The sequence below is a fragment of the Diuraphis noxia genome, unplaced genomic scaffold (genome assembly GCF_037042655.1).
Source record: "Diuraphis noxia isolate RWA-SAM2 unplaced genomic scaffold, SU_Dnox_SAM2 contig0002, whole genome shotgun sequence".
NCBI lineage: Eukaryota > Metazoa > Arthropoda > Insecta > Hemiptera > Aphididae > Diuraphis > Diuraphis noxia.
Window position 1 is genome coordinate 50,394,141 of NW_028301712.1, and position 72,089 is coordinate 50,466,229.

The 72,089-nt window shown below is 29.2% G+C and overlaps 5 protein-coding genes across 6 annotated transcripts; 3 read left to right on the forward strand and 2 right to left on the reverse strand.

Annotated features, from left to right (window-relative positions):
* Positions 1–19,927: 19,927 nt before the first annotated feature.
* Positions 19,928–24,008, reverse strand: LOC107166676 (transmembrane protein 17B-like). Its single transcript, XM_015515440.2, has 5 exons — positions 23,864–24,008; positions 21,005–21,131; positions 20,576–20,679; positions 20,380–20,493; positions 19,928–20,244 (listed from the first exon to the last, which is right to left on the reverse strand). The coding sequence occupies exons 2-5, from the start codon at positions 21,093–21,095 to the stop codon at positions 20,008–20,010; spliced, it is 546 nt and encodes a 181-aa protein (XP_015370926.2). The 5' UTR covers positions 21,096–21,131; positions 23,864–24,008; the 3' UTR covers positions 19,928–20,007.
* A 1,373-nt stretch (positions 24,009–25,381) lies between these two features.
* On the forward strand, positions 25,382–30,479 carry boca (LDLR chaperone boca). Its single transcript, XM_015515449.2, has 5 exons — positions 25,382–25,953; positions 26,113–26,187; positions 27,463–27,620; positions 29,440–29,584; positions 30,387–30,479. The coding sequence occupies exons 1-5, from the start codon at positions 25,804–25,806 to the stop codon at positions 30,417–30,419; spliced, it is 561 nt and encodes a 186-aa protein (XP_015370935.1). The 5' UTR covers positions 25,382–25,803; the 3' UTR covers positions 30,420–30,479.
* Positions 30,472–32,484, forward strand: LOC107166682 (solute carrier family 67 member A2-like). The gene has a single exon (XM_015515448.2). The coding sequence runs from the start codon at positions 30,472–30,474 to the stop codon at positions 31,630–31,632; it is 1,161 nt and encodes a 386-aa protein (XP_015370934.2). The 3' UTR covers positions 31,633–32,484.
* Positions 32,485–38,428: 5,944 nt separating this feature from the next.
* Positions 38,429–47,300, reverse strand: CSN3 (COP9 signalosome subunit 3). The gene is made up of 7 exons (XM_015515437.2): positions 47,026–47,300; positions 46,603–46,863; positions 46,314–46,534; positions 39,316–39,665; positions 39,092–39,251; positions 38,922–39,035; positions 38,429–38,858 (listed from the first exon to the last, which is right to left on the reverse strand). Exons 1-7 carry the CDS (start codon positions 47,093–47,095, stop codon positions 38,715–38,717), a joined length of 1,320 nt encoding a protein of 439 aa, XP_015370923.1. The 5' UTR covers positions 47,096–47,300; the 3' UTR covers positions 38,429–38,714.
* A 202-nt stretch (positions 47,301–47,502) lies between these two features.
* Positions 47,503–52,299, forward strand: LOC107166684 (splicing factor 3A subunit 1-like). Of its 2 annotated transcripts, none has more exons than XM_015515451.2 (14): positions 47,503–47,694; positions 47,935–48,021; positions 48,384–48,548; positions 48,616–48,784; positions 48,844–49,157; positions 49,218–49,513; positions 49,582–49,726; positions 49,796–49,978; positions 50,038–50,162; positions 50,729–51,035; positions 51,340–51,443; positions 51,521–51,628; positions 51,694–51,867; positions 51,942–52,299. In XM_015515451.2, exons 2-14 carry the CDS (start codon positions 47,958–47,960, stop codon positions 52,041–52,043), a joined length of 2,256 nt encoding a protein of 751 aa, XP_015370937.1. In that variant the 5' UTR covers positions 47,503–47,694; positions 47,935–47,957; the 3' UTR covers positions 52,044–52,299. The 2 variants fall into 2 exon arrangements, with proteins under 2 accessions (XP_015370937.1, XP_015370936.1); XM_015515450.2 differs by having other exon boundaries at positions 47,503–47,689.
* Positions 52,300–72,089: the final 19,790 nt, after the last annotated feature.

A 72,089-nucleotide genomic window follows, 5' to 3' on the forward strand; every position in this document is an offset into this window, starting at 1 on the left:
CATCAAACAATTGTAGGTATTAATAGTTAATAATTAAAGGAAAAATTCGAATTAAAATGCACATTATAAACTATAAATAGTATAGAACTGTGTGGCGCATGTATACTGTATAAAAGACCTAACCATAGTATTTTTTATATCAATTTACCCAGGGTTGATGAAACTATATCTGACGGAAACTCGAACCGGATAAAGCATGAAACGACTTTTGTTTTGTACAGAAAAAGCGAGCCCGAATGAAAAAAAAATAACCGAAACGAAAAAACACACTTTTAGTCAACACAATTTTTTAATGTCGTTATTATTCGGGTTAATGTCATGCCGAGTTTCCGTCATCTCAGAAAGTGTATATATAAAATATTCAAGAAGAGGCAGCAGAATATATAAATAGATATGTATATAATAACTATATAATATATATAAATACAAATAATATTATGATGTTTCTTTTTCTAATATAAAAGAGAATATTCAGAGAGGGATAAAAAAAATAAATATATTCCAGGACCTGCGAAAAGATAAATGCCTTGTGGAAGTCGTTAAAGAATAATGTTCTCCGGTTCGGTGTTGCCATGCTGCGGTATACTGGGATAGACGGAAAGCCATCGCGGCAATATGACCCCCTCGACGATTTTTCATATCCTTCGCCTTTTATATTCAAATAATATATATTCGGCCATAAATATGGCTGTTTAACAGTAAAAAATGATAATTTTCCACCCTTCAACCCACCATCACTGAATACGAAACCGCAAGGTTTTGTCGTCTCGAAATTCTGATTTTTATTGTTCCGACGTCTCTGCAATAGCTTTTTTTAACATACAATTTCTTATTTTTATTTACATTTTTTTTTTTGTATTTTATACTTTTTCTTGGATACATTACAAAAATACGCATATAAATGATCATCCTATCCCCACATCCCCGCAATGTGTCCTAGTTATAGTAGTTATAACGTACGCAAAAAGTCCACTCAAAAGCTGCATTCGATTTCAATATTATTTATTTTATATATTTTTACGGGCTGAGCTCTTTTTACATAGATATGTATAGCTTATATTTACATATATTATGAAAATAGCGTAGTATACAATGGCAAAAATATTCAAAAAACTATATAATTTAACTATCATTAAAAAGTAAAATATTTATCAACATTGTCGTTTAACACTAATCACCCTAATGACTCGTGTCTTGTTGGCTGAGCAACATATAACAAATATATAATATAAATAATTAATATATAATATAATATAATTATAATTACAATGTACAATTTACCTGCAGTAGGTATAATTGATATGAGCTTATAACGAAAATTTCTTCGTATCGTAATCATTTATTTTGTGTATTTTAAAAACTACTATACTTCTCGACTGCTGTAGCGTACCTCTTGTGTACTTAAGTATGTATAAATTAGTGTTAATTTTAGCCGCTAACCATAAACCTAGGTATATTAATACTATATATTGTAAGTATAAGGTATATGCATATTTATAAAATTATGTAATTATCTAGTGTCATACTTTATAAACTAATTCTTAATCGTACTTTTAAACTATTACTTTATTACGGTTATTAAAATAGTTAAAACAACAGCAATAGAGCTTAAAATGTGTTCTATAGACTATAAGACATAAGTCATAATATATATTATAATTTATAATTGTGTATGAACAAATTATAAACAGTTAGGTAATGCATGATAATATTAGGTTTTTATAAAAACAAAGATTAGTATTTACTATTTTACTAATATGATTTATAATACTGTTTACTATTACTATTACTAGAAATTAGAATACCTCAATATTTGTGATATTCATATAAATTATTACTATTGTTTCAAATCTTTCAAACGTTTATAATTATAAGTGCCTGTAGTGTTGTGATGCTGTAGTTAAATTTTCTTAACTATAAACAAATATTCCAAATATAATCAATAAATGTTCTTAGAGTTTATTATGTAATGTTATAATCATCACAAATTACCAGTAGGAAGTAACGCATTATACATTTATACCTAATAATATCGTTTCAGCTAAATATAAATTATTATTTAAATGTCGTATTATATTATATAATGGATAATTTAATTATGATAAAATTACCAATCGACTGATAAATAATACGTCAAGATGACGCGATGTTGGCGACTAGGACCATTTTCGTTTTATTATTTTCATCTTATTTTAGGGAAATGCCATAGGCCTCGTCAGCTCCATTTTAAGTCTGTGCGACGTAATCCCCATCCCTCGTCCTTTCCCGGTCTCTCCCCTTAGGCGTGACAAAAGAGGAATTAAGCATCCGGGAAAGTGTTTAGTAGAAATTTGTTAGTGCGGTTTTGTGTACGTGCAGTGAATACAGCATCAATTACACATTTTTATAGCCGCTCGACGTCCCCTTGATTGTTTTCGTATTCAAGACGAATCCGTGTGCTGGGAAATTCTGTCGAATAAGTTCACAAAGGCTCAGTACAATTGGACAGGTCGTTCTTGGGATTTACTTCTCCAACGTTCACTATAGTTCTATCTCAATAAAATAAATTACATCAAATCTATTTAATATCGTCATGTAACATAGCGTTAAAACGTCTAGAAATTAACATTTAAAGATTTCACGTATTTTAAATTGATTCAAAACGTACAAAAGTCAGTAAAATTATTATATACAACGCGAGTCTTTAGAATTTTAAGTTATCATCCTTTGATAATAGATATCTACTAATAATAGGTACCTATACTCATGTACATTATAATAACGTACACTGTCGTAAACAATAACAATATGTTTAAACTTTAAATGTCAATATGTATACAAGTACCTAATACCTACTTAACCATTTTGTTAAACATATTCCAGCTCTCGTATATAAAATAAATTGTTGACACACTTTATAATGCATTTAATATTATGTTGCATAACATGTTTTAATATTAATTCGACATTTTTACAAATTATTTTTCTTCCGATACTCATTAATTTTAGTCATTTTTCGTTAGGCACTTACTTGTATCGTTTTATGTCTCTCGAACACGTTTTATATACCTGTAGGTATTCTTATCAAATATTGCACGTAAACCGTAAACCGTAAACCTGTAATATACATTTATAAAGCATAGTTAATAAAGTAGCTATCTAATTAACTACACATTAATAGTATTAATATTTAATAGTACCTATATTTTATATCAATGAATGTAATGTATTTAAATATTAAATTTATATTGTGGAATTGATTATACACCACACGAACACATAGGTAAGGTCTAAAATTATACCCTCGATACCAGCTTTTACGTGTTATATAAAACAATAAATCTTAATTAACTTCTAGGTTCACGCATGAATGCATGATACGTGCATTTTTTAATAAAAATTTTTTTCACTATATTATAATATTATATATTATAAAACCACACTTTATGTTGCTGTGTACGTTTAATCTTCGTGTGTATATATATATATATGGGTGTGTGTGTGTATGTATCGCGCATTAACCATAAATGATGCATCCGATTAAAATCATTTAAGCTTATCTAGGTGTTATTTTTTTCAAATCGAAATTACTTTTTCAGATTTAGATGTGGTAGATAGACGATCGCATTTAAATTCAAAAATTGCACTGTGGCTTTCATACGTCACCCACGATTTATGCGTATTTTTTATTTTTTTTACAACAAGGGTGTGATAGAGGGTGTCCAGCTTTGAGCAATTATTGAAGATTAGTTTTTTTATTCCGGGTTCGGAACTGATAACCGCAAACAAAAAAATAAAAATAAAACTGTAAACCGATTTAGAAATGGACAGTCCCTCTGCGGTGCGTGCACCATAAATAATCATTTTGTACGTACTTCTATTATATTATGTCTGAGGGATTTTTATTTCCAATTGCACACAGTATATATGATTCGGTGTGATGGATATGAATTTAATAATTTTTAAAATCTACAAATCGGACGTATTCAAGTATAGTTTTATTTTTGAATTTTAAATTCCATACTCATGGTGCTTAAATATGTATACCTTTTTTTATTGCATATTAATTAATGTATATATATTATATATACTGTAAAGATAATTTAAAAAAGAAATGATTAATAATTTCAGTGATTTATATTTCCAGCCTCTTTTATATGTAGTTACTTAGATAATGTTTATGTATACCTAGTATTTATATATACCTATATAGGTATATATATAATTAGCACCCAGTTGTTTGTTTCCATTCTACAGCAAAGCCTTCTTACCCTAACAGTATTTTGATTTTTATATACGAAATCTTTAAATGCAGATAATGTATCAGCTCTCGAGCACATATTCAGTAGTCAGATACTCATATTTCTATTACTCTTGTATGTAAAAACGTTACTGAAAAATGGATTGTTAGGTGATTAGGTAGATTTATGTGATTCGCGGCTGCATCCGAGTTGGGTCCCAGATTTAAAAATTGCTATAGGTACTAGTTGCGTCCGGAATTTTCACAAGTACAACATTAGTTGGGTCCTTATTCTAATTTAATTTTTTATGAGTACTACATGATATAATTTTGTTTACCATTTTATTTTGCCATTAAAACATAAATTATTCGAATTTTATAATAATAATAAATGTCAATTACATGCAGGTACTAAACAAAGAAAAAATATTATAAATATTATAAATCAAATATAAAAAATACATAGGTAGGTATTGTATAATATAAATAAAAATAAAATATTGTTTAAAAAATTCACACGCGTGTTGATAAAAATGTATTAGACATTAATTTTACAAAATCAATTAGATTGATTATTCCTACATTTTAGATTCTGTGCGGAGCGAGGAATGTATATTTCATTCATTTGTCTCTTATATACATTTTTCTTTTAGTATAGTACATTTTCATTTTTTCATTATTTCTGAGCTTCTCATTTCAATATATTATGTATTGATAATCTTAGATATTTGGGCATTGCCATATTTCATATAGGAAAATACCAAAAAATGAAAAACTAATAATATAGCTAATCAATATCGATGACAATATTTTTCATTTTGATTGTTTATCTACTTAAAATACTCAATTACTTACTTAAAATAATCGTGGATCCAACTAGTGTAGTACCTGCGATTTAACCCTAGTACTGGGGACCCAACTCGGATGCGCTGTGATTCGCATATTGGCGATATCGCATACTATACATAGGTATGAAAATATTATTAAGGGGAATAATCGACCCTATTGCCGCTGTGCTGCAATCGGACCCTGTACATCATAAATAGTGCGACGTACTAATCGTCGTGACCGATTCCGATTTGTATATGCGATGTTATATTATTGTAGCGCTACGTTTTATAGCCGTACTGCGGTGTGTCTCAAAACGTGACGTCACGGACGATAAAATATAATAATAATAACGTTTGTAATGTATTCATTCACCGCGAACACGACTGCTCCGGTGCTTATTGTTATTTGTTCGGGTGTTTAAAAAAAAAAAAAAAAACCAATGAACTCTTATATAATAATAATATATTTATTCATATAAATAATGTGCACACACAAACACAAACCCTTCTGTTTGACGATAACAATGGTCTCCGGCCGCTGCGGCAGTAATAACGCGGCGAAATGAATAATATTCGAACGAACGGTAATAAACGCGTTTGGTTTACTGTCGGAAGTTCCAAGGGAGCAACGTTGATTACGATTCTATTAGCAGTCGGATTTCGCTCGTCACCCGCGGCGAGGAGGAGACGGAACGACTGCGGGGAGATGATTCGTTTTTTTTCTCCACCACCGCGGTACTTGCGATTGTGTCCATCGATTGATGCGTGAGTCGTAGCCTTGTGTGTGCATTTCGTGTCATTTCCACTTATATACTCATAGAACCTGTCCTGCCTTTAAATCATAAACTATATAAGTTATATTATATTCATATAATAGTAACATTATGTGCGCCATGAGCCACCCTTCCCCCCCCCTAGAATAGAGGGATACCGACTAAGTATAACTCAGTGACCTATCACTATAATAACCCTCAGTTATATATATATATATATATATACTTATAGTCTATAGACTCTATACCAACATCAGCCCTCTATATCACGGATCCGATCTGTTAGTATGTACAAGGTATATGCGTCGATATTGAAAATACCATAGGTAATAATGCTATATTCCATGTATGTGCACTATATGCACTAATGCATAAGTAATAGCACTAATAGATATATCATGTTGAAAATATAAAATATATATGGTCGAGTCTAGATTGTTTAGAATTTGTATTGCTTTTTGTTTTTAAGTTGTTTTTGAGGAATATACTCGAAAAATACATAAGTTGATTTCATTTTTGATCCGTTTGAAATTCGGTTTGTTGATACTCAGATGTATATAAATACTTTTAGTACTATTCGGCGTTGCCTGGGGATAAATAAAATCGAGATTTTCAATCCACTTGCGGCGTATAATTGTATTGAGTTATATTTTCTCTTATGTGAACATTGTGAATTTACAATCGCAAACAAAATATGTGGTTATGAATTTAATATTATAAATAGCAGGAAAACCACTGTGAAATATAACTAGTTCATCTATTATCTAAACCTTCAAATTGATTCGTCAAGATCGATCAGTTATTTTTTGATTTTAGGCGCCTCGGCCACGTCGTACATTATTACATGGTTTGAAAAACGTAACTACATACCCTCTCCGAGTCTCGAGAAATCCATTGATATGACGGTTCATTTAATTTAGGATTTTAAGATTTTATAAAAGACAAAAAAAGAAGGAAATGTTGATTTTTACATTCATAGATATAGATGTAATAATAAACCGTATATTATTCACCGTCGTCATCCCCGCATAATATTTATTTTGTTCGGCATATCAAACATATACGATATAAGGACCACAAAACAATATTATATACAAACCGAAATCCAAAGCACCCTATCAGAAAACCCTTAATTGCAAGGGTGAAGGGGTGACACTGCAGTGTCCCATATGTTACATCTATGTCCTATTTATATATAATTATATATTATGTGTCTAAATAAATCGGAAAATTTGTAACCCAAAATGAAACTGTGGTTCATATTATGACTTATATGAACGTATGACGAATAGCTTTTGTCTGATGATTTATACAAAATATGAGACACGAAAATTCATCATTTTATATTTATATCAGCCTTATAATACACAATACAATTTTGAATATAATAATAAGCTTATTGTGCACATTATAATCATAATATAACAGACCGAATTTCAATGGATGAATTATAATATTTAAAAGTATAACATTGCAGCTCACTTCTATCATCTATAATAAGTACAATATCTAATGTTTAGGTACTCGCTTGGCTTAAGTTATTTTAACAGTAATAATAATTTTTTACTTGTTAAAAGTAATATTATTTTTTAAGCAACTCTTTTTAATAGTTGATTGTATGGAATCATGGTGAAATATAGTCTTATGTTTTGTGTTTTGGTATATATTGATTGAATTATACAGATCAATAAAATTGTGAATAGTGAATTTTACGAAATCTTGATTCGATATCACAATCCAGTAGCGGATCTGAAGATCATTTGAGGAGGGGGCGAATTGGTATCATAGATTGATAGGTAATAACAAAGACGTAACCGAATACACATTTCCGATTTTCATATTTAAAAAAATACCTTTTTTGTATCATTTATTCATAAGTTTAATGTTATAGCCATGACTTATGATTTTCATATTCTTTTTATCATACGGCGCTATAGTTTAAGTGAAAAAAATTCCCTAGGGAGAGGTAATCGCCACGTCGCCCCCCCTCAAATCTGCCACTATCACAATCTGGGATCAAATCATCAAATCATTAAATTTGACTCAATATAAATAAATTGAATAATAATACTGTGATTAGTATTCTCTGCATATTAACTATTAAGTCTTAAAATATATCAACCCACTCCAGAAACATAACCGGATCACCGTACCACACGCTGTATACATAATACACTACATATCTATTGAGAATTGAGTATAATAATAATATATTATTATATACTTGCGATTTGAATTAATTGCAGTCAGATTTTAGATGCTAGATCGTCGAATAATTTGATAGACTCTCTCTTTTATATATATATATATATATATATATATATATATAAGTTGTATTTTACTATACTCAAAATATAACATATTTAAAGACTTAAATGACAATCTTAAATGATTATTTGTTGGAAGAAACGTTTATGTTATTAGTATTATTATAGACGGTGAAAAACTAAACTATTGTTATTTTTTTTTAGTTTTGAATAAAATCTTTTATGAATAATATCAAAATGAAAATGTTATCAACAATAATATTAAATTGCATTACATCATATAATATGCATATTGAAGGTGACCAAAAAAAAAAAAAAGAAAAAAATAGGAGGGAAAATGGGATAATAGAGATTTGTTGACCTGTGCCATGAACTTGTTGTAAATACGCGCAAGGCCTGTCGCGTGGTGGTGTTTATAAACGCGTGACAAATGCACAAATCAGTCCCTCAATTGCCATCAACCACAATAATAACCCCGAGCAAAGTTTTTCCATCACCGGTGCACCTCTCTTGTGGTGGACTTAATGTGCATTTCAAAACGTTTCGGTCGTCTTTTCAAATGTCTCGTTTAATTCGACTCTAATACATAATATACTATCTAACCTTTAATACTTTTCAACAAAGGTATAAAAATTTAATACTTCATAACTCATCAGAGATAATGGTTAATAACCTTCAAACCAGGCCGAGTATATGGACTACAGGTGTTATACGTTATTATTATAATTAAAGAAGCCCTGTGAACATATCAAATCAGCAAATTTTTTATGTTCGTACATGAAAATTTAAATTTGATTAATATTTAAGATGTGTAATAACTTATCTCAATTAAATTTTTTTTTTTTAATATACGATTCATCGGATCAATCACGACTTCAGATGAAATTATTACAACAATAATTCACCTATTACTATAAACAATTTTACTACCTATACCGGCTATACCTACCTTTTAATACAAACAACAAATTATTTGTTCATTTCAATGTTATACTCTTATAAGTTTGTTTTAGAAATGCATGTCTAGAAAATATAAACAAATAAATTAGGTTAGATTTATTTATGTAATATTGTTCTAACACATGACATAAATATACTTCTTTGTAAATCGAAAACTACCACCACATTCTATTCTCCAGCCCTCTTCTAACATGATATATATACAATAAAAATAATAATATTATATAGTATAATATATCATCTGTATATAACATTATAATAATATGGTTTATTGTACATTTTATTGTCACGCCTTGCCGCCCGATTATCAAATTACTTCTTTTTTCGCGGTTTAGAAATTTATTTTTCATACATCCTCTATCTCCAACACACACACACACACACGCGCATATTGTATATCATACTATCATAGCATAACATACAACGAAATACACTGGGAATAATATATAGATATTACAAATTACAATATATTACAATTTATAATATAATAAGTAGTGATTTTATGAAAAATAATAAAAAATAACCAATATTTTTCTCTCGCATCGTCGAATAGACACATTGTGCATATATCATCACTCATCATCAGTGTAATAAATTATGACTTATATGAGTTTTGAGTTTTGAGTTTTCAGATGGAATAAATCGTAAGCGACACGTAGTAGTCGAATTCAATTAAAACTGGTGGCGTAGGATATTATTATAAAAATTACGCGCGGGAAGAAAAATCGCCGAATCATCACGTGATTGAAATATATCGTTCGGCCTTTCATCGGCGATCGGTTCGCTAGAGCGACGATGACGGGCACACGAAATGGCACACTGATTTCGCAAATCATACTACGTGCAAATATAATATACATAACATCTTTCTCTCCCCAGACTCGATCTACGCGTCGAATCGAGTTATTTTTCGGATTTTTTTCAGTTTGTATTTTACTATTTTGTAATGTATTTTCATTTTTATATCGCATAATATTAAATATTTAGGTTAAACTGCATTTTAATCGTCGTCGAGTAAAAATAACACTATAGTGAGGCGGCGCATATACATACAATATTTTGGATAAATCGATATTAAAATTAAAAACTATATACTGTCGTCCAATGTAGCCTATGTTGCCGTGGATTCCTACTAATAATTATTTTTTAAAAAAACTATACTGCATCCTTCAGCAGTATACGAGTCGAAAGCCTAAACCACCCTCTTCATAACGGGAATCAATTATAAAGCGATAAGAGCCCGCGCAAAACCAAACCAGAGCCTGCAGGGTGCTTTTCGGGTGTTATTAGCCCTTCGCCTCGAGTTCTTGGGATTAGTCTTAGCTTTATATTCGCCGACCGTATCAAAATATGCAACAATACGTACAGCATTCTTTGCATAATATGTAGGTGGAAATCCGTTCAAATTTCGAGAGGGCTAATATTTTAATTCGTAAAACGTATACCTATAGCTATTAGGTAACCCAAACTATAAAAAATTTCCATATCGAGACAACAAGACAACATTTTTTTTTTGCAGGATTAGAATAGCAGGACTTATTGAAATGCTTATGTAACTTACTATTAATTATACAAACACACATCTGAAAAAATCGTTGCGCATTGCGGAACAAGACAATAATTTATAATACTATTAAGAGTATTAAGACGTCTGAAAAAAAACTACATGTGCTTTTCATAATTGATCGATGTGGTTTTGAATACATTTCGACCAAATTCCTAAAATACATAAAAAATAATTTCTGTCGGTACCTAATAAAATATATATAGTGGAACTGTGCACTTTTTGCACTAACCCATCGGGTATACGCGCGCGTCATCGTACAGAATACGCCACCGCGACCATAACGCAATATAAGTTATAACAAGATCGAATCACGCGTTCACGGATGGAAAAAAATCCAATGACTTTATTATATACCTTCGATTTGTAAGTAATACTATATATATTATTAATACGCCGCACAGTTGGAATATAATAATAATAATAATAATAATAATAATAATAATAATAATAATAATATATAGTCAAGGTTAACGCCGGATTCGATTTCAGAGTGAGAACGAAAAGGATGAGAAAAGATTTCCTATGACACGATCCAGCAGGGCACGCGGGAGGGACTTATTGCACGACAGTTATACACAGACACACAACACAGACTTCGCGGTGGCAATTCCCGTGGGGGGTACGTATATAGCATTAGCTCACACGCCTAGGTTTTCGCTTTTTGTCGGTGGGGCCAAATCATCAATAATTGTGGCTCCGGGGTAGACAAAGTGCGACTGGCAGGACGAATGCGACGACGACGACGACGACAACGAATACGACGACGACGACGACGACAACGAATACGACGACGACGACGACGATCGCGCACATTCGGCGATTCCCCAGGTGGCAAAATACCAATTACACAGTGACCGATCAATCAATCGCTCTGTATCCGTGTCTATACGTATACGTTTTCAATCGGCCGGGGAAACTGATCGAATTTGGTCGGGCGTAACGAACCAAAACGAGTCCGCCGCCGGAGAACTTTGTACACATCACATATATAATATGTGCGTGTGTGTGTGTGTGTGTGTGTGTGTGTGTGTGTGTGTGTGTGTGTGTGTGTGTGTGTGTGTGTGTGTACAGTGACACCTGGTTAATAATAAGGAAGAGACTTTGACGATTGAAGAACATTTTGAAAAGCCATTAATACTTTTCTGTACACTTCGGTTTGCGTTCGACAACTTATACTTTTTCAGCGCATGATATTGTGTTCAATTTCTTCGAGACATAGTAGAATCCATATAGATATTATAAACTATCTATGGTAGAATCCAACCGAAATTTGGTGTATAGTATACAGCTTCTGCTGAGGGGAAATTAACTAGGTACCTACCTATATTTTACCGAGCGGAATTATATTATATAGATCAGTGGTCCTTAAACTGTGGTAGGTACGTAGAAGGCGGTGTATTGGAAGTACGGAAAATCTATAAATATTTAACAATGTTTGTAACGAGTCTAAAACTGTGTTGTGTGATTATATATTAAATGTACCTTAATTATTATTTTCATACGTTACAATGTAATAAATGTATTGACTGAATAGTTTTATTTTTAGTCATAAGTGGTACACTACATTCGACTTATTCGTATATTATGAGTACATTATGAGTGGTACGCGAAAATAAAAATTCTTGAACCTCTGAAAAAGATCATAATATAATATAAAGACATACATATTATACAGTCTATAGGCAAACACGAATCCTATTACTCCTTTATACTACTGCTGTGGACCTGCTGCACATGCATCGAACTCGTTAGTTTATATTAGATCTATCGATCTGTGAATTCTAAATAAATAATAGTGTGCAGGTTAGGTCGCGCGTGTATCCATTATAATCACGGATATTGCGCATTGTACCTTCGAGGAGCTATGCACGTTCCTTAAAGTTTACAATTTCACCGAGACACGTGTAGATTACCGAAGTTGGTCTAATATTTTTAAACAAATTCGTTGTCGCGTCACGATTTTCTCACAACCGCGTATTTTAAGATTCTCAGTATTGCACACTAACCTAACCTTTTTAAATGTTCTTATTTATAAATTACACAAGTTGTTAACTCATTGATTTGGGTAGTTTTGATATTATGTAACTTTCAACGGTAACCCGCCTATACATAAGCAATTGCAATATGCTAAAGTGATCCCTGCGCGAGTATATTTTTAAAAATGCAAAATTAAAATAATTGGCTTCGATTTTCACATCTTCGGATATAGGATTACCTGTACATCACACATCCGATGCCTATGCGCATTGTCTTTTATTACCTACTAAAGATATGTGGGTATTATAGTTCCTCTTATGTACCTATAATATTTTATAAGCGGAGCGTATGACTCAATGTTCGTTGGTGAAAAACCTAACCCTCGCCGGTCACATATACATATATAATACATATACGCGTATAGATCGTATAATTTAGGCCGGCATATGCGCGATGAAAAACGGTCCATATGTTGTGCGGAAAAAGGTTGATTAACGCGGCCCCCGTCGGGTGAGCACAAATATAATATTATAACGACGACATCGACATCGACGACGACGACGACGACGACAACGAGTGGTAAGGGTGCAGCACCACTCGTGATTCGTACAAAAGGATAGTGGTTGTGTGTGTGTATGAGCATTATAATATAATATATATTTTTGTGTATGTGTGTGTGTGTGTGAGTACGAGCACCGCATCTGCCGCGCGAGACTATTGGCCACAACACATGTTAGCTGCCCGCGACGCGTAGCTCGTTAAACGTTCTGGTCGATAGTCGAGGCTGGCGTGCTAAATATAAAAAATTAAAATATGTACAGGAGAGAGGTGGTGGTGTCGTCCGGGCGGATCGCGATTGATTCCGCGGCCCGGGCCCGGATCCGATCGATATTATTACTTTTATACAAAAATATGATATAGTATAATGTGCACGCGCTCTTCGGCCGAATAAACGTTTTAATCCGCCGTGGCTGAGGAGAACCAGATGTTCGTGGCGCACGGACCGTCCAACGCGAATTGACTCCCGATGGTTTGCAAACCGCCCAAGTCCCAACACCACAACTACTGTATACTTATTACCCTTCCCCTACCCCCTACCACCCTCCCCACAACCATCAAAACATTCAAAACTACTATTCCAGCGACTACGATTAAGAAATTTACTTTCCTCATATTATTTCTAAAAAGGTTTTAGACAAATGCTTTACAGCTGATATTATAACCGTTATTTTTGGTGCAGGTGTGCAGTAGGTATCATACTTAAGGACAAGCTATATCTGCAGTGGATTGTGTACCATATTAAGGGTATTCACATTTTTAATCAAAGTTATATCACTTCACTCGTATAGTTGTTAAAGTTGTATATATTTTTAGAAAAATAAGACATCCGCGAGAAAGAGAATCAGACTAATACTATAACTAGGTGTAGGTATACTATTATAGATAATAACTTATATCACAATTTTTATCATTATAATCGTTGTATATACGTAAAAATAATCTAGCACATACCTACATAATGTTTTATAGCATTATTATAGAAGATATTTTTTGCTTGTATAATAGTAAGTTGTGATAGATACATTAACACAATTATGTGTAAAATTAATTACCTAAATTCATTTCAATTTTAAACACTTATATTGTTTGTAATAGTTTACTGATAATTAGGTTATAAATTTTGTATTATAGATGCCCATCTATCCATTATATTTTAATTACAATTTATATAACTTGTATTATACAGTTGTAAGTGATATTATTGCGTATTGTCTATGTTCACCAATTTAGATATTTATGTTTGTCTATATTACAATAAAATTTATTTATTGATCTTCTATTCACACATTCACATCAACATACCTGTGTAAATATTTAACTATTGAGTACATGATTCAGTATTTAAAAATAATATGGTTTTTGTATAGTTAAAATTAGTAACTACTACAGTGGCATGCAGTCCTACGGGGGGATGGGTGGATCGCCCTTCCCCCCTTGGTTAAATATAAAATATAAAATTTATTATTACATGAAATAAATTTTTTTATGACTTCTATTTTTGAGTACTTATTGTAATATTTAATATGAAAAATATTTCGCCCCCCCCCCCCCCTGGAATTGGTCAAGGACCGCCACTGAACTACTAAACAGTATAAATTTATATTTTTTAGTCATATTTAAAGAAAAATGGTATCTATAGTGTCCTTGTTAGTATTTGAAATTTTTACATACGCATTTTATTGCAAAGTTGTCGATAATGAAATTAGTTTTAGATTCTGAGCGGAGCGATGAATGTATTGATTTTACCATGATGTGTGTTTTTTTTTTTTGTGTCTGTCATCACGTTTTGGAGCAGTGAAAAAGCTTCGATTTTTGACACCAGTACCTCGTTTGATCAGAAAGTAAATCTAGTTGGTACTTTGAGGGGTCAAAAGTGAAAAATTCTTAATAATTCTCTAAATAATCGAGAAAAACAAACTAAAAATTAAGGGAAAAACGGGAAATTTTACGCACACTCATTTTTCGACAAAATCGATTTTGATTTTTGATGTAATTTTAAAACAAATGACAATAGATACATGAACCATTACAACACCTAATGTTTATATAAGTATATTCTATCTACCATGCAATTTTCAAAAATTTTCGACTTAAGTTGAACTATTCATAGGCATTTGAAATTTTCGATCATTATTAGTTTTTTTTAAATTAATATTGATAAAAATTTATCAATAAAGCTTGAAAATTTAATACAAGGCTCTTAACATATTGTTACAATAGCAGTTGAAAAATAAAAGAAATTCATAGTCACAATTCTTTTTTATAAGCATTCAAAGTCTGAATTTTGACAAAATACGTAAAAATCACAAAAATTCACAAATTATTTTAAGCTAGAAATTCATAAAACGTTTTCTTTTTAAATTTAAGATTTAAAAATTTAATACAAGATTCCTTACAAGTTTTTCAATCTTTATCACAAATAAAAAGTTCACCGGAAATTCAAATTACATTTTTATGAGCATTTGAAATTTAAATTATTACAACATTGGATTTTCACTGTTAGCGATTTCCTTATTTTGGTGTAACTCTAAAACAAATGACCGCAGATACTTGAAATTTTCACTGAATGTTTATATAGGCATTTTATATATTTTATAAAATTTTCAAAATATTAAGATTTGTTTTGAGCTGTTTACTGACATTTTAATTTTTCAACTTTTTTAGTTTTTTTTTCTTTAAATATCGATAAAAAATTATTTGTTCGGTAGAAAAGCTTGAAAATTTAGTACAAGGCTTCTAACACATTTTAACAATAACAGTTAAAAAATATTTAAAATACGTATGCGCGATTTTTTTTTATAAGCATTTAAAGTTCAAATTTTGACTAAATACGTAAAAATTACGGCAATGTTCAAATTATCTTAGATAGAAATTCATAAAAGTTTTTCTTTTTAATTCTAAGACTTTAAAATTTAATACAAGGCTCCTAACATATTTTTACAATAGTAGTTGAAAAATAAAAGAAATACAAAGTCACAATTTTTTTTTTATAAGCGTTCAAAGTTTGATTTGTAGACAACATACGTAAAAATCATGAAAATTCATAAATTATTTTATGCTAGAAATTCATTAAAAATTTTCCTTTTATATCTTAGAATTTAAAATTTTATAAAAGGCTCCTAATATATTTTTACAATAGCATGTGAAAAATAAAAGAAATATATTAGCACAATTTTTTTTTACAAGCATTCAAAGTTTGAATTTTGACAACATGACGTGTAAAAATCACGGAAATCACGAAAATTCGTAAATTATTTTAAACTAGAAATTCTACGATTTAAAAAGAAAATTTTTTAATAATTTATAATATATTCTAGACAGATAAACCGTCTTCGCTCAGAATCGAAATGATATAATATCATTGGATTCAAATTTAATTCCATCCATTACAGTAACCCACTTGTAACCTACTGTACAGCAGAGCGACATCCATGACTTACCCGCCTTTTTTTAAATTTTTATGTAAGTAGATATTATTACTGCTGACATACTGCAAATACTAAATAGCAGATATACCGATTAACCACCATATTATTCGTCTAAAATAATATATAAACAATATTTTTCTTTATTTTTCTAAAAATATTTTTGTTCTTCCGTTATTATGCATTTATTGAAACTCATCAATACCTATAATAACTATATTTTCCTAAAACATATACGAACGTTCTGTCAACATAGGTCATGTCAAAGGAGTACATATTACGTCGAATGACGATTGCATTTGAAAACGAATTACAACTACAAATGTTCTAATCAAAGTTTTTGTCATTCCGAACGAACTAAAAACCATTTAGTCCGGGGACACTTTTTTTAAACATACTCTAACAAAATACGAATGACTATTAAATTGACCTGCCAGGCAGGATTGCCTGAGGGGTGGACGACCCTTCGTTACAACAACCAACCAACCACCCCTTATAAAAGGCCACCTGTTCTCTGCAAGTGCGATTCATTATGTCCCTTCGTATACCCTCTTGTGTGACACTCGTTTATCGAAGTGTTACGAACCTATGGAAGAAGTGGCAGAATAAAAAAATAAAAATAAACTCAGTTACATTGAAATGTGATTATTTGACCGTGTCTATATCCTATTGACAATTCAAAATATACAGCTTATTATTATATGACTGTATATTTTTCGAGTTATTTGTAGATGGCATACTGGTTAAAAAAAAAATATTTTATGACCTACTTTGTTTTTACAAACAGAATACAAAAGAATATTAAATGGTTTATATTCAATGGTTACCAAAAATGAATAAACAATGAATACACAAAATGTGTTTGGAAATAATTTTTTATTAAATCAATCAATTTACAATGTGATTTTATTTAACATTTAAATTGTTTTATTATATACTTAAATATAATACTATAATAGGAGGTACATTTGCTATTAATATGTATTAGGTAAGTACTTACAGTTGTGAAGCTCAAATTTTAAAAACCATGTTTAACTATTGTGCAGGAGTTTATCAACCACAGACCGCAGTAGTTCATTAAGTAGGCAGTAGGTACAAAACAAAGAATTTTTTCATAATAATAATAAAAAAAAAAATAGCCGATAGGGTATTAACATTTAACGTTATTTATTTTCATTATTCACGTTATCTATAGTGTATCTTGTGTCCTCGTTATAGATTAAGTCAATATAATGGATGTGTTAATTTTTATAGTATATAATAATAATAAACTATATTAAGGACGTATAGCCCGTATAGGTACGAAAAACGATTCTGAGAGGAGATCGTTTGTCAGCCAATATTTCAAAAGATATTTTATATTTTACAAATTTTTATTTTAGTTACATAGTAGGTAAGTAAATGTAAATTGCAACAATATTCTGCAAATACCATGGTTAATAATAATATTTGTAATGATGAATATTTCAACTTTCAAGTCCCTTCAAATAATATTTTTGAATTACAACAGAATAACTAAAATTGTCATTGTGTGTTTGATATTTTTCAGTCCCATAAGTACATCTGACCAAAAGCGTTGTAATGTTGCATAATATTTTAAATCCTTTATATATATTTATATAAAAAAATAAAAATATTTTCAATAATCAAAATTTGAAAATGTTAGGTGTCATGTCTATATAAATTACTAATACATAAAATAAATTTTACTATCCCAAAGGCCTTGATGGACATAAGGGTATCATTAATATAAATAATATATAAATATATATATATATATATTTGGTAAAAATTAAGTCTCTCTAGATTCAACATTCCATCAGAAACCACCTTCGAAATGGAAGATTGAAGAATTTTTATTGATCCAAAAGATAATAACAGGTACAAAAGGTTTTAAAAAAAAAACGCAAATCATTTTAAGTTATATTTTGAATCTAAAAAAAAAATAGTACGTATACTTATATAAACATTAAAACATTACATCAAAGTGTTTAATAATTGTTGTTATTGGACTAAAATCAATTAAACATAATACATTGACAATGAGATATGAATATAATTTACACAATATATTTTAAGCACAACAATTAATATTGTAATATACATACCTACAACGGTTATAGTATTTTTTATTTTTTATGAAACAATTGTCCACTATTGATTTAGACTAGAGGGTATATTATTGTATAATATACTATATTGTATAATATAAGTAATATTTAGTAATATTGGTCATGTATGAATTATTTTTCTCTTTGACAAAATATCTTTTGGCTCTGACTATACAATAATATTTAAGAAAATAATACAAGAATACTATTCGTATTTACTATTTAGGCAGATAAATCATAACTACGCGTCACAGTAATTTATATAAATAATATGTTATATTACAGTATCGGAAACGAACCGTTGTCTGTCAGAACATTGTATGATATAATTAGATCAATGCGATTATAACATGAGATAGATCTCGAGAGACCAGATAACACACTCAGTCCTGGATTTCCTGAGCGACACAACTTGTTCGTCCGGCGTAATAAAGTTATTATCGCATTGTTTCCTCCGCGAACAGGGAACCATTAATCAGCGAAAACGGCACCGTCTTGCTGTGCAATCTGCATTTCAGCCTCATTAACTTTCATTATATTATACACGCGGAGATATGGCGCGCACAACTGTAAGACAAACGGCGCACTGGCGTATCCCGGAGTCCCTAGACAATGGTTTAACCCTTAAAACGTCCCTTGGAACACATACCGCACATGTATAATATTATATTAAATACTTCAGTGTTTCAGAGTAATATTCTATTATCTCTTCCATCTGGTGTTTGAATATGCCCGACCAGTCCTTCTCTCGACTCATTTACCTCTTTCGGTCGTTAACTCGCCCTTAACAAAGTTCTTTTGTTGCATTGCGATGCCACCCGATTTGCGAACATCGTTCACTTGCACAAAAAACACGAACTCGAAACATTTTTAAACATTTTTTATTCTTTTGCGATAATGCGATAATGCGACTCATCAATTATAATTAGGTATGTAGATATTTAGTATTATATTATATGAATATATAAAAATACTTGATTTAGTTGCATTCATTACATTTGATAAAAATTGAAAACCCATAATTAAATATTATAATATAATACTTTTGAATGATTTAAAATATATATTTATGTGGGTAACATTACAGTGGTTTAATCGAGGGAGGACGCAGGGAGACTCAGGCTACTCTTCGTTTTTTATCATATTATATAGAGTAACCCCCTTTATTATATTCATTAAGAAATAGGGTTACTATTAGATTAATTTGCTTTGGAACGCTAATAATTATTCAACTTCATTTAAAATCTACCGTTATTTATTTTCCAATTCAACCTCTGATAACATGCAAATATGAATAATAGTTCAGATATTTTTTTTTCATTCTGTTTTAGTGTGCTGGGTGCAGTAGAATTGCGATATGTGGAAACGGAGTTTGTGATGTTTCGCCATGTCGCGTAGGACCACGAACCCAAAAACAAGTTGCGACAGGAGTAAAAGGCACATTATGCCTTGAACGGCCATTTCAACGGGCATGGTATTCAGGAATAAGAATACCAACTGTAGAGGTAATTGGAGGATCAACGAAAACATCCAAAATGCGGCCAAATCTGGAATCTATTATATAATGTCACAAAATAAACATGTTTGAAATTTGACGTATTATCAGAGGAATATTTCAGGAGGAATTATGGATGTTATTACCTTGTGGGAGGGAGAGCTTCTACTCAAATACAAAATGAATTCACTTACTTTTTCTCTGAGATTTCCTTGAACACCCAAATACAATCGAGCGCATTCCAGCATCAATATCAAAAATAGCGACACGGAGATTATAGTTTGAGTCAACATATTTAAACAATTCATCTAAAAATCAATTAAAAATATGTATATTATATTTATATCAACAATCGTAGTTTATTACCACGAGTTCACGAATATAACTTACTTTAAACGAGATCAGTGATAAAAACGTATAAAGCCAAAATGGAAAGTATACAACGTTAAAATACAGTGACATTTGAAGTGGAAGACTAGATACGATTTCGTTACCTACAATGTAATATGCGTTTTAATATATTTTATATTTTTTAGCCATTAGCAAATAGAGAATTGTAATATTATATTATATATATTGGTGCATATATATTTTAATATACATATTACTACAAAATATACTTTATACATATAGCACAGACTTATAAATTATAATATAATAGGCAATTATAGGTATAATCATGTGTACTATATAATAAAATATATGTCTTTATAATAATTATATTTTACTATTTTAATACATTGATAATTTTAGAAATAAATTCTTAATACTCATATAAATAAACAAAAATTAAATTCATTTACAAAACCAAACACATACCAAAAGTTGTGCCGACTTTTTCTTCGGGAGGTAGAGATGGAAATATACGATCAGTAATGTTCATCATTGTTTGCCGCCAACTGTCGCTCATTATTAATTATAATTTGTAATACAATTTGTAACACAGCTAAAATATATATACATATATTATATAGGTAAAACATATTATTCTAACATAAAAATTTCAGATAACCTATAATTTAAATTTTTAATTAAATCGTTTACAAATTATAATAAATTATATCATGGTAAATTATCGATAGTAACGTAGGTAAGTAGACAGGTAGGTTTATATACCTGAATATAGAATCGGCACTTTGTCAATTTATACGTTTATACTCTATATCAGCGGTTCCCAAACTTTTAGGATCACGGAACCCTTAGGAAATAGTTTGTGTTTTGCGAAACCCTAATATCTTTACATCCAACTCAACTCCATTTTTTCTAAAAAAAACGGAACCCTTGAGATAGTCCCGCGGAACACACTTTGGGAAACGCTGCTCTATATATACAGGGTGATTTTTTAAGCATGCTCGTCCCATTTTTATGCTTAAATTATGCATATATATTCAAATTCTGATTTTTGGAATATTTAAGTGTAGTTAAAGGCGATATTTTTGAGTACTTAGATTTTTCACAACTTTTAAGGAGTATCCTGTAGCGATCCCAACTTTGGTTTTTCAAATGACAACCTATATGTTTTAAAGCAAAATGTGATTCAGATAATTTTTCTGAAAATTTTGACATATTGCAATCAAAATTCGAACGAAAACTTCCAGAGTTATTCTACTTGAAATACTAAGGAATAAGGATAAAAGTCTAATACTTAAATGCCTACGTTGTAAATGGATACGATAATTATAATTCGGTATACAATATAAAAATAAAATATTTGTTAATAATCACTAATTATTACTAAATGGCCAAATATTGCATCTGAAAATGTTCAAAACAAAAGAAAATATGAATAAAATAATATCCTTTTTATTTTATCCATATTACCTATACCTTATAGGCAACGTTAATATTTGTATAGCATAGGTATACCTACTTATAATAAAATACCAAACAATAGTGTACAATAGCACTAATGCGAAATATGTACGTGTATCCATTTACAACGTAGGCATTTAAGTATTAGACTTTTATCCTTATTCCTTAGTAGTTCAGTAGAATAACTCTGGAAGTTTTCGTTCGAATTTTGATTGCAATATGTCAAAATTTTCAGAAAAATTATCTGAATCACATTTTGCTTTAAACATATAGGTTGTCATTTGAAAAACCAAAGTTGGTATCGCTACAGGATACTCCTTAAAAGTTGTGAAAAATCTAAGTACTAAAAAATATCGTCTTTAACTACACTTAAAAATTCAAAAATCAGATTTTGAATATATGCATAATTTAAGCATACAAATGGGGCGAGCATGCTTAAAATATCACCCTGTATACTGTATATACCAATTTATACCTACTTTTTAAGTTAGAGTACCTGGTACCTCATTAGTCATTCTTCAGTTTGAATGCTCTACATCTACAATATATGCATGATTTATCCATTTTTCCAATAACCAAACTTGGATGAATATTACTGTAATTATAATTATACCAAATTTCGTCGCAATCGGTCCACCAATTGGAATTGAAATGTTTTTATGCATAAACCCAGAAAATTTTTTTTATAGATATAGTAGTTATCTCGCTAGATAAATAGATACCTAGATATAGTTTGAGTCATAAAAAAGGTAGAATTTTTAACGGGCTACGAAGTGCACGGGCTAGTACAAGTATATATAAATCTGTTTGTCACACATTCCTAATCGGCTGGACCGATCGCGACAAAATTTGGTACAGAGATAATATATCAGACCTATGGACAGAAGATAGGCCAAGTTAAAAAGTGACATGTCTGAACATCATTAAATTTAATATTTGAACTGTCTCGATAAAATAAATAAAATTACATAATGTTAAACTAAATTGAATATCGTTGTAAAATTATTACTTAATATATTTAAATATATAAAAGCGTAGGTACAACTACTGATCGATCTTTTTTTTAGAGACATAATTTAAGAGGTAGAATTTTTTACGAACTATGAAGTGCACAGTTAACAATAATTCAGGAATATAATATTATTAAATAAACTGATATAAATTAAGTATTCTAATATAGAATTATCGAATTATAATGAAAGATACAATTATATATTTTTTACAATGAAGCATGAATTAATCGTACAGTCTCGACGAGACAATGATATACAATGAGATGAATTATAGACCAATATATATTTCAAACAATTTATAATATCCCATGACAACCAAATCTTAGCAACTTTTATTTATCCTATTCTCTATATATATATATATATATATATATATATACTATATAGCTGAATTACCCGTCGTTGCCGTGTTTATTAATAATTGTTGTTATCTGGTAAGTTTAAATATATTGTCTAGTAAATTAAAATTAAATAAGATTGTTTAAAAAAATATGTCATACCTATTATATTAATTGTTTATTAAGCTGATTTTTAACAAAAATGTCCATCGTAAATCTCAAACTGTCTGTTTGAGCACCTCCATAATTTTTTAACTTTTCCTATCTTCTGCCCATAAATTATCTATGTATCAAATTTCGTTGCATTCAGACCAGCCGTTTATGAATAAACGTTTAAAATTTCGTTTATTTATAAATCCATTTATATACATAGAATATAGAATAGGAGAAGATATATAATCAATAATTATTAATTAAATAAATTGGGGCGCGTTTAAAAATCAATAGTTTAAATCGATACAAAAATTATATTTATAATTTTATCTATAATAAAAGGAATAAAACGTAATATTTACCGTGAATCAATAAAAATTGATGATAACAGCTACAGAAAAGATTTTAATTGCACACTAACCCTTAAAAGTTAAAACTACCTACAAGCAAGAAATTGTGGTGAAAAAAAAACTGACGTTCCTAGACTGTTTTGTTTTCCTGTGCGTTTCCATGACACCGGTGAACATTGACCACAAATACCAAAAAAGAGAATACTTATGTACCTAGGTATAATATAATGTTTGCGCAATTGTAAATTCAAAATATATTGTGTTTCCGAAACTTGTTACCATTTACCGTCGTCAACGTTACTTTCGGTTGATCGAACTAACTAATCTATTCACAAGACCACAACGTACCGGTTGCGGTTGGCGGTTGTGAATAGTCATAATGATAACAATAATAATTAATAACATTGATTATAAATATAGTATTCATAATCAATGTTAATAATAATAATAGTTATAAGGTAATAAATTCGTGCTACGTACAGACTTTGTGAATTCACTGTCAATTATTAATCAAAATATTATATAAATTTAAAAAAGTAAAAGTGTGCCAAATTATTTCAAGTATTATGTACTTATTGTATTTGTTATTATTTTATTTTCATGCTGCATAAAGACTTCATAAATTGTTTTTTGTATATTTCGGGTTTTTTTTTATAGTTTTTTTTAGCACAATCGTCCAATTACAAAGATCGAAAAACAATCCAGAAACTTGGATTAACCGATCCAACCAATTTATTGAATTAACTGTTCCGTACCTATTCACTTAAATTATTTGTCCTATATAAATTATTAATAGTTTCATGTCTTGTGTCTAGACACTAGACGTGTCTGACATAACAAATTTAAGAGAGTATCTAAGTATACAATTCTTATTTCTTACAACTATTTGTTGAATCGAATAAACCTGCAGGCTACCTTGTGCGGGAATCGAACACAAGCCTCTTGATTGTCAAGCAAAATTTTATTTTTTTGTTTTTTTTTTTTTTAGGTACTAGTGTAACTACCACAATTTAAGATAGTACTATTTTATTATATTTTTATGTGCCCAAATGAGCTACTCGATAGCACTGGCTGAAGATGTTATTTCCCCTTAATTAACGAAATGTGGGATATTATTATCAAAGCAACGGCTATAGATAGTAATTGTAACACGAACTACGATATTTTATAGTTTGATAGTTGTAATATCACAGAATGAACCTTGGAAGATCTTCTAAGGTCATGCCGTCATCGATCAATCTGTTATCAGATCATGAATACCCTCCACGTACAATTATATCAGAGTCTTTTAAAGTTATATTATAGAATGTAGGTATAAGTAAAGTTTATGACTAATATGCAATACCAACCTAATAACTTACTGTAATATTATGATCTACCTGACTACCTCTGACTTCTGAGGTATCGAGGTGAGCACATGTTATCAGTGTTATCAGTTATCACAGAAGAATGTTAAGAATGTTATCGGCGCTCACTTACGTGTTATCAGTTTATCACCACAATCATTATCGTGGACTGTTGTGACTCGTGATTCGTAAAAACCGAACATAACGAATTAACGACCATTACGTACCTATTTACTGTTAAATATTCACCAATTCACCTACGTTTCGACCATATAGACATATTATAGTGTTAGTAGTAGGTATAGTTCAATTTAAATAAAATATTTTCGGTTACGACAATATTTGATATTTCCCGTTAGTCTCGAATTCGACCAAAGCCAATACGAAGACATTTCTCCTGCACGCCGACTGTCATATAATTATATAAACGTTATCTTATCATCGTTTTTTTCGCCATTCATCGTAGTTTTTTTTAAATTTTTTTTTTTAATTTGCACCTAATAATTATTTATATTTGTCGTTGAATACTTAAACCGCTTTCAGTAACTTAATTTTACTGCCGTCACTCAAATCCGTCCGACTGATAATAATATTGTACCTTTGAAAATGATTCGTTCGGCAGTATTGGTGGCGTTGGTAGTGACAGCTGCGGTGATTGCGAAAAAATCACGCGATGGTGAGAAGCCGTCTTGGGCCAAAAAAGATATTAGCTCTTATACCGAAGCCGACATGGAGCGATTGCTTGACCAGTGGGAGGTAGGCTTTATTACAATTATAGCATTTAAATATAACCTTGAAAAATACATTTTAATACCTACTTAGTAGTACAAATCATGTAACAATTTACTCCGAAATATATATACATGTATTAGTTTTCTAAATAATTATTAATTGAATTATATGTTCTAAACCTAGGAAGACGAAGAGCCTTTAGAACCTGATGAGCTACCTGAACACTTGAGACCTCCCATTAACATTGATCCAACTTTGGTAACTTTAAAATTACTTTTTTACTATACTTCCTATGCTATTTTTGCTTGCCAATCGTCAAAAATGAAACACTTAATACTGTATTACTAATTACTATTCTACTAATCAATAATAATAATTTATTTCATCATAAAATAATATTTCACAATATAAAAATGCTTTTAATAAAAATACTTAATACCTACAGCATAGTTTGTAATTTGTATAGTATTTGACAATGTTAACCTTGTCGTCTCTTTACATGACTATTATTAGTATTATTTATTAATTAAAGGAATTACAAAATTAGAAATGACTAAGTTTTATCAATATTAAGAATTATTAGTTATTAGTGTGTTACGTCCCGACTGAACGTCAATTCATACATCAACGTAGAAATGAAAATACAATTATAAGTGTAGAAATATTTATTTTACGTTTAAACTTGATATAAAAATACTATGTAGTAAGCTATAAGGTGTTGGTGAGCAGTGTTACGACCGGCCTCTGAACGTCTTGAATATCCCTAACCGTCTAGCTCACATTTAAGAACTGTCTGACTCACATTTTAAAAACCGTCTGACGAGCTCGTGTCCCCTTCTCTTATATATGATTTGGTCTTTAGGAGTGGTGGTGACTTTCCTGTTATATGCCAAAATTCGGTCTTGTGATTCAACTTAATATGCTAACTTTTTTTTTTCCTTTTAAACCGACAGCAGAAGGGATCTGTGTGAACCTTACTACTCCTCTGCTGCCATCATTTATTAATGTTTAATAAAAACGCTAATACATACACATACTTAACACATAACTAATTATGGTTGCTTCACCTTACACTTAATATGCTAACTATTTTGAATCCTTTCACATGGGTCATTTCTAAGAAGAGACGTGTGAAAACACTTATAATTTTATACCTTATTCACCACGTTCCTATTTTTGACCTCCGCATGCTTTTGATAATGGCTTATTAGTTTTAGTCATAGTTAATACTTATTTTATATCACAATTGCGTGACATCTCGTACATATTTTATAGGTACGTAACAAGTGTTATTACCTATCTACAAAATAATAAAATAATAGTACTTTCTTTGTTTATAAATTAATTGACCAACTTTTCTATAATATGATATTTTAAATTACAATATATAAAGTTAAGTAAGTTTGGTAGAATTTTTCCAATTTGAAATAATTGTAACTAATGTAAAAAAAATGAATAACAGTAGACACCTAAAGTTAAATATGAATTATATTTCATTTTTAAATTATTAATCGACTAATTTGTGGTTTGCAGTTAGGAAGTGATCCAGATGCTATGTTAAAATTATCCAAAAAGGGCAAAACTTTAATGACCTTTGTGAAAGTATCACCTAAGTACAATAAAGATGATGTTGATAAAATAACCAAAATCTGGCAATCAAGTCTTTGGAACAACCACATTCAAGCAGAAAGGTTAGAAAAGTTGAATTTGTTAAATTATTTTTAATATGACGTATAATGTATATTGTATATCAATATTTCAAGTACATAAAATATAAATCAGCAATACACTCATCTGCTTCTAATCAATGTACATAAATCTTTTTTATGTGATTATTAATTTAATAATTTTAATTAAACTGATGTTGATATTGGTTGCATAATTATTGTGTTTTCCCATATCCACACTTGTCTTGTAGGTTATACACTAACCATACTTAGACGAAGACCATTCACTGAATTATTTTCATGTATTAGTGTTTGTAATGCTACCGATTTATAGTTACAGTGGAACCTCAATAATTTTAACCTTTATAAGTTGACTTTTCAATAACTCAAACGAATGCTTTGGCCTTACAATATATGATATCGAGGTTTTCCATAAGTCGAATTTTTAATAACTCAATTTTTTTTCACCCTCAATCGATTCGAGTTATCAACATTTTACTGTATATCATTATAATGTGAGTAAATATTAAAATTAATAGAGCTTAGATTTGAAGTAAAAAATTCCATACCATATTCTTAAAAATATACATTTAATATGTAGCTCTAAAAATGGCTAAATATTTGTTAAAAATAATGATTTTATTATTAAATTAGTTAAATCACGTGTAACAAAACTATTTATTTACTTATTTATTACTATGTAGGTGACTTTAAATTTATCTTTTTTTCTTCTCCCTATTCTATAACTGGCTAACTTTATTAGTCTATCTTTTCTTTTAAATATTACTTAAAATTACAAAATAGTGAAATATATCATTAGAACACTAAATTTAGCTATAATATTTTAAAATATGCTCTAAAAACATTGACATTTTGAAATATGATATAGATCAGCGTTTCTTAAACTGTGTTCCACGAAACCCTGGGGTTCCGCGTAGATTATTTCAGGGTTCCACAAAGCTTGAATTATTTTTTTTTAATGTTCAAGAAAATTACTTATAAATTAAATAATAATGTATAAGTCATATGGAATAATCTATCAGCTAACTCAATATTTAATAATCTATACTTCTACTTAATATTATAATTGATTTGCAAATAATCTTAAAAAAGGTAAAAAGGTAAAAAAAGTAGGGGTTCTACGATAAAAGTGGACATCAAAAAGGGTTCCACGAATAAAAAAGTTTAAGAAACTCTGATATAGATAATTTATTCTTTTAAACACTTTCATGCAATATATTTTGTGTTTACTTAACAAAGTACAATTACTTGTAAAAATATGCAAATTCTTATAAAACCTAGTTAAACTTATGACCAATTTGCACTGTACAAATATTTCAATCGATCATTTAGAAATTTAAATTATATCTATTAGAACCATGGTTTTTATTTAATGGTTTAAAATATCATTTAATATAAAAAAATAAATTTTAAACGTGTTAACTTTTATTTTATTAGTTATAATATTTAAGGTTACTTAAAAGTTATGATTTTATATTTATGTTTAAAAAATACCATTTGCACATTTGCTTTATGTAAGAATTTAAATATTCTTTATTGATATGTAAATAAAATCAAGAAAACTACCTAGACGGCTTGATAATAATAGAAGCCAGCATTGTACATCTTATCTTAAATGTTATCAGTAAATGAACTCAGAGTTTTATATTGGAATGAACAATCAGTTAGTAGGCAAGTGTTACTTGTGAAAAACTCATCATTTGTAATGCATTGAGTATAAGCGTATAGTATATGATTAAATATTTTTTATTACTGTGAGATCAATTAATCTAATATAAACGTGTAAAATCAATCTTAGATATTGACTTGATTTATGTTATAGATTTATGGTTGATGATAATCGAGCCATATTCATGTATAAAGATGGTTCACAAGCTTGGGATGCAAAGGATTTCCTGATACAGCAAGAAGACTGTGTTGATGTAACAATTGAAAATCAAGTATACAAAGGTCCAGCTTCTCCATTTGTAAGTATTAAGTATTTTTAAAATTTAATATTCTTTGAATAACATTTTTACTTTCTTCAGTAATCTATTTTAAATATTATTTTGGCGGATAGTTTCAAATAAACCAAGTACTATTTTATAAGTTCTACCCTAGCAGTTGATGAATTTCAATTTAAAATTATTTGTTTAAATGTTTTACAAAAGTAGAAGTACAATAACAGACATCACATTATACAAAATATTTTTATCCTCAGAATATCATGTGTTTTTATTTATGTATAAAAAAAACTATTCTAATTGTATATTGTTGAGACTTTTTATTCAAATCAGCTTGATAGAAACTTATAAATATTATTAATTAAATAAAGATGATAAATATTTTTTTCTGTATTAATAATATACACAATCGACACAACAACTAACACACAATAAATTAATTGACAAAAGAAAAATTGAAAACTTGAATGAAGAAGCCACCCACCGATGACACTTTTGTCTTTTAATTATTTTATTTTATAAATAATTTAGTCAGTAAAAATATTTTTTACCCTGGGAGATACAAGCTGGTGAGATAAGTGTCTCACTGAAATTTTGTTTTACCTTATTGTTAAATAAATCAATAATTTTAATTTCAAATTTTATTTTGGATTAAACTAGTAGTTATATAACACATTAGGTAGAGAAGACAGGAGTACATTATAATATTATCTAATACAAATTGTTGGTGTTTCTCTTGTCCCTTTATTTTCATTATAATTATTAGTATTAATTAATGTTATTAGATACAAAAAATTATTTTAATGATAACTAATTTTTTTTTCAGGTTGAAGGAAACGTTGAAAAAGTGGAATTATAATTGTTATTTTCTATTAGCTTAGTTAATTTATTCATAAACGGTTATTCTAAAAATGACAAACTTTTTTTATATTTATATTATTGGCTTTTTAGACATAGCTAGTCTTGCCACAATTATGCCTTCATTTAATCGTCGTCTCTTAAAATTTGGTGCTACTCATTTACAAATAACCCTTCTAGAATCTCTTTTCTCAAGTTTTCAACTAATCACAGGACCCATTGTTGGAACACTGAGTGATCATTTTGGTCGCAAACCATTGCTTTTGCTTTCAATGATCTTTAGTGTCTTTGCATTTTTTGCCATGGGACACTGTAATTCTTATCTGTCGATTGCTGCCATTCGATTGATGTTGGGTTGTTTCAAACACACCCAAATGTTAGGAAAGTCATTAATTGGTGACAATGTACCTAAAACTCAACATTTGAGCACCCATGGAAAATTGAACAGCTTCATTTCATTAGCATTTATGATAGCTCCAATTTATGGTGGTTATTTGTCTGAACACAAAAATGGTTTTTACTATTTAGCTTGCTCGACTAGCTTAATTTGTGCCATAAATGTCATTATTATTGCATTGTGTGTGCCAACCAAGATAATTAAGACAAATGGTCTTAAAAAAAATATGTTTTACCATTTAAAAGAAGTAAATTGGACAGAACATTGGCCATTATTGTTCATGAGAATGATGTATACTGCAACACTATCAACAAATATGGTATCATTTGGTTTTGTACTCATAGAAACATATAAGCTTACACCATCCCAAGTTGGTTACACCTTATCAGTCAATAGTTCAATTGGTGTTGCTACTGGATTCGCAGTTGCCAGATTAGAGCCATTCTTTCGTAAATATAGTTCATTCAAAAAATGTTTCTTTAGTTTTATTTTACTATTTGTTGGATATATTTGTTTGTCATTTGCTCCTAATATAACATTTCACATTATATGCATGGTTCCTATCATTGCAGCTGGTACTCTAATAGAAGTGTTTTTAAATCAAATTCTATCGGAAACCTGTATGGGTGAAAATAGAGGAACTCTAGAAGGTGCTATGACTAGCTCTATCTCAGTAGCTCGATCTATTACGCCTGTAGTAGCCGGAGTGGCTATGGATATGTATGGTTCTAGTGGAGCATATGTTTTTGCAGCTTTAGCTGCTATTTCTGCAGCAATGTTAGCTAAATTTTATGATAAAAAAACCAAATTATCGTAATATTTTTTCCTTTTTAAGTGTTCATGATTTTACATAGATCTTATATTTTGTATCAATCTCTATTTTACTTATTAAATATAAAAGAGTTTATTGTTAATTGTAACAAATCTATTTTTCTCTGAGTTTTGAGAAAAAATGAACAAATATTTTGAATGTATATTATGAAACCTTTTATTATTTTTTTTATCTAATGTATGTCTATGCTATTAATTTAAGTTAATAATTTTAAAGTAATAGCTATATTAAATTTGGCATATATTCAGATTATATTAATAGATTATAGATGTGATTAATTTAGTTTAATAGGTGATTAAAATATTATTTATTTATATTTGATATTATTGAACCTGGTTTGAGCGTTTTATATGTTATGTCAATTGAGGTAATCCACAATGAATGTATTTAAGAACTGACTATAAACAGATAATATCATTGCTTTTATAGTATTATTATATATTGTAATATAAAAGCAAAATCAGTAACATAAGCTGGCCAATCATTTTTATGTTAATTTAAAATATTACACTTTAGATTTTTACTTATCTTTTTTGTACATTAAGTATCATAAAATAATTATACCTATTTCTATGTGCACATGAATGATCACAATTCTATTCTTTTAATATATGTTTTATATTGTTTGTTTCTTATTTATAATTAATGATTATGGCTCATTACAAAATAGGGACCAAATATGTATTAATAAATATATTAAATGTGTGATAAAAATGTAATTCTGTGGAATCAAAAATTCAATTGAAAGTATTTGAAACAAATAAAATATGAATTATAGAAACATTATTACATAATATTATAATATATGTGGGCATGTGGCCGACGTAACAAAAATAATTTTGATGACTTGTACCTATTAAAGTTTTAATCTGGACAGTGGACATTTTAGTCTTTTGTCGAGAAATGTTTCAATAACGGCAATGATCCGTTATTTTTTATTATTATATATCAAGACTTAAAGGAAACCCTATCAAATATTTCAAAAATAGTGCATAGAGCAAAATGGTCTCGTTCCCCACCCCTCCTAAATATATACAGGCCGGTGTCCCGCGAGGATTCACCCATTGCAATATCTTCTGAAATAATAAATATAATAAATAATAATATATCTTAAATCTGTTTTTTCATTAGACTCCCATAGACAAGGGCTACCTGTAATTTATTTTTTTGATAAAAAAGTTACATAATAATTTTAATTTTATCTATTTTATTGGGTTTATTTTGCTGAACATTTTGATCTTTCAACATTTTATTTTCATTAATCAGATGATTTTTAATATTTTTTTTAGTGTATAGATAAAACAGCAAAAAACTGGTTTTTATCCGGGCAGCGAGCCCCCCTCTATTACGGCTAATGGGTATATATTCACGAGACACTATATTATTGTTATGTAGCTATATGTCTATATTTATGTTCGTAGTTATTATGTAAAAAGATATTTGGATCTATTTTTTTTTTATCATTACAATGCAAAATAGTATGTTAAAATAGTATAATATAATACAATACTAAAATAGTATGTTGGTATCCAATTGATAAAATAGATTTATAGATACATTGTGTAACTATAAAAATAATTTAATTTCAGTTTCATAAACATGTCCTAATACCTGCAATATACCTGGGTGTATTTTACATATTTATCTATATACATTTATTTAACTTACACATTTTTACTAAGCTAACTAAATTATTGGTATTTTTCAACGATAGGTACTCAACATGGTGCTTTTGGTATTTTTTAAAAATATTTGTATCTTCATTCAATTCGATTAAGGTATAATATTATGCATTCAAATTAATTAACATGCTTATGGTAGTACCTACCTATGTACATTGTCTTAAATTTAGAGAATAGCCTAAATATAGCTATATTATTAGCTAAACAATAAGAGGTGTAATAGGTACCAAACTACCAATTCATAATGTTTTACCTTCCGTAATACCTATTCTTATATTATAATTTATAAGGGTACCTACCTATAAGTCTTAGGTATATCTATATACTATACATTTTAGGAGTGGCGCCGAACACTATGTTAAGGTCGGGCCATGTTCCGACATATTTTGAAAATTTAAGATAGGGCCGCTTCATATTGATCATTTTCTTCAGCACGGTATGCCATGTTTTCCGATGTTGGGCTTCTTGAAATATTTTTCGCACTACTAGATTTTTAGGACTTCGACGCCACTGCGTTTTAGACTTTAGTATACCTACATTACCTACTAAAACTATATGTACAATTACAACAATTCAACTAAATATATAACTGGTGAACTGTTAAAGATACATATAGGTCATAGGTGCATAGATGCTATTCAATATTGAAATGAAACGCGGTATGTATTTAAATGGATATAGACAGTTTACTCAATGGAACTCAATGTGACAATGTAAAATATTATATTATTATATAATTACAAGATCTTTGCAAAGGGGAAAGATAGATCTTATGTGGTATGATTTAAGACAACAACTAAAGTTGTTTTGGAACGTAAACGGAGTTGTCCAGCGCCAGCGTATACCTATACTATCGTCACGAAGATAATAAACAGAAATTATTATAACCTATAAGAATTATTAAATACATAAATTATTATTTTAGATTCTGAACGAAGTGATGAATGTATTGATTTAACAATGATGTGTTGTTTTTTTTTGTTTTTGTGTCTGTGTACAGCATAACTAGGTAGTCGAAATAATGCTTCAATTTCAAACTTTGGGGGTGCTTTCCGATGTAAAAGTGAATATCCTTGGTGCATTATAGAGGTCAAAAGTAAACATTTTCCAACAGTTTTCAAAAAAATCGAGAAAAACAAAAAAAAAATGACACAAAAACGGGAATTTTTACGCAAAACCAGTTTTCGACCAAATCGATTTTTTTATATGGTTGTAATTCAAAAACTAATCACTGTAAATATATGAAATTTTCACCAAATGTTTATGTTAGTGTTATCTATATACAGTTTAATTTTCAAAAATTTTTGACTTTTTTTTGAGATATTTATAGACCACTGAAATTTTCGATTTTTATGAGAATTTTTTTTGAAGTGTCGGTAAAAAAATTTTAGATGGCCAAAAATTTGAAAATTTAATACAGGGTTTCTTATGAGTTGTTCTTATTGTAGCTAAAAAAAAAATTAAAAATCGTTAGTCACATAATAAGCGTTTATAGTTCAAATTTTTACGAAATCTGTCGAAAACGCGAAAATTTGCAAGTAATTTTGAAGTTGAAAAATCATAAAAATTTTTGTGTTTATAACTAAGGATTAAAAATACAACATTAAGTTTTCCATACGATTTCCTTCAAGTAGCTATAATGAAAACTCGAAGCATCATTATAGGAAAAATTTTAAGTGCATTGGAATTTTAAATTTTTTGAAATAGCGTAACGATAACGATTTATCCTCAAACGATTTTAAATATTTGTTATTATTCAAAAAGTATAAGTCGTAGATACTTGAAAATGTTACCAGTTATTTATATTGGCATTTTATTTACATGATTTAATTTTCAAAATATTCTGACTATTTTTGCGGTATTTATAGACAACTGAAATTTTCAATTTTTATGAAAATTTTTTTTGAAGTGTCGATAACATTTTGTTGGCCCTATCAAAATACTTGAAAATTTAATACAAAGTTTCTAATAAGTTATTTTTATAGTGATTAAAAAATTATAAGAATACTATGCATAATTTTTTTTTATTAGCATTTGAAGTTCAAATATTGACAAAAATTCGTCAAAACCATGAATATTAGCAAATATAGTTGTAGTTCAAAATTCATAAAATTGTTTGTATTTATATCTAAGGTTAAAAAATTCAACACTAAGTTTTACATGAGTTTTGCTTCAAATAGCTATAGAGAAAATTTGAAGCGTCATTATAGGAAAAATGTTTTGAGCGTTTGAGTTTTAAATTTTCATGAAATCAGGTATATGTATATCTATGATAATATAAGGTATTATGAATTATGATAACTACATGCAATGTTTTTGGAAAAATTGATTAACCATGCCTTATTCAAAATCATAGACCTATAAAACAATGGACCGCGCATAGAGAGAGATCCGTGAATCAAAGATATGTGCGAGAGAGAAAAGGCTATGTTAGAAATACCAAAGAGAATATAAACAAAAATATATTAATTAGTCTTTGAAATATTTTATTTTCGTGCCATTACATAATATTATTATTATCACAGAACAATATGTTATTATTGAACTGTTGAAGTAGTTCTATTTCTGTATACCAGTACACCTGTATTGTTTTGGGCAGTATCTTTTATAGGTCTATGTTCAAAATGTGTCCTAATTGAAAAATAATATATTTGTTTCTAAATAGAATATATGACAATATTTAAATATAATATATCCTGTATTAGCGTTTTTATTTAACATTAATCAATGACGGCAGCAGAGGAGTAGTAGTGTTCATACAGATCCTCCTCTGCTGTCGGTTTAAACGAAAAATAAAATATATAATAATAATATATCCTAGATTGACAAATCATCTCCGTTCAGAATCGTTTTTCGTATACAATGATACCTATCATTGCATTCAAATCTAATCTACCCTAGTCAGAGGTCCACCCCACCACCTAATGTACAGCAGAGCGACATCCACTTACCTGCCTTTTTTATTTTTATCCATGGTACAGCTTCAACTGCTAAGATTATTAGCTTGTAACAAAATTAAACATATATTATTGAAACTATTATTTAACTGAAAAAGTAGCCTTTTTGCATAATTCAACTACAAACTACAGAAATGTCAAAAAAAAGTAATTATTGACATTTCATTAATTTAAGCAACACAAATGCTCAACCCTCAACTATTTTGAGTATTTGCTACGTGGTATACTACCAAAAAGTCCAAGGTCTAAACAATTTTCGTTAAAAAGTCCCGTATATATATATTATATAAGTAAAATGAAAAATACGATGTGATGCAATTAACTTCTAATTGTAACTAAATGATTTACCACCTGATGAAATTAATAAATTATCTCGTAGGCATATATCAATATCATATCACAATTTTGTTTTTGGATTTTAAACACTGCTTGCGATTTTGGGCAGAATGTATTAATTAAATACTATTGATTTTATCTTAATTATAAAAAAGATGGACAAGTAGGTACCGTTCAGCTGTGTATTTATGTGTTATTTTTGAATTTAATGATAAACCATTACATGTAAAAAACTAATCAGAGTGAAGATTAAATTAAATTAAATGTCCAAAAAACAGATCTTTGTAAATGTATACCCACAGATATGTTATTTGTTCAGAAAAATTTTGTCCTATTGCTAAAATAAATTTATCTTAGTCGTAAAACATTATTTTACTTTTGCCTAATAATTTTTTTGATTTGATATTTTAAAGGGTAAACACATTATTTATAAAGACACAATTGTTTCGAAATATTGGCCTTACATCCCATTGAGTTGCTGAATGATAATAACTGAATAGAATCAATGCTTCATGTTATGTTACTCTACAATCATTGCCATCAATGAAATCTGTGCCCTATCCGTGTACATAATTATTTTTAATATGTAATTGGTATTTCTGATTTTCAATTACTTTTATTATATGATATATCAAAACTATAAAATATGTCTAAGAGTTATAGTGTTATATCAATACACCATAAGCAATATTGTATTAAAATTATAATAATATTATATACTTTATTTAACATATATATTATATAAATATAATTACTTAAATATTAAAATCATGGATACAAGATATATATTAAATAAATAATTAAATTATAAACATCATTAATTATGAATCCAGTGTTTTAGGTATCTACCTACAAATCTTTAATTATAAAAATTACAATGTATTCATACATTCAGGTATGGATATGAAAAACTGAAATATTTATATTTAACAATTCTGAATAGTGAATAGGTAGTTTAACTTTAAAAGTTTAATAATATATTGATTTTAACTTGGCTAAATTACCTCAGTATTATAGCAATAAATTGTAATATGCAATTCAAGAATATATTACAATATTTATTTTAAGAAAGGAAGAAAAGTATAAAATATTGTTTAATGTTTAATATAAATTAATAAATTATATACTTACTTTACAATTTTGTTTCAATTTATCAATACTTCATATGCCTCTATATGCCCAACTTAGAAAATAAATGTAACTCTGATAAGATAATAAACTTAAATTTTATTGGACTATTTGAGAAGCTTTAGTTTATCTATCTAACTTCACCATTTTATAGGATGTGTATTATTTTATTTATGTACTTATAGTTTCTATATTATGTTGATTAAATATAAAATATGGGTGTATGGTGTAATTCAATCCTATTCACAAAATAAAATTAATTATTAATCTTTAGGTATATTTTATGATCTTTTTAAAATTTTATTTTACTATCAGAGATTGACACTTACATTTATACAAATCACATGAATTAATACTACCTTGTATAAAATTGAATTTGAAATCATAAAAACAAAATGTGGAATTATGTACCCACTAACTTACAGCAATAAATGTAACTACCTTCCAAGTTCAAGATTATTTTTACAGCTCTAAAAGGCGATGACAGACAAAAAAAATTTAAAAATGTTTAACTAACGCCGTTTTTAATCACTGCAGTTTGTGAACTGCAGAACAATGTGAAATACAACCTGTATATGTGAAATAAAAGTTATTTTTATTATTATTATTTAATATTCCCAATGTAATTATTTAAAAAATTATGTTTTGCATATTATACTTATTAAGGTAGGTTCAGTGTACTTATGTAAATGTTTTAATATATATTTTTGTTCCAACATACAATAAATTATTAAAATTTACTTTATGAGTAATATTATGTACTTATTTATATGGAATGATAATAATTTAACATTAAACTGTTTTTGATGAGATTTTTTTTGTAATTATCGTAACATTTGTAAATGAACATGATTAGATTGATGAATATTTAAATGACAATAGAAATATTATAATAATTTTCATTTTTTCATAAATATGTCCAAATCGATAAATCTACAGTATAAAAATATTGTTGAGCCTTAGATCATGCTTGATAACTTTTGGATGAACTTTGTCCTAAAGAAAGTCCATCATCTTCACTACTAGTTTTTTTAACAAACATTGGATTTATTAAAATAGCTTCATCCATCATTCGTACTGTACTGCTAAATGATATCTTATTAGTTACCTGAAAAATTATGATTTTAAAAATATACTAGGTATATATAATAAATTATAGATATATTAATACTTCATCTAGAATTTTTTTTAGAACACTTGGATCTTCATATTTCTTGGGTGGATCATTAAACATAATTGTACCTTCTTTACGATTAATCTTGCCATAAATTTCACCAGATTCAATCTAAAATTGTAAATATTATTAATATTTTATAAAAATTTTTTGTTTGTTTTAAATACCATGGCCATTAAATGTTCTTCTGCTTCTACTATGTTAGGAAGATTGATTCTTTGTGCTAAATCAGAAATTGACATATTCAAAAAAGTATTTGTCAATTTAAGTATATTCTTCCTGTGCAATGCTTTTACAACTTGTTTTACTAATCCTCTATTATTATCTCTATATTAATTAACAAAAAAAATTCAAGTAAAATGTACAATTAAAAAAAACTAAACAAACAAACCTTAGATAAACATCATGGTACTTGTGGATTGTCCTTTGTAATTCTTCAGGATCACCACTTTGATATGCTGGTATTATATCCAAATAAGCTTGACACACAGGTTTGAGCACTCTTTCAATGAGGGCTGGTGATAACTTTGGAAGTGCAGGTACGGTTCCTAAATGTATAATTGAGACCAAAACAAATTTCTTATATGATTCTATCATAATTTGAGACAGCATAGGAAGTAAAGTTGTAAGAGCAATTTCAAAGAATGTAATTGCCCTTGAATAATTCTTCATTGCAGTGTAGATCACACCACCCAAATAGTAGTAACTTAAAAAAAATTTTGGATCAAAAGTCACTCCAGGCTGAAAACAAAATTAATTATAAAATTATTTAAATTTCATAGGACAAATAAAAATGAAATGAAATTAAGACTTAAGTTTATATTATGCTTCAAATATAACTGAACAAGGAGATTTAATACTTAAATGATTATTAATACACTACGTATATGGGATTGTTTTTTCCGGTTAATTATTATAGTCAAAAAATTACTATTAATTTGAAATTTCAAGATTTAATTTAATACCATAAATCAGAGTTCAGATTTGATAACAAAAATTGTTGGTGTATTATACATTTATAAATTTGATCCATAATACGAGGTATATCCAGAAAGTAAGTTCCGTTTTCTATTTTTATTTTTGCATGGGAACAATTTAATCATCCGCCCTACAGTCCAGATTTGGCACCCAGTGATTTTCATCTTTTTTTACACATGAAATCATTTATGGGTGGCCAGAACTTCAACGAAGATGATGAGGTGAAAAAGGCTATTAGCGCATGGTTACAATCACAGGCGTCATCTTTCTATGATGAAGGGATACAAAAACTAGTACCTCGATATGATAAGTGCTTAAATAATGGTGGTAACTATGTTGAAAAATAGAGTAATACATGTATTTTATATTCAAATAAAATTTATAATAAAATTTACACATTTACATGTTTTTATTGCCCAACGGAACTTACTTTCTGGACACGCCTCGTACATAAAATTATATTTATAAAATGATCTTGTTTTTTTTTTTTTTAATCTTTATAAAATATTAATATGTGTTCTATATTCAAGCATCAAAAATATTTGAAAGGCCAATAAACTTATTTTTATGATTATTATCAATGTTAACCCATCATAAATACTGATAAACCTCGTCTAAAAATGGGGGAGTATACCATTTTTTCCCGAAATTAATTTTTCCAATGTTCAAATTTTCTTAATAACTAGATTTTCGAATGTTTAGTTTTTACCAATTGGAAAAAATAAATATTGGCTGTAGTGGTTTTTAGAAAAAATGTGTGATGGTGTAATACATAGAAAGCACGAACTAAGATATATATATATATATATATATATATATATATACAGGGTGATTCTTTTATCAAACAACACTTATATGGTGTTTGTGTGTAAATACCACCTAACACCTAACATACACCTATAACACACAAACACCACCCAAAACCACCCAACTTTGGGAGGCTATATCTTGTAAACGGATTAACGAAAAATGAAAATTTAAACGTGAAAATTCATTGAAAAAATAGCCTTTTTAGTTTATGAAATTTTAAGTATAGGTTGTCATTTGAAAATCAAAAATGGATAATGGTTAACCTGATAAATATAAGGGTGAATATATTTAAAAAAATATATAGTTCTAGAACAAGATGGTTCTAAAATTTTGAAAAAAAAAAAATTTGAAAAAAATCAATAGTTTTTGAAATAATGAGTGTTGTTTGATAAAAGAATCACCCTGTATATATATATATGTACAGGGTGGGCAAGATACTCAAAAAAAGTATCATGATACATGATACATGAAACATGCATTTAGTGTATCAAGATACAAGATACATGATACATGTATCAAAGATACTAAGATACATGATACTTTTATATTTCTAATTGAATTTTATTTACTATTAAACTTAAAATGTCTATACATAATTCACTATACTGTCAATACATAAATACTTATAAAGTCATAATTATATTAAATAATATAATAAGTCAATAGGTACACATTATAAATTTATATGTTTATAACTAATACAGTAATACATCAGTATATAATCCAGCGACACGGTAGTGTCGCGAGCTAAGTAAAAAAAAAAGGAAGGCGAAGCACTCGACCGTGTATATCTACAGAAACCTAAACATTCCCATTTAATACGTGTTAATATTTTGGTATTCTTTATTAAAGGCTGTAGGTCTAATAAATGAACCAAATAGTTAGAATGAGATATCAATCGATCGAGAAAATCATAGGCTACGTGCTTTTATAATTTTAAATAGAATCGGTTGAATAGTATTTTAGTTATGATCAAAAAACTGTGGATATTTAAGTGATCATTTTATATTACTTTCGCCGCCGGCTGCCGTCTTAAACGCGTCATGTTGACGGGACGAGTGAGGGGATTCTTGTGACGGCGGCGTGTGTCTCCCACTACTATTGCTTCCCCCCACCGCTAGACACATACAACACACTAACACGCGAACATGGTCCACAATCGCTTATCAGTTATCGGTATCGGTGCATTCTGTTTTCGTAATTTCGATTTTCGTTCTTTCGTCTCGCGTCCTGCGTACGAGCTTGTTGTCGGCGTTATTGTCTCGTGTCCATAATAGAGATTCCATAATATTATTATTCAATGCACGTGGTATCACCAAACCTAACCGTATCGACTATCTATCATTTTCCATTGAGCATTTTATTGTTAAATAATATATAGTCGTTATAATAATAATAATTATTATAACAGTCTTTATTATAATACTTTATTTTGACTGTCTTCATATTTGTGTCGAATTGTGTCTACATTAAAAATGGTAACTTAACTCCAAAAGGCGCGAGATATGAGGAAAAAAAATATCAGGAGTCTACTCAATCTAAAATCGTAGTTGAAAGTTATAATAGTACTACTATTAAACAGTGCAGTATTAACACGGTACATGAAGTACCACTAAAAAGAAAGAATCCAAAATCCAAACAGTTATTTCCATTTTATTAAATATTGAAAAATGTACCAATAGATCAATTGGTAAATTAAAAATGCCTCTGGTTCAAGGTAGGTGTACTGCAGATAGAGTATTAAAATGGGTGCTGAAGTATAGGAAACAAAATGTACTTTTGTACAGAACGATATATTTAAACATCTTAAAAAAATTATAAATAAGACATTACATCATAATAATGGGAAAAAAAAATAAAAAATATCTTGACCCTAATAAAAACTAATGATATCTCAACAAAAACACTACGTCAACTCCGTGTAAAAAAACGCTAAATAAAAAAAAAAAAAAATATATAAATGTAATAAAATGTGTGATATAAGGTGGAATCTAAGTAAATAGTTTAATGAATAAAATGTATGTATAAATAATTAATTCAAATTTAATAAAAATTGGTTATTTATATTAATTTATAATATGAATTATTTTAACTCAAATTGATCCAATTTTGGTTTACTTGGCCGGAAGATTCAGTCTAAAAAATGTATAGCCAAGTACTAATAGTTTATGTAATAAATAATGAAAGCACCATTACAATAAATAAATTGTTTCCGGCTAAGTAAACCAAAATTGGATCAATTTGAGTTAAAATAATTCATATTATAAATTAATATAAATAACCAATTTTTATTAAATTTGAATTAATTATTTATACATACATTTTATTCATTAAACTATTTACTTAGATTCCACCTTATATCACACATTTTATTACATTTATATATTTTTTTTTTTTTTATTTAGCGTTTTTTTACACGGAGTTGACGTAGTGTTTTTGTTGAGATATAAATACACCAAAATTAATAGATTGCATAAAAATTACATCTTAATTTGTATACATTTCAGTTAAGTGCTTTAGTGCTTATCTGTATAACTGTAGATACGTATACCGTATAATGGGCTACAGACATACGGGCACCTTAATTTAATTTAATGTTTTTCAAATTATCTTACAGCTTTAAAAGTTATAAAGTTGTGTGGTACATTTTTTCGGTATCGTTAATTTCAACTCGATTGCATCTGTACAATTTTTCATAAAAATACAATCCGTGACGAAATTATCTAATAACAAAAATCGAAATGTCTTGGCACTATTCAGTACACATTTTTACAATAAAAGTATCTTGTATCTTTTGGAAAAAAAGATACAACTATACAATTTACTGGTATAAAATGTATCATGATTCATGATACAAGATACAATTATTGTATCATACATTGGCAGTATCAAAGATACGTATCAACTCTAATTGTAGGGGTGTATTACTACTATTACTAGGTGTCAGGAGACTCAGGATACAACCGTAACAATCACAAATTTAAGGCAAATTATAACAATATTTATTTAGATAATTAAACAATTAGTAGCACATTATAATATATTAATATGTGATAATTTATAAACAAAATATATTGCTTTACAATATCATTTGCCATCGCCATTCGATACTAGCGAAGAACATACGTACTAATTCATAATTGTTGTCGATCGTCGTGAATGAAAATTAATTTTAATCGTATAAATCTGAGGTTAATTTATAATAATTTAAGAGGACGCTACACACATATTTGTTTTCTCCGTCTTATAAATGCATAACCTAACAAATTTACGCTCAGCAGATCACATTTTAATTCCGTAAACTTGATTTTAAGAAAATTAGAACATTTTATTTATATTATGTGTTTGTATATGGGCTTTTTACGATTTTACGATTTTTACGAGTTCAATTTTGTAGCAAGTGATGGTCATGCGTGTATAAAAATTTTCAAACTCCCTTAAAAATAAAGTTATCGTAAAAAATCCACATACTAACACAGATAATGTTCTTACCATCAAGATTCATAATAGGTCAATTTACTCTAACTTTTAAAACTAACGGAGTTAAACCAGGGGCGTATTGCATTCATTTGGGGTATTGCAAGATATTCTATCTAATGCATACTTAAAATTTATCAAGATGCATTTTGGGCTGACAATAATTTTTCTGCGCCGGACAAAGATTATTCTTTTTTTTAGTATGATTGATCTCAAACATCGGCATCTATTATCTCTGGTCATTAAGTAGGTATATAGTAGGTTAGTTATGTTACGTTGAGTTTCTAACCTATTTATAGCAACGTAGAACAAATAAATGACTGCGGCTGATCACTATATGCCATGATAATAACACAACATGCTTAAAATTAAACCATTGAATAATACATTATTAAAATACTATTATAATATGATATAAAATAATTCGATAATGAAATAAAGTTGTGAGTGTACTTATATTTTACATCATTAGATTTATGGAGGATAAAATTGTCGAGCGTTGCGAAAAATTTTTTTTTATTATAACTTTAGTCTATATTATATTGGCCTGTCTTCTAGTTAACATATATTTCAAAAAGTTGAAATGACGTCCCTGAGTTAAACGTGATCTTAGCGTAAATTATTGCTATGTTAGTATGTTACCTACGCACTTGTAAGACGGAGACAACAAATATGTGTGTACCTAGCACTGTAGCGTCCAAGTATTAAATTTATAACACAGTAGGTATTAATCAACTAGCATCTAATAACAGATATTAACCCTCTACAGGCAAGGCCCGGTCACGGGTGACCGGACTAAGATAAGACATTAATAACAAGATTATAACATTAAATACTATGCACCGGATTATCCCATATCCTTTTATAGATAAGCCCACCGTTTGCCTGATATATTTTTGCTTACCTGCTATACCTCAGTAAGCTTCCAGCTTACAGATCGTGAGTTTTTTTTTGGGAAAAGACCAAGAAACTATTTGGTCATCTCAACCACTTATAGATTCAAGTTGTTTTTTTTTTTTTTTTTTTTATAAATATATATTACCATTGATTATACTTTAGTATGCATATTAGTATTAATTATGATAAGTAAAAATAAAGAGAATTTATAAAAAAGTTTGATTATTTCTAATATAAAATTACATTGGTCACCCGTGACCACCCTTGTCTGGTCTGTTGGAATTTATAGCCTTGCCTGTGGAGGGTTAATAAATTGAAATATTTTGAAATTCAAATTTTATAATATCAAATGTTGAGCCCCTTGCAGGTGCTCACCTCAGGGCCTCGGCCTAGCGCTGAAAGTTCCTACCTACATGGCTACATAAATAACATAAAAAAGGTATTATTTTTAGTTATTTATTTTTTCTAAAAACCACTTTGACTAATGTTTATTTTTTCCGATTGGTAAAAATTGAACATTGGAAAAATTAAAATGTGGAAAAAGTGGTAGATAACTTTGTATATAGTAGCATATTTTAGCACTTATTATAGTGCTTTTAAGTGCTATAAGTCCCTAACCCTGGTCATAACACTCCTATTGATAAATTAAATTTCATTATCAGTTTTTTTTGTAACCATTAGCTATAGCCAAACAATTTTTTCTGTGTTTATAGTGGTAAAATGAAAGCTAAAGTTCTTGGAATAATAATGTACCTAACACTCTTAAGAGCCCGCATTTGCTGAGTTCTACATCAATTGCTATACACTGTACAGAAGCTGCCTAAAGTTACTCTTATTCAAATATTTTAGTAAATAAATATAAATTTCAAATTAATAACAAATGAATTAAGTAACTAGGCATCTTTACTGCTTTCTGTTTATAGATATATACACAGTCCATGAAAAAAAAAAAAATGGTAAAATTAAATTTAAGTTTGGTGTGTCTGTTGTCTTAGTAGGTTTTATATTTTGTTTGAATAAATAAATATTTATGGAAAATGTAGTCATTTAAATATCTTTTAATTAAACAGAATATTAATTTATACTTGTAATGTTTAGATAGTGTATTGACGTATTGTATATCAAAAAAATAATAGTTGATATTCATTATTAGCAAAATATTTACTTATTTGTAGAGTAATTAATGACTAATAAGTTGTATCTACAACTAATGATTATATTACTTACCTCATCAGTTCCCAATACATATATATCTTGATCCAAAAGACTTAGGGCAGGCTTAAGATTATTGGACATTAAACAGGCTTGACATAAAAGACAATGGAGTTGAGTTAATTGATATGGTTTTTCCTGCAATTTACATATAGCACGCCTTATTATTGGAATAGCAGACATAGGTTTCTCCATATCACCAAGGTTAGTCAACATAGATTTCATCACATTAGCCACTATAAATCAACATAAAAATTAGATAAAATAATCTATAATACAAAACTAAAATTATAAATAAACTTACATGGTTCGGCCAAAACTCTGAGTTCATCTTCACTGATAGTAATTACAAAGTCATTAATTTGTGTTGCTATTGCTGTATGATATTGAACTCCTGGTATATCAGGGGGTTTTTGGGCAGTAGCTTTAACACCCAAAACAGTAAGTACTGTAATTGAATTCTCATGAACATCAAGTGCCTCAAGAACGCTATCTAAATTAGTAACATATTTATGTAGTGTTTCTGATTGTTTGGAAAGATATTCGGTAAGTTCTCGATTATCACCTGTAAAATAATCAGGCAGAAATGTAAATTCAAAATATTATTAAGTTACTATTTAATTAATTAATATGATTTTAAAGAGTTCTTAAATAAGAAAATGATTAAATACGACTATTATCAATTAATCATAGGTATTTAAACATTTTTTAGAGTATAGTAACTCACCCGAGTTGGCCAAATTTCTGACGGTCAGCACGAATTGGTCAAGTAGAGGGACCACCATGTCGCTGTCCATATTTCTCCGAAATAGTTGTTTATAAACTTATTGTAATGAATATTGTTATTTATTAATTTCACGTCCGTCGTGAACAATTTAACGTAAATGTGTAATGCGCTATTGCGCTTATAACATTATTATGTATACTGTATAGTCAATGTTGTCAGAAACTCAGAAACGACAGAAACTAAGAGTTTGAGTCTCCAATCTCATATCCCATGATAATATTATGATTATAATATATAATATAATAATATATATATCATACTTCCATTTATTTATTCGTGATACTTCATAGTTGTCAGTGTGTCCCACAAACAAATTTAACAATATTAAATGTGCACCAAGTATACCGCATTATTGGTTGGTTGGTATCGACGACGATGAAGATAACGCGAAAAGGCAGATAGCGATCGGCATTAATTGATAAACAGTAAAAAAAGCACTAACACTTAACAATAAGTCAGTAAAGTGTCATTGTGTCAACAGTTTTTACTTTTTATTCTTGGTGGAATCACTAGAATCTCATGGTCCTCCATTAATAATAATTTGTATATCTCAAGTCTCTTAGTTCATGGTAAACCGCACACAAAACACAACAGCCCTTATCACGTAAGGTAATAACATTTTGGAAAATTATGTAGTTGTTGTGCTTGCTTATTTAGTCATGTCGATTATGACCAAACAATAGGTAGAATGCATGGGAAAGAATATATCGTAGATTTGTAGCCAGCAAGACGAGGAGTGAGGATTGAGGACGTGAAAATATTAGTTATTACTTAGTAATTTCACATCTGAGTGTACCGAATGTTGGGTGTGTAAATAATCACTGCGTACATTTTTAACTTTTCTCACAGATTTCAGTAAACCTATTATCAAGATGCCTGAAGGTGTTGAAGAAGTTCCTACTATCGGTATTATTTATCCACCACCAGAAGTAAGGAGTATCCTTTATATGACAACATTGATTTATTAATTTTATTTTGATTTAATTTTTTGTCTTACATCAAAATAAGTGTTGTATCTAATACACTTATTACATACAAAAGATTCCATTTTGATAATATACGAGTATACAATAGTTAATAGTTTAGTTACTTGTTTATTTAAGTTGTTATTGTTTAACGTATTTGAAAAAAATAAGAGGATTTGTTTTTAGATATAGAATTCAATCTGAGTGTTGCTGCACAGAAGTAAGGTTCAAATCAGATCTTATTACCAATTTTAGATGTATAATTACTAGGCTATAATACATAGAATATGTTTTTAATTTATTAAATAGTTTCTTAACTACCTCTAAATCAAGATATTGTTGATAAAACTGCAAGTTTTGTAGCAAGAAATGGACCAGAATTTGAGTCTCGCATTCGTCAAAATGAATTGGGCAATCCTAAATTCAATTTTCTTACCCAAGGCGACCCTTACCATGCATACTATGTACACAAAGTCAAAGACCTCAGGGAAAAAGCTGGTAAGTATTCATTTTATTTATTGTGTTGTTGTACTTACATAAGTTATTTATTTTTATTTTGCTATAGCACAAGAACCAACATTACCACCTAAAGAAACAAAGAGCATGTCAACTGCTACTCAACTCAAACAACAAGAGCTCTTGAAACAAGTACAGGAAGCAATATTTGTACCAAAAGATCCTCCAAAAGAATTTGAATTCATTGCTGATCCTCCATCAATATCAGCTCTTGACTTGTATGCATTATGAATTAACTTTTCCAATAAACATTAACCAATATATTTTAACATTTTAGAGACATAGTGAAGCTTACAGCATTATTTGTTGCTCGTAATGGCAGACAGTTTTTAACCAATTTGATGGCAAGGGAGCAACGTAACTTTCAATTTGACTTTTTACGTCCACAACATTCTCTATTTCAATATTTCACAAAGCTTCTTGAACAGTACACTAAAGTTTTGATGCCTCCTAAAGATCTTATGAAGTGTTTAAAGGAAGAAAGTTATGATCGACAACAAATTTTAGATGATGTCAAATATCGTTCTGAATGGCAAAAACACCAAGACGCTTTACGTAGAAAAGAAGAACAGCTTATTGAAAAAGAAAGATGTAAGTTTTATTAAAATACTCTAGCTTTTGATTATCTCATAAAATGTATTTATTTTCCAGTGGCCTATGCTCAGATTGATTGGCATGATTTTGTTGTCGTTGAAACTGTTGACTTTCAATACGGTGAAATTGGCAATTTCCCTCCACCAACTACCCCAGATCAAGTTGGTGTGCGTACATTGATGCAAGAACGTGTTGATAATGGAGAAGAAGCTGTTGAAATGAGTGATGCAGAAGACGACATGCAGGTAGACAGTGACGATGAAATGGAAAAAAGAGTTAATGGTAGGATGTATGCACCAGAAAGTGAACTCAGAGTACCTGGCGAAGAAAAATCCAGTAGAGACAACAACCAGGTAATATTTAAAATTTATATTTATATACTAAAACAATTTTTTTACTATTTAATTTAAATAAAATAAAGGTTCAAGACATGGATGAATCGTCTAGTGATGATGAAGGAGATTTACCACCAGGTGTTTCGAAATCTGATAGTCGTTCAAGCCAAATGACTCAGCCGGCTGTTCCAGAAAAGGTTATTGTGAAAAAGGGATACAATCCCAAACAAAGTAAGATTTAATTTAGCTTATATAAAATCATTATATTAGATGTACTTCTATTTGGCTTTATATCTACAGTTGTGCGAGCACCAGTTAAAGCACCTCCTGAAGAATATTTAATATCTCCAATTACTGGTGAAAAAATACCGGCAAGCAAAGTCCAAGAACATATGAGAATTGGATTATTAGATCCCCGTTGGGTAGAACAACGAGATAAGCATATTAGTGATAAAATGAATCAGGAATCTGTGTATGCTCCAGGTACTTTTGACCAAATTAGTAAATAATTTGTTTTTAACATTATCATTTTATCTGTGTAGGAGCTGCTATTGAGGCTAGTTTGAAACAGTTGGCTGAACGCCGTACTGATATATTTGGTGTTGGTGTTGAAGAAACTGCCATTGGTAAAAAAATTGGTGAAGAAGAGAGTAGAAAAGATGATAAGGTATGAAATTTAGAAATACAGTAGAAGCCACTTATTAGGATCATTTGGACTTAGATGAAGTGTGTCAATTAATCAGCTGATTCTAATTAACTATTGATTTTATTTACTATGAAAAAAAAAATGTTGCATAAAACATGTATCTATATCATTTTTTCCATACTTTTCATATTAGCACAGTAACATACCACATACAATTGTGATTCCTTCTTAGTTTTTTCTTGGCCCTGTCACTTTTGAGTGCATATGTGTTTGGGTAAGGCTCTAGTATTAAGCCCAGTCTTGTCCACTTTGAAAATAATATCATCCATCAGTTTGGTTCAATAAGTTTCATAACATTTGTGCTGTACATTGCAATTACAGGATATTGGTTTTTACCTATTAACTAGAGTTTTTAGTCATCTTTGGCACTAATTTTTTTCAAATAACTGATGTGTTGTTTCAATAATCTGATTGATTTGCAATGTTTTAATACTGACCGGGGTGACTAGACATTTTGTTTTAATTACACGATTGTATCATTTGTGTATGCCTTTTGTAAAAACAAATTAATTATTTAATTTTTGTAGGCCACATGGGATGGGCACACCTCTAGTGTAGAAGCTGCAACTCGTGCAGCACGAGCTAATATCACCCTAGAAGATCAAATTCACCAAATTCATAAAGTTAAAGGTCTAATTCATGATGACGAAAAAGAAAAAATTGGTCCTAAACCTGTATCAGGTACAGTCACTATTTCTCATCCGCCTACTTCTCAAGCCGTTTCTGTACAAATGTCAATGGCTAGTAACATGCAAAATGCAATGATGCAGCCACATGCTCCTAACATGATGCAATCGCAACCAATGATGATGGTTCAGCAACAACAGATGATGGGTGAGTTTAAAATTTAATTTGACGAGAGGACTGTCTATAATTCACAATAAAATCTTTATGTACCTATTCAATTTGTTACTCAAGTTTTTTATCGTTTTTCATCTTAAATAATTATTCAACTTAATTTTTACCTTTACATCTTAGTTATTGAGTATTTTGTCCCACGTATGTAGTTTATGGTTTGCCATTGTGATATGTTTTGTATCAACCAAAATTTTGGTTAAAATGTTATTTTTTTGATGCATAAAATCTTCTTTAAATAATATTTGTTCTTAGTTATTTATTGGTATTAACATGTTTTCAGTTCCTCAACCTCAAGCTTATCAGGTAATGCAACCCCAAATGCCACCAAATCCATTTTTAGGAGCTGCTAGAGGAATGATGCAACCACCATTACCTCAAGGTCCAGTAAGTATACATTAATGTTTTACCATTAATTAATAAAAAAGGTTCTGTTAATTATTCTATTGAAACTTTTTAATTAGCCTGGAATGAAGCATGTAATGGAAATTGCTGAAGATGAACCGCTTATGAAGAAACAGAAGACTGAAGATTCCTTAGAACCTGAAATACAGTTCATGATGAAGTTTAATGTAAATAGTTCAAAATACTTTTTTGGAAATTCTAAGATCATCTACTAACCAATTATACGTTTTAGGGTCCTATCATGTTTAATGTTGGAACACCTGTTCTCACCGACAAACCAGAATGGGCCCTCAATGGACAAATATTAAATATAACATTACCGCTTCAAGAAACAGTGTCTACGATTAAAACAAAAATCCATGAATTAACTGGAATGCCACCAGGAAAACAAAAACTACAATGTGATGTATGTAAACATATTTTAAATATAAATTTATGTGTAAAATTAATAAGTTAAATTGTTTTAAATTATTTTTCTAGGGATTGTTCTTTAAGGATTCCAATACATTAGCTTATTATAACATAGGACCTGGTTCAACCATTCATTTGCAATTGAAAGAACGTGGAGGTCGTAAAAAGTAAACGAAAAAATCTAAAATCTTTTTATTTATCATATATTTTACTACATATTACTACATTTATTAATAATTCATTGCATAAAATTAAACATGTATTAAATATCAATAATGTCGTAATGTAAAACTAGTTCTGTTTATAAATGTGTTTTTTTATATTCTAGTTACAGTTACGATCTTTTTTATAATATTATTGTACTACTTGACCATCCGAGTGGAAATCTAAATGTAGCAATAATAAATTAGTTTTACTTTCATACTAATATGTATTTTTGACTTATTACTAAAGTATTATTATGAGGAATAGAAATGGTTATTACCGATTGAAATGAACCAATGTAGTCATTACATTTACTTTGAACAAGTCCACATTCAGCCTGATACACAGCATTAAAGACGCAAAATGGGCAGCAACCTAAAATTATGTTTATCAACATTTAAAATGTTTTTGAATGTATTTAAAAAAATGCAGAAAATAGATGTACTGCTTGTGTAATATTAATAGGTACATTCAAAACATCATATAAAATTTGTAATATTATGGTTTTACACAATATATCAAAATTGTCTAGGTAAATTAATTAAATTTGTTTTTCGAGTACTGGAGTATCCATAACTGTAAATTAAACTTTTGTAAAGTAGTTACAGAAATAGTATTTTACTGAAAACATAGTCATTTTCAATACAGTTTTAAGTTAATACTATAATTTGTTTAATTTATTCATACCTAATGGCTATTTTACATTACAAGATGTAGAAGAATGACCTGACACTAATTAAAAATTGATAATAGTAAAATGCATGAAAATTATATAAGTAAATAAGTAATAGTGTAAAACATAGTTTAAGATTTACTTTTGTCTGAAAATTTCGTAAAAATATATTTCTTAGAAATAAGGGATTACAACTTACAAGTTATTGATTAGTGATTACTATGTTATTAAAACAATGTTAAAATGATTAAAACTACAGTTGGTATTTTGAAAACCTGCAGATGGTGAAAATGTAATGTTACTAAAGGATGATCCTTAACTATAGAAACAATTATCAATTTATATATTTCCATCTTTTCATTTGTTTATTGTTATAAATTTATTTTAGGTACTGAGTGAAGCTATAAATGTAATTATTGATTTTACAACGATGTGTGTCTATATTCATACTTTGGAGCAGTATAAAAGCACTCAGATTTTTAACACTGAGGTTTGTTTTTGGGTTTTGCTAGCAAATTAGATCTATTTGATACTCAAACTGGAGTATTCAAAACTGAAGACTGCAGTTAGCGATTTCCAAATAATGATAAAATGATCATTTAAAAGTTATAATGTAGTATAAAAATTGTGTACTCAATAGACAGATATAAAAAATTTTTAAAAAAATCTGAAAAAGGGTATTTGCGTCCGCAGGCAAATGTATTTTGAGGAGCAAAAAATTAAACTGAAAAATTTTACAGAGTACAAACTAAACTGAAGACTGAAGTTAGCAATTTCCAAATAATGGTAAAATGATCATTTAAAAGTTATAATGTAGTATAAAAATTGTGTACTCAATACAGATATAAAAAAATTTAAAAAGAATCTGAAAAGGGTATTTGCGCCCGCAGACAAATATATTTCGAGGAGAAAAAAAAAATTTTAAAAAGCATCAGTGGTAGAACAAGCTGAAGACTGCAATCTATAATTTCCAAATGCATAAACTTAATACTTATTATTGTGATTTAATAATCCAACTTGTATTTATTTTATTAAAATAGATTTTATGAGGGCATCGTGGCGAACGTCGTAAAACACAAGTTGCAAAAATTATAATAAGAAGAAAATAAAGCTCGCAGCCATGGACTGCAGTCTATTTTAAATTACGTATTAAATATTATTATGTATATTAAAATTAATGATTATTATTTAATCAGAGGAGGCATTACTTATTATGATTGACAATAGATGGATATATATAATACCGGTATAACACAAATGCGGCTTTAAAACCATGTTAAAAATGTTGGCAATATTGATTCAGTTAAAAATAATATACATAATTTTTACAAATTTAAATCAATAATAATTAAATTAAAAATATTTATTAAAAAAATAATTTAAGTTTCCTCAGTAATTTTTAAATATTTTCTTTCATTGTTATGTTTACAATGTCATCTACCTTAATAGTTAGGAGGAAAATATCATTGAAAAGGTTACGACCAGTGATGATATTCATGTATCATCACTGTGCTTCAACTTACCATAGTCTACATAGGTACCTAACCTAACCTTCTTATGACTTATATCTAACCATCTGCTTGCTATGCGCAGTGCCGTAGCCAGGGTTAGGATTTGGAGAGGAAGAGTGTATACAGTACTATACACCCGATATCCCTCGGGGAAGGCTGACTACGCCACTGGGTTTAATATAAGTATCAATTTGAATCGCAGAAAAATAAATAGTATTTGGTTAACGCGTGACATACGGATGATTAACTAGGACACTTTGAATAAAAAGATCTTTAGTTGGTTTCCGGTTTAAGTGTTTGCTTATCAGGTTTATCTCATGATTGTTGACCTCTTAGAAACACCTCTTAGATAATACTAGTGCGCCGAACCCTATGTTATGGTCAAGCCATGGTACGCCATTTTTGACGATATTAAAAAATTAGACTTCTTAAAAATGTTATCACCCTACTAGATTTTTAGGAATTCTGTGTCAGTGAATACTACAATATGGATAGAACTATGCCCATCTCTTTGGTGTATATAATCTTCAGCACTTAAACCTGACCGCGATGAGTGCTTATATAATAATGGGGGAAACTGTCTGGATATAGGCATACCTATAGTAGGTATGTACTATGTTATCTAATCAAATACTGTGATCTAAACTTGAACTTATGATTGTACGTAGATTGTAGGAGCAATAACTAATAAGTATTAATGATAAATCTGTATTATAATATATTGTCTCCGACTTACAAGTCCTGTTCAAGAGAATTTACCTATTATTATTATTATAAAAAATTGATGATCCTAATAACTGCTGAGCGTAACTTTTTTATGTTTTGCACTTGTAAGAATAATTGAATACTTGAACAGGTGAGACATCTTCATTAAATAAAAACAACTTTTAATTATTAGTATATAAATGGGTTATTATATCTAAATTCTTCCCCCTAATACCAACACTGAAATTATAGTTATTATTCTTTTCCAGCCCCAAAAATATCATGTGCCATCATGATAATTTTATTTATTTTTATATAGAATAACAAAAAAAAAAACGACCCTCGACAATAGAAGTTGAATTATGACTATTTTTTTTTATTGTAATAATTACAATAAAATGTATTATTTATTATTGCGCATAAAATGTTGCTGTGTGATAGGTAATCTTTAAGTCGCAGTGTCTGTATTTTTTATGTGATAAAGATAAATTTTCCAGAAGAAAATTTTATTATTAACTTACATACTGCTGCGACTCTTGGGTGATCAGCCGCCGATGTCTGCCTGTTGTTCTTCACCGGCGACTGGCCGCTGCGGCTCATCAAAATTAGTGTGGTTTTAGTGCTCGTACTGTAAAGACCTATTTATTCTGTGTGGTATAGTATTCAATATGGTCGATACGTACATCATTAATAATAATAAAATCCTGCAGCTTTTATTGGAGGAGGAAGAAGAGGAAGACAAATTGTTTTCCTACTTAAAACCAAAAAAAAAAGCCGACATTTTATATCAAAGTCGTCCAACTGAAGGTTTTTTTAAAATTTTAATCGAAAGACATTTATTAAATAATGAAACAAAATTTCGCGAGTTTTTTCGGGTCAATCGTCAACAGTTCGATTATTTATTATCCTTAGTTGAGTTTGAACTAACTAAACCACCCAGCAACAGAGTGAAAACCCCGATTACAGCTGCAGAAAAACTGTCACTGACATTGAGGTAACTATAATGTATACATAATATTTCTTGTAATAAAACTTTAAGACATAAGGACCTTCATACGACTTTCCATCATAGTAATTCCACTTGTTTACATTCTCATTCTCATTTAATTTGTTATCTTAAACGCATAATAAACTTTAATATAAATACGTTTTTTTTTTTTTTATTAGGTACATGGCTACCGGTGAGTCATTTCGCTCATTATCGTTTAGTTTTCGAATATGTCATACATATATCAGCAGAATTGTAAAGGAAACATTAAAAATTTTGAAAAAAAGTTTACAACCGATATTTTTACCAGATCCAAGTGAAATTGACTTCAAAAAGAAAGCAAATGAATTTTGTTACAAGTGGAACTTTCCCAATTGCATTCTGGCCATTGATGGCAAACATATTAGAGTTCGGTGTCCAGATAATTCAGGGTCATTATTTTATAATTATAAAGATTTTTTTTCCGTCGTTTTATTGGCAATGGTCGATGCCAACTGTAAATTTGTAGTAGTGGATATAGACTCGTATGGAAAAGAAGGAGACAGTGGAATTTTTCTCAAATCCATTATGGGGCAACAGATTTTAAATGGTTCATTTAGTTTTCCAGAAGAATTTTCTCTTCCTGGTTCAGATATAATTGTCCCGCATGTAATCGTTGGGGATGAAGCTTTTCGTCTACATACGAATATAATGAAACCCTACTCGAGAAAATCAAGCAGAAATGATTCTACAAAAACGGTATTCAGTTATAGACTTAGTCGAGCTAGACGTGTGACCGAAAACGCGTTTGGTTTGCTAAGCCAAGTTTTTCGTGTTTTTTATCAACCCATTAATCTCGAAACCTCGACTTGTGACGATTTGATATGGGTAGCTTGTACATTACATAACATGTTAAGGGATGGTTATTTGGAAAATAACAAACGCCCATACTACGAATATGACCATGACCAAGACGTCTTGTACTTGTACTTGTACTTGTACGTCTAAGTACTTACCTTCCAACAGCATGTTACCCATACGTAGAGGAGGTGGATTTTTAAATGCAAACGGATTCGAGGTGAGAGAACGATTTAAAACATTTTTCAATAATGAAGGATCAGTATCTTGGCAGACTTAATTTACTTACATTTTATACTTACTTATAATTTTTCTTAATATACCAAACTAATATTTGTAATTATGTAGTTATAATAAAACAATGTATTATAAACTGTTGTCATAATATTATGTTCATTAATATTATAAGAAAAACAAAAATTTTAAATTTTTATTAATTATTTTATTTTATCATTCATCTTTCATGATAATGTCTTTATGGCTTGACTTTGACAGGTCATAAAGTACAGGATTATTACGCACTTCTTTGATTAGTATTTCCTCTTGATCAGGCAAAAATATAACTTTGGCAACATTTTGTGATTCAGCCATGGTATTTAAATATAGGTAGGTACTCGTATAGTAGAGTATAGAATAAAATCGACAATTATAGCAAATGCCGCTGGCGACTGTCGCTGTACACTGCTTTCGACTGAGTAGAGCCGCGTGTCGCAGCGACTCACTCATAGTCACAAAGCCGCAATCGCTCATTGGAAACCAGTCCATAGGAATCGCGTAAAAGCAGTGCGGCGGCGGCTGGCCGCTGCGGCTAGCCGCGCCTTGGACACCGTACCTTTAGAAACACATGTGTATGCGGGAAAGGATTCGTCATTAAGAACCCAGGTGGTCATCCATCCAGGAGCTAGTGACGCCAGGCGGTGCTTAACAACGATAAAGACTACGGCCAACCACCGAGCCACACCAGTCCCAAATTACACTTTATGTGTGTCCATCGTTTATATTCTAAATAAAAATGTTATTTTTGGTATTCTTACATTAGTACGACTATTGTGTCCATATACCAGGCCAGGGGCCATTATTTTTCAATGTATCAACTGCATAGCCTGGTTTTACTGTTTAGTTTAAAACGCATGTAAATAGGACGAGGATTTGTCACTAAGAACCCAGGTGGTCGCCCATCCAGGAGCTAGCGACGCCAGTCGATGCGTTAACCTCAGAACAAGTAAGTGAATTCGGCTATAACCATCGTAACCACACATTAGGCCTCAAATTTATTCTTTAAACATATAGAAACAATAACATAATCTATTATATGAGATTATTAATACTTGTACGTCTATTTTTCATCAAGTTCAAGTATATTTTTTTGTTTATTTAGATAATAATTACAATAGGTACGTATGTCACTTAAAATATTGAATAGGTATTTGAATATTTTTAATTTGTTTATTTTAGCCCCATAAATATTGACTATTGATACTACATATTTTCTGACAAAAACCTTTAAAATTTATTACACGATTCCTCATAATATTTTTGTTTATTGTCAATTTCTATAGACAGTGCAATTTAGAAAATATTTAAACTATACTTTATCTTTTATTTCCTTGGATCTATATTTTACATCATTATAATATACGATATCGGTACGTCAGTATTGAGTTATAACTGAATAACAATGGTAAGTATATGATTAAAAATTGTAATAAATAATACAATGATAATTAATAGTGTATAAAGATATTTATTTTATTTTAAACATTTATTTAAAAGGCTCCTATTGTCTTGTGAATAGTCAAAAAAATATTGAGATAATAACTCCTATGTGTATGTACTGCATTATTTATATAGATATATACACGAGAATTAAATATAATATAATTAATTTAAATTAATATAATTCATAAGCGTACATATGAGGTGTTCACCCAAGAATTTTTTTTCAATGAGTACAAGGTTATAGGTCTCTATTATATACAGAGGTTAAAGTGGGGAAAAATTCCAGAGGGAACTAATGTCTCCATATATAATTTTAGGTATAATGTCTAATGTATAAAATCCTAATTTGTTAAAGGGGACGCTTTTTAACCGCCGTCAGAGGTAATAGGACTGAGTCCTCCTGCGCCCCCCCCCCACTTTAACCCCTGATTATATAGATATTAGATGAATAATGAAGTTTATATGTAACTAAAATATACCTAAAATAACAATAAAAATATGTTTTGCTAAATTTATAGTTTATTATATTTTCTAATGCTGGATTTAGAAAATATTACCAGTTATGATCTAAAATTGTGTTTTATGACTTATCAATTATAACCACGGGTTTCCTATTAGTTATTTCAAAAACCTACATAAGTTTTAATTATAATATTAGTCTGAGCCCGGTGACCAGAAAAAACGTCGAAGGCGTTGCACTCGAAAATTTATTTTAAAAGCTTCTACAGTCTTTATGGGTAGGTAGTGTAAAATAATTTTTAATTTACAATAAAATTAAAACACAAATCATCGATATGCTTCGAAAGAAACTGTGATAATTTACTTTTAAAATATACACATATGGCCATATGTGATATGGATAACAACCATTTACCATTTAAATAAGGCTAATGCTCACATTATTAGTTGCCATTAATGCTCTATTATAATACAATAACTAAATGATACGAAGACTTGCTTTAGGTTTAGAATAAGTACAATGCGCCTATACGTAATATATTAATAAAATAATAACGATTGTAGAATTTCACGGGACATATAATGAGAACGACGCCCGTGCGGCCGTGCGTCATATGTGTACCTAACTATTTTTATAAACGTGTACATAAATATATAACTTATCTGTGACCTTTGCATGATGAAACGAAAACTTGGGCTAGCGTATTTTATACATTGTTTATTCGGGAATAAAAATATATAAATCACCTAATACGCAGATTTTCCGAGGTAATAAATACTTATCTTATAGCACTAGAAAATAAAATTAAGCCTCAAAGGCCAAAATAATATGAAAATAAATTCAACTTACGTAAAAATCGGCTGTTTCGACAAGTTCAATTCAATTTGCTTATTGACATTTTAGAATTGTTACACACATTCTCCGTCCTTCGCAACGATTGTAAGTCAGTCAATCGCCATAGACAAGAAATATAATATTGTAACGTAAATATGATGAATCCACGGATATAATAAAAAACAATTCAATAGCTTAATGCTTACTTGGTTTGGTTTTTATGTTGAATTCAATTCGGATAAGGTGACCGAATTTTCCCATTTAATATGTTGATGTTTAAAACATGTTTGTGGTTTTTTATTGAAAATTTTTATAATATGACAATAACTAAAATAGTATATAATTTTATATTTTAATTATGATTGTTTATTAATATGGTGTATACAGTGTACTGTGTATAGATCTATAATCAATCATATATTTTTTACTAGAATAATATTCTTATTATGAACCAATAAATAAAAATTGTTTAAAAAAAAAAATGGATTATATTGCTATTTAAAGTTATAATTATCATAACACGTAGTTATACAATATCATAAAATTATCAAATATACTGTATCAGCTAAAACACTATAGTTTGTAAAACTTTAAGTCAAACATTTTCTTTGAATACTTATATTGTTATTTGTTGAACACGAAGTTAATAATAATTATTGAATACACATATTATAAACTATATAATTATGCGTTAAATCAAGAAACACAATAGTATTTTTTATTTTACAAAACACCCTTTTTAAAATTGTAACGTTTTTAACAATTATGTAGTTAGGTAGTTTAAAGCTATAATGAAGTCAGAATTCGGTAGTTGAACTTAGTTTCAAATTTAACCTAATCCTTGGAAGTTTGACGTTAGCGACTTATTATTGGCAACTGGCGGATCTATAGGTATAGTTCAACTAATTTTAATATTCGATCAATAATTATTACTGTAGTATATAGATTTTGAATATACAACATAAGTCATATTTTTCTTTGCTTTCGCCTTTCTCCCAACTATTTGAACTATTTGAAGACTGATGGAGATAATATTGTTTCATCGACGATGGAATAGTGCACGTCAGCACTTAATATATGGTACAGCAAGGTTTCACCATAAGAATCGATGTTCACGAGTAAGTTACCAATGTTGTTATCACAATATGATTTCAGAGATTAAATTTACTTAAACTATACTCAAATTAAATATTTATTGTAGCCAAAAATCTATTAAAAAGGTGACGTATTATCATAGACATTTAAATACGAAAATTATCAGATCACAGTGTTAATAACAACGGTTCGAGCATCAACAAAATACACCAACACTCAACAAAGTGCACGTCAACAAAGTCATCTTGACCACGGCGCACGACTGTTGTCGCGGGCCTACGCTCTTCACCGACAACAGTACGTACGGATTCGGACTGTGTAACAACTATTTGTGAACATGCATGTGCTTACGCTTTTCGTGTTTCAAGCGTCGGCAATTTTTATGAGATGCACTTTGAAATTGAATCCGCTGGGCACTTTTTTTTATAATTGGGACAAATGAAACATTATGATCCTATAAATACCGTGACGACGATGACCGTGAATTCAGTGATTTGCCGTTCGAATAGTATCCGAAATTGTGCGGGTGACCGATTGTCATGATAATGCGCACAATTGCACGGTATAACGGCGTGAATGACGCTCAGATCAATAAGCCGCTCAACTTGTTAAGGGACTACGTCATGCGAAATGAAATCTCCGACCTCGCAGTCGCCTCTTATCGGTAGCGACAAACGACAGATTTGTTCAGATTAAGACGCGTGATGTTCCGCGGGATAATTAATAATATGACACGCAAAACGCAAACATGGAACATCCGTACAACAGATCACAACCATTAAGGAATAACTGCGGACGACTGTGTATGTCGCTGATCCACCCGATAAAACAATGTAATGTATTGGTGTATGGCTATAACCAAAAACAATATGCCAAAGCTTTTTGTATAGTAATGGTGGACCAACGTTTGGTGGCGGCGCCCCTGTCGTTGTTGAGTATTTAATGCACGCAGAAAAAGACGAACTCGGAACAACGTCTCGCATGAACGGATCAGAGTCAGTTCTGGATAACATGTCTCAGTCACGACATCAAGAACAGTTTTTACTACGATCGAGACAGCTGTGGACCGGACAACAACTATAATATTATTGTATAAAGTTGTAAAGCGTTGTGGTTATTATAATATGACCAATATTATGACCGTCAAAAATCTCCGGCGTCCGTAATGTTATTAATGTAAAAAATTTTTATTGTTATTTAAGATAACCCTTGACGTTGTGACAGTTGGGGGATTTTATGTATATAAATATATACCTATACATGTATATATATAAAGGGTGTTTCTTTTAAGTGGGTACACTAATTATCTCGAAAAGTATTAACTTTTTTTGCATATATTTTTCTTTTTAATTTCTATGTTTATGTTTTTCTAAAACCATATAATATTTTTTTTTACCCTTTTATTTATTGGCGAAATCACTATCAGCTTTTGATTTTCAAATGGTAATATATTATAGTAAAAATATCATGTATTAATAATCCCAATTTTCTTGTGAATTTACGCATTAAAATTTTTATTTTTCGTTGATTGGTTTGCGAGATAGGTACATCTTCTCAAACTATTGGTGGTTTTCAAAATATTTTCAACAAGAAGACCAGGGCTAGTCATAAATTGACCCATAAAATGACTAATGAACCCAAGGTAACAACATAAATAACAATTAATTAAAGATTGCCATTGTACTTTGAACCCTAATCATTTATTAACTTATCGACTTATTGGACATACTGAATTACCCAACAATAATAAATGATAAACTGGAAATATATTGTGATAAATTTATTATAAATTATTTATAAACAGCCTTAACCGTAATACAATATACACAGGGAAACACGTACAAATATACGCACCAAGTAAATGAATCAAATTAAACACAATTTTGAATGAGGATAAACTATAAAATAAACAGATAAAATATTTGTGAATTACAAGACGTACTATATTTTTGTGTATAATGAAGATACTAATAATTCTATTAAACTGAAATAAATCTAATTTTTTTTAGATTTAATTAAGATGACATGTTCGATTATTCGGTACATTAAGGCAGTATGTAACATCGGTATTATAGTATTTCCGTGGAAAGTAAATGGTGATAACGATAAACGAGTAAGTGGAAACGAAAATTGAATAGTTTATTTTAGGAAGTCTTTTTGGTCCATATCCACATTAGGAATGTAAATAATTCATGAATAAATTATAAATAATTAATTAAAAACGGTTGTTTAACTGTATAATATATTATTAAAGGCACCAAGATGCGAATGTAATGGTTGAATTACCGCGTGTAGTTGTAGTTGCCATAAATCTTAAAAATTATTTTTGAATACTTTAAAAATTTTTCATTCCATGCTCTTTCGAGGGGTCTCAGATTATGTCACTTGACAGTGCATAGTGATAATATTGATATTTAATAGTATTTTAATATATTAATTACTTTTGTAGAAAATTCAATCAAGGTTTGGAAGGTCTGCACAGAGCGACACCTGCAGCAATCACCTGGATTATGAACCTCAACATCTGTCTATGAACTCACATCGCAAGAACGACTCACTTTTAAATTTGTGATTTTTGAATAATTATAATGCTATATGTTATATGTATTGTATTAGTTATAGATTTTGATAGTTAATTTGATTTGTGTTAAAAGCTATATGAAATAAATAAAATATATTACTATTGTACTTTAATACAGAACGGACTAAAAATCAGTACCTAAAGGGGTACTCGATTGATATATTGTACTGGATCAGAAAATTCTCAACAGTAAATCTTTCGCATTAGAAATCCTGACGTTTATGTTTACCTTTCTTACAAATGACGTCCATGTGGTCATTAAAAAAGCGGTTATTATGATGACATTATTTCTAAATAAATTATCGATGATTATACATAATTATTATTGTTATTATGTAATACTGTACCATTTTACATTTGTTATAATACGATTTTTCCTTCGAGTAATAATGACATCTGACAGCATTTATTTATATTAATTTCAAGCACATTATAGCGTCTCACCAAACGAGTAGAATCTATCAATGACGATTTGTAGCGCATTTGACAGTTCTCATACATGTTAATAGAATAATACATTATTATATGATTGAAAAAGATCTTCAAATAATAAACATTTAGCATTCAAGAATTAAAATATCGTTTATTTTGCAAAAGGAGAATAAAACAGTTGAAAGATGACCACCCTGTAGTATTCCCAAGTCATGACGCAACTTTGAACGGATCCGAAGAGATATTTTTTTACGATCACTTGTTGAGTTCTATGAGATTAATTGTACCTATGACAAAAGATTTCTCAGATGCTATTTTATAGTTTTATATTGCTTTGAGCGGAGAGAATAAACTGTGCATACAAATGGGCGGTAACATTTTCAGATTAGACTCTCACACGCGCTTAAGTTTATCTAAATGTATTACTTTGACTATATAGTCACATCAAAATACTGTAATATCAATTTGCCTATATTTTTCTCCTTAAAACACAACCGACGAAAGACAGGAACATAGATTTGGAAGGTGTTGGGAGAAAGGGTTTAAGTCCATTTTTGATCATTTTAATGCAAATAGTCGATTTTGAACTTTGAAGGACATTTTGTGCCGCATCAATTGGTCAAATTTTCATGCACCCATCATTTGTTATCAATTTATTGTCATAATATGCGTTTTGATTCAAGTCATAACGGAAATAATTTGTGTTTTGAGAAACGGCCCAAGTCCAACAACGTGTTATCTCTGTTATGTGATAAACGGACTAAGTTATTTTTATATAATATATAATATAATATAATATATTGTTTTTGCATAACGACAAGTCACACACACATTTTATTTCGTTTCGTATATATGATATTATTAATTGATGTTTTTACCTTTTTCGAATACCAAAATAAATGTATCAATAGTTTTAATTGTTATTACAATTTATTTGCTTACTTGCAAAGTTAAAATAAAATTATTATAATAAATACTTACTGCGGTAAACAAGTTATCATTTTTAATTCGATACTATTTATGAAATTTATGTATTTACTATTTAGGAATCGGTTAGCGCCATAAAAATTCTTACGAACTGTTCAATTTTGAAATATGCACAAATAATTACTATAATACTTATTTCTAAATAATTAGTATTTTTAATCAACACTTCACGAAACATTTTATACTTAGCAGTTTAGCATTCCCAATATTATACGATCACTGTTCGACCAGTAAATAATACAAACAATGCAATTATATACGAATCCAAACTCAGCAATAAAATATTTTTGATTTTGTTTAAAATCATTGTCAATAAAATGAAAAGACAACATTTTTTTATACAGATATTATTATTATATTTAGTTAAATACCCATTTAATAATATAAAATAATTAAGAATTAATTAGTTTTGTGAATTGTGCTAATTATATTACCTCATTTAAAAGTTAAGTTAATTTGATTGATTAAAAATAAAATCTGTTTGGATAATACACTGCGAACACGTCTATTATAGTTTATAATATGGTTGAAGTATCTAGAAATATAGTGTTACCATCAAATTTTGATATTTTTTATTTCCTATATAAAGTAACTTATAAACTGTTATAATATGAGTAATTGTTTAATAGTCATAGAAACTGGACACGCAAAGCAAACAAATTAATGTTGATCGCCGATCGGTATCATACGGAAAAACTTTATTTGTTTTTTTAGCGAGCTAAGCATACAAGACACAATTATTGAATTTATTATATATAAATTACATATTATTAAATATGCAAATGATTAAATCGGAATCGTCTGAAAATGCAACTACCTCGCTTTCGCTCCACGGATCTGGGAGAAAAATAAAAAGGTCACCGTCACGTACGGATAATAAGTTCCGAGGGAAAAATTTGAACATGATGATTAAGAGGTTCGTTGTTACCCACTTCTTGCGGTATTTCCAAAATAAATATTGCGATTTTAATTGCAGGCTATCCGAGACCTCTGCGAGAACTGTATGTCCACGCGTCGACCAAAAACTTGTCGGGTACCTGGAACCGTTGTACCAGTGTGCCGGTTATTGTGGGTTTTCGTTACATCGTTCATGCTTGACAGCTTTTTACTGATCTAGGGCTAAATTACTACAGTTGGTTCTCAATGGTTCTGTTACGACTGTGGGACATGTGCATCGGAACCGCCATGCTCAGTATCTGCAGGACGTGTAAATATATATATATACATTTCAAATAAAAAAAAATTAATTGTCGCATAAAATTTGTTGTATACATATAGATAACATGTCTATTAAAGTGCAATGGATGTATTAAAAAATACCATTTTGAATGCCTTCAATCTCCAACTGACACGGATAAACAAAAATCGCCATGGAGATGTCCATTTTGCATAGTTAACCATGGCGCCGTCGTTTCTATTGGGACAGAACCATTACATGAGCACTGTGAAGAAAAATCGGCTTTCAAAATAAGAAGGTATATGTTTATAAATGAAATATTAATCTATTTACTAGTTCAGTGGTTCTCTAGAAGGTTGGGTCCTAAGTATACTTCGAGGTAGTAAAAAATACGAATTGTAATTAGTACCAACATTTTAATTGATAATTCTTTCGATAATATGTTCACGTTTCGGTAGTGGAATACTTATCTATAAGATATTGTCATATTGATGGTTTAGAAGCTGAAAGTTTTCATAAACTAATTACACAGAATATTCTATTTTAGTTTTTTAATTCACTAGATAACTTATTTATGCAGACATTATCCCTGCAAGGTTTGTCAGTATTCAGTAATGATTTAAACACCAACTAATAATATAAATTTATTATGATGGTATGAATTACATAAGTACTTATGTTTTGGTGTAAATTTCAATATATGTATTATCATTATCACGGTGAATATTACAATCATTCATTTCATAAATTATTTAAATAATAATAAGAAAAGAAAACGAGGAATTTGCTGTGATATAATATAATACATTAGTATGGGCTATAGCCTATACCTAAGTGTAGTACACATTTCGATTGGGAAGGCCTTGTAGTCTGTAACGGCTGTACGCAATTTGAATTTAATAATAAATTAAATCGTTATATAATATATTTTAGTAATTTCTTACTGTATAAGATGCAACACCATTTATTTTTAGTATATAATTAAAATTTTGATAAATTTTTACAAAATTCGAGTATTACTCGTAAACTTTTGAGGATTCTATCATAGTTTAATAAGAACTTAAGATTTTAAACAGGTAAATCCTGTAAATAATTTAAAATGTGCCGAATGTGTTTAAAAATGTATAACTCAATTGAGACCTGTTCAGAAATTTTTATTTGGTGAAAATAATATCAAGTCACCACAAATATCTATTCGTTTTTAAATTTAAAAAAAAATTAGTTTTGCGTAAATATTATAGTTTTTTCATATAGTAAATATTGTTCTTTTAAGTACATACTTGATATAATTTACTACCAAACACTAAAGTTATAGATAGGAATGTTTTTTTAATTATATGTATTTAAATGAAATACGTTATAAAATTATATATACTTAAATAAAACGATTGATTATATACGAAAAACGATCTGAGTGAAGACGACCAGTCAACTGTCAGTTTATAGTACTTTATACAATATTAATTTTATCACCAAATATCCCAGTATATTTTATGATATTATTGTACTATCAAGATATTTTGTTAGAAGACAGAAACAGGGGCCTGAAAACTGGACTGTGTGTCTAGAGTCGATGCTAAATATTGTTCAAACTATAAGTCTATAAAGCACAATCAGTGCGTAGAGTAATAGGTCAGCGTCGACCAGATATCAAATCATTGAATGGAGGACCAGAGTTAGAAAAATATAGTTCTGGAAGGAAATCACGATTGCTTGAATCGAATAAAATAGAAAAAAACCACCCTTCACTTCCTAAAAACGAGAAAAAAAGAAAACTGACTGCTGAGGATAGCGTCACACAATTGAAAAAAGTAATAAAGACGGATTATTATTTATTTCAGTATTTATTAATTCATTGAAATTTTAACAGAAAAAATGTGTAAGACCATTCATTGTGGGTTTCAAATATGAACGTTATGTCACGAAAAACGGTAAGTCTCCTTTCTTGACTCTTCGACCCCCCTTGACTGTCTTGATTAGTGGTATTGTACGATTTTCCATCGTCATGGAGAAAACAAAACTATTTAAGCAAAGTTTTACGTTTAATGCGCGAGATTAGAACGGGGAGAGGGTTAGATGTGCTGAATTTTATTTATTTTATTTTATCCATTGCATGCTGTATGTTTTTATTCCTGTTTCTCTATCAATTTAATATACCTAGTGTGTAGATTGTAGATAGTAGCTGATTTAATATAATATCATACCACAATATTGTATTTATTTGTTGAGAGTATATCAGATAGCCTTAACCGTTTAAACAACGATAATTGCATTGCCGTTACTCAGACAGCGGACTAGGAATGGAAAATTGAAAAATAAACAAATATCAAATTCGAAGTAATATGACTATATTACGTCACACTTTTATCACTGTATTTGTGTCGGTGACATAAATATACGTCCCAAATAAGTGTAGTTGTATTATGAATAGCTTGTTTTAAATTTTTCATAGAGTGAAAAATAAATATTTGGGGTAAAACGTATAATACATAGGTATAAGTGTAACACTGGTAATATGATAATTTTAATATTCAATACAATTTTGTTAATTATTTCAATTAACTATTATTTATTGACTTACGTATTTTATTTCATGTTCATATATAAAATACGGGGTTTCACCCGTTAAAGGAAATCTCTGCTATAGGTTAGCATCTACAGATAAAGCTTAACAGTATCGACTATCGATATTATATAGTCTGCTATGATATTTAACAGTTTATATTAGTGTTTATTTAAAAATCTCTGAAAAGATAAAAACACCGTTAAAGAATGTAGGTTTTAAATAATTTATTATTTTATTATAATATATCTTATATTTAATGTAATCTCTAATTGACATTTGACATTATAGAGAGCAACTCGATCTCCAATAAGATTTCCAGCTGTCATACATTTTGGGAAATTCAATATGAAGACTTGGTTTTCAACCCAATTTTCACAGGACCATGATGCTATAAAATTGATTTTTTGTGAATATTGTTTGAAATATACTCAGTGCCAATCGGTTATGAGAAGACATATGCGATGTTGTAATTGGAGAACACCGCCAGGAACTTAAATCTACCGAAACGAATGTCTAAGCATTTTTTAAGTTAATCAATATGTTTTAAACAATTCATAAGAGGTAAACTATAAAGTTGTTTACATTTTTTTCCTACAGGTTGATGGAAGTAATCACAAAATATATTGCAAAACATCGTGTCGAATAGGAAAACTATTTTTAGATGTTAAAACTCTGGATTATGGTGTTGAACCGTTCCGTTTTTATATTCTGACGAAAAATGACTTTGCCGTAAGTATATATATTTATTTTGTATTGTATTTTATAAAGTTATATACCATTGTAACCATTTTTCATTAAAAATGTTAAGGGCAGCCATTTAGTTGGTTATTTTTCAAAATCGAAACACAGGGAGAACAATTTTAACGTGGCTTGCATCATGGTCATGCCACAATATCAAAGAAAAGGGTACGGGCGACTTCTAATTGAATTCAGTAATTGAAAATTATACGAAACTAGGCAGTTGGTTAGGTTAGATTAAACAGATATCACGTGTTATCAATCTTTTTAGGTTATCTCTTATCTAAAATTGAAAAACAGCCTGGAACACCAGAAACACCCCTCTCCGTCTTGGGTCAGAAGTTGTACAATTCATATTGGAAAAGTGTTATATTGGAATATTTAGATAAATACGAAAATAATGCCAATACATGTATCAATATGTATCAATCATGTTATCAGTAAAATAGGTAATTTAAAACTTTTTAATCTGTATATCGTGAGATAATTATAAAATAGTAACACATTTAATTCAGGTTTAATGGAACAAGACATCATCAATACCTTAAATTCTCTGAACTTTGTTGTGGAAGTATTTAACAGAACTACAATATGTATTAACTGGGATATTGTAGATGCTCATAAGGTTTATATTTATATCAACCCAAAAAAATTGAATTGGACACCTTCAACTAAATCATAAAATTTAATACATTTTATGATTTATTTATTTATTTTTTACAGACGGCAAAGTTAGTTTAAAAGAGCACATAACACAAAAAAATGATCTTGATTATTTATATTGGTATTTGTTAGTGCGATATATAGAGAATAACTTAGCTTGCAGTCAGTTAGGGAACAATATCCATTTGAATATTTGATAGTTAAATAAAATTATATTTAATTGTTACATAATTACTTAATATGATTTATTTAAATTATCCAATGAGTGTGTGAAATATTTTTGTTCAATATACGTTTGCTGACATGGACAATGAGAATTACAAAAGTATTGGTCTAGGCAGTGGAGTGGCTTTTTATCTAATTCTGACTTATACCTAACTTATATGTGAGGTCTAAAATCCGGTTTTTTTAAATGAAACTTCTTTAGGTGCTTTAGCGTAAGTCGAATTCATGGGCTCAGCGGTTGCGACCAAAAAGCGTCACGAGCGTGGCTTGCCGGACACTCAGCGTCCAAATAGACGATCGGATATTGTTGGCTGGTCAGTGGTCATTGTGTTCCTCCTAGCATAGTACGAATTCCGGAGCCTACGAACTGGACGAAAAACGTCTGTGTCTGTTTACTACAAACTAACTCTAATACTAAAACAATATAATAATATATAATACTAAAAGTATTAAAAAAAAAAAATACCGTACACCAGACGGCAGCTAACAAAATCCGATCGTCGGATTCTTTCCGTTTTCATTTTTTTTTTTTAACGAAAAAAGTTCTTATTGTTTCAAAATCCATAATAATTATGTTTAAAAACTTCAATACATTTTTGTAGCTCCAATATCGGAAGTACAATTATCGTATAATAGGTAGGTATTATTTCAGTTTAATTAACGTTATAGGTTAGTCTACGTTTACATAGATTTTGTTACCTACGAAATTCTTACTATTTTACATTTAAGGTTATTAAAATTTATATACCCAATATTCTACTTTAATTGTATACGATTTCCAGATATATTATAGAATATTGCGCTGTTGACTTAAACCACTAAGGGCCAGCTGTACCAGTCTAGTTTAAACTAAGTTTAAATTAGATTTTTATTAAACTCAGTTTAAGACCAAATCATATGCTATACAAGACTAGTTTAACATTTAAACCCAGTTTAAAATCAAGTTTAGATAAACCATCAATCTTGATGGTTTAAACTAGGTTTAGCAATATTTTTGCCATAGATCATCCATCATCCATACATTTTGACAATTATGAATTATTATACTGTGATATTATGATAATTTGTGTTATAAAAATTTATTATGCAAATAATTATTTATACTTAATTAAAAATGAATTACGAAATATCGGAGAATGAGGATTTTGTTGAACTTATAAACTTTATTGCGAATGAACATCGAATACCAAGAATATTCAGGCAGCGTCCAGATTGTTTTCACTGTCTTTGTGATTTTGAGTTTTTAGAAAGGTTTCGTCTATCAAAACCAGCAGTATTGTATGTACAGGATCTAATTAGACCAGAAATTGAACATCCAACAGACAGGTAATTAAAGTTATGTACAACTAAGCTTTCCTCCAGGATATGCGTCTGAATAAAAATAAAATAAAATACTAAATAGTACTTAATAATAAAGAGGACCAGTGGGTTAGGTTACTCTGCGCCTCTGTTGTACCTATACAGTAGTTAGCATTGTGCCATTGTATGCTCACTACGCATTGTGTTATATTTGAGTTCAATGATAAATCATTGCATATACTAAATTAAAATGGTATCACCACATAATTATAATATCTGATTACCACTAAAGACCAAGGCAAGGTGTATTTATGTATTTATAAATACAATACACCTTGCATCGACTTATACCGAAATGATTAAAGTATGAAGATAAGATTGACTCACATCTGTGGAAAACGACGCTATTTATACAGAAAAAATACCTAGTATAGTACCTACCACTATTTATAAATTTTTTCATTAATTATCAATGATGGCATATTATATAAATGCTTATTTTCGGCTGCACCCAAGTTCGGTC

What these genes read in the sequence shown, in the direction of transcription:
- boca (XM_015515449.2), top strand. Translation starts at nt 25,804, where the DNA reads ATGATTCGTTCGGCAGTATTGGTGGCGTTGGTAGTGACAGCTGCGGTG. An exon ending in TTAACATTGATCCAACTTTG is followed by an intron (nt 26,188 to 27,462) that starts GTAACTTTAAAA and finishes TGTGGTTTGCAG; the next exon opens with TTAGGAAGTGATCCAGATGC. An exon ending in AAGGTCCAGCTTCTCCATTT is followed by an intron (nt 29,585 to 30,386) that starts GTAAGTATTAAG and finishes TTTTTTTTTCAG; the next exon opens with GTTGAAGGAAACGTTGAAAA.
- LOC107166682 (XM_015515448.2), top strand. Translation starts at nt 30,472, where the DNA reads ATGACAAACTTTTTTTATATTTATATTATTGGCTTTTTAGACATAGCT.
- CSN3 (XM_015515437.2), bottom strand. Translation starts at nt 47,095, where the DNA reads ATGGACAGCGACATGGTGGTCCCTCTACTTGACCAATTCGTGCTGACC. An exon ending in TACCATGATGTTTATCTAAG is followed by an intron (nt 39,252 to 39,315) that starts GTTTGTTTGTTT and finishes TAATTAATATAG; the next exon opens with AGATAATAATAGAGGATTAG. An exon ending in AAGAACATTTAATGGCCATG is followed by an intron (nt 39,036 to 39,091) that starts GTATTTAAAACA and finishes TTACAATTTTAG; the next exon opens with ATTGAATCTGGTGAAATTTA.
- LOC107166684 (XM_015515451.2), top strand. Translation starts at nt 47,958, where the DNA reads ATGCCTGAAGGTGTTGAAGAAGTTCCTACTATCGGTATTATTTATCCA. An exon ending in CACCATTACCTCAAGGTCCA is followed by an intron (nt 51,444 to 51,520) that starts GTAAGTATACAT and finishes CTTTTTAATTAG; the next exon opens with CCTGGAATGAAGCATGTAAT. An exon ending in AGTTCATGATGAAGTTTAAT is followed by an intron (nt 51,629 to 51,693) that starts GTAAATAGTTCA and finishes TATACGTTTTAG; the next exon opens with GGTCCTATCATGTTTAATGT.
- LOC107166676 (XM_015515440.2), bottom strand. Translation starts at nt 21,095, where the DNA reads ATGAGCGACAGTTGGCGGCAAACAATGATGAACATTACTGATCGTATA. An exon ending in AAAAGTCGGCACAACTTTTG is followed by an intron (nt 20,680 to 21,004) that starts GTATGTGTTTGG and finishes ATTACATTGTAG; the next exon opens with GTAACGAAATCGTATCTAGT. An exon ending in TATCACTGATCTCGTTTAAA is followed by an intron (nt 20,494 to 20,575) that starts GTAAGTTATATT and finishes ATTGATTTTTAG; the next exon opens with ATGAATTGTTTAAATATGTT.